Below are 72089 nucleotides of genomic sequence, written 5' to 3'. Positions count from 1 at the left end.
CCGAACTTTCATGATCATTTTTGTATATCACGGTAAGGCTATGGAAATCACTTCGATAAAACCTTGGAAAACCTCCCTCAGGAGCCAGGCCTCTGCATCAGAGTCTAAACTTAGATGGTGACCGCACTTGGAGGCTAACCAGCGTTTTGGCCTGGAGTAACTTTTCTGTAGAGGATTTTTTACCCCCACTCTTTATTTTTAGCTTAATTCTCACTGTAAGCCAAACGCGAACAACTAAGAAAAGTGGGGACCTGTATGATTGCGTCATTGCCTCTGTTCTATGACTAGGCACAAAGTCAAGGGAGAGAGGGGGCAACTGGTGAGCAGGTGCCATCGCTTGTCCTTTATTTGGTCCCCAGCTGCAACAGGCTCAGTACTTCCTCATCTCCTTTGAGATACACCTGGCTGGGGTATTTTGTTTGTTTGTTTTTGTTTTGTTTTTATGCTATTCAATTTAATTATTAACAGTTTGGTATTTAGCTACGTGGCATGTTCCAGAAGTAGATACAAAGCTAATGACTCAAAAAGTCACAACAACCATTCGAAGGAGAAACCCAGCCCACAGAGCTGAGGTGCAGGTCTTATTTTAAGAATGAGGTCTTTGGCTGGGTGATGGTGGCAGCCACGGTGCACGTCCTTAATCCCAGACTCCGGAGGCAGAGGCAAGTGGATCTCTGAGTCTGAGGCCAACCTGGTCTACAGAATGAGTTCTAGGACAGCCAGGGCTACATGGAGAAACCCTGTTTCAAAGAAAAAGAAAGGTAGGAAGACAGGAAGGCAGGAGGGCAGGAAAGAAGGAAGGAAGGAAAGAAGGAAGGAAAGAAGAGAAGAGGTGGCCTTTTGCTAACCAGGGTTGATGGAATGAGATGAGGTAAGAAAAGAACAGTCCCCATTCCTTTATAAACACTTGGTATCCAGACCTTAGAGCACGTAGATTCACTCTTGGAAACATTTGAACTCTGGGTGACTTAAAAGCAAAGAGAAGCTTGCTTTATGTCTCTGTTAAATCTATAAAGAGAGTGGGTATGGGGTTACAGGGGCGATGGCTCAATCGCTAAGAGTATTTGCTGTTCCTACTAGAGGACCTGGGTTCAATTCCCAGCACCCACATGACTGTCTTCAGCTGTCTGTGACTCCAGTTCCAGTGCATCTGGCCTCTGGGGGCACCAGGCACACATGTGGTGCACACGTGTGTGCGCATACACACACACACACACACACACACATACACATAAACATACACACAAACATACACACACATACATACACACACATAAATGTATATACTGATAGTCAAACCATTATTAAAATAAAAATATACATATACACACAAATATATGAGCCCAAGAGTATTTCATTTTTTACTTCAGAATGTTAATTTTATATGGTTTAACGTACGCATTACAGAATATATCTGGAAAGTTAAATAAGAAACCAGTCACAGCATTTGTCCCCAACAGAGAGACTAGACAGCTGGAAGGGTCAGTAGTGGGAATTACTTTTATATCTCTCATATAAATATATGAGAGCTCATATATCTCTCATTTTAAATTTACACCCTAAGCATGTCTTACCTCCTCCAATATTTATTTTAACATGTTGAAGAATATAGAAAAATTATTTTTACACCTTGAATTAATTTTTGAATAAGTAATAAGTATGTGTGTGTCCATAAATGCTTAGAGAAAAATCACTGTGCTATTTGTGCCAAACAGGTTAACCTTGAACGGTGCAATTAGACAAGACAACTGAGGCGTTTTAATCTTCATTTTGTGCATTTATGTTGTGTGTTTTTGTATATTTTGAATATTTATAATGAGATTTGAATACTTTTCTTTTGCCAACGTGGAGCCAAACAGGGGAAACAAAACAATGCCCCTTCCCTGTCTTGACCTCAGAATAGGAACAGAATTGGGAATTTCAGAACTTTTGCAGAATTTTTAAAAAGGGAAATAGACTCAGAATATCCCACAGTAGAGTGTAGAGTTGCTACACTCTAATCCTTGGGGAAAGGACATGGCTGAAAATATATGGTGCACAGTCATGATCGGGCTTAGAATCACATAGGAGGCATACCTCTGGCTGTGTCCGAGAGGCCATTTCTAGGTGGGTTTGATAGAGGAGGGAAACCCACCATGAACTTGGGTGGGAATCCTGTGGGCTGGGCTCTTAGATTAAATACAAAAGCGTGAGCAGCGGAGTGCCAGCATTCATCTCTCTCTGATTCCCGTGGATGCTGTGGACCAGCTGCTTCTGCATACAGCCATGAGGGACTGTGTCCCTAAACTGTGAGCCAAGGGAAACTCTTTCCTCTTTAACCTGCTTCTGTCAGAGCAACGAGAAGAGTCTGATACAGCAATAATAGTGTAATATATAATTATACATATTAGTATAATATATAATAGTAAAATATTTCACTCCAAATAATCCTATTAAAGATGTCTTAGGACTGGAGAGATGGCTCAGTGATTAAGAACACTTGCTGCTCTTGCAAGTGTTTGATACCCAGCATTCACCTGGTGGCTCACAACAGGTTAAAAACTCCAGTTCCAGGGGTTCCACACCCCTCTTCTGGCCTCTGAAGGCACTGTATAGTGTACATGCAGGCAAAATGCTCATACACACAAAAATAAACTAAAAAATAAAAGTCTTTTTCAATTGCCACCCTAGCACGCCTGTGTGCTACCTAATCCTCTCTCCAGTAGACTTGCCCTGTTTGGCTCAGCCTTCGGTCCCAGACCAGACCCCTCCCCCTCCTCTAAAGTCCTATATCAGTCACTGCATCTGCCACAGATCGGGAAAGGTTAATGTTACCCTTGACAAACAAAAGAACCTCTAAACTCCTTTATTTTCTTTTAAAAACCATCTATACTGGCGTGACTCCTAAATTATATTCAAGGGAGAAAAGGAAGACTTTTTTCTTTGTCATTGATTTTTAAAGGGCCACCCTTTTAACTTAGGGACACCAAACAGCAAAACAAACAAACAACAAAGACTGCTAAACTGACCTTTCCTCATCATGGGGAATAAATTCTTTAACACCGAAGGATCTTTAATATTAAAGATGGTCTTTAGGTGCTACACTTCTACAAAATGAGGGGCTGGCGAGCTGGCTCAGCGGTAAAGGGGGCTCACTGGCTGCTCTTCCAAGGGACTCAGAATTTGGTCCCCAGCACCCACACGGTGGCTCACAACCAGCTGTAACGCCGGTTTCAAGGGATCCAATGTCTGTTCTGACCTCTGAAGGCACCAGGCACATATGTGGAGCACATACCCGCGCTCGCGCACACACACACACATACACACACACAATTAAATACATTTTTGTTTATTATCGTTTTGTTTTTTTAAGGACAGAGAAAATCTACTTTTATGCAGCTTTAGTAAAAGAGTCAGACTTGACTTGGACCCAGAGGGAAATGGCAGTGCATTCTGGGAAAGTGGGAGGAGCATGTGTACCCTCCTAACAGTTGCCATGGTTCCCATGGTAGCTGGGGGTCATGGTGGGGAGAGTGGAGGATCAATGTATTCCCCAGTAAGGCAACTGCTCCACCCTCTCCACACCTAGGACAAACTACACCCTAGCATTCCTTCCTCTAAACAGCCATCAAGCAGGCCACACCCCATGCTCCAGTTTGTCTGCTTCCGCGGTGGGTCCACCCAAAGACCTCAGTTTCACATTCAACTTCCAGAGAGACTGACAGACACCTGGATCGATCGATCGATGGCTTCTTTACTTCTAGAACTTTCTGTAAGCCCAGGGTCCTCAGCTTTGGCATTTGCTTGCTTCAAATGCAGCGCAATCCTCTGAATCATGAGGAACTTAATCCACACACAGACATGCATGCAATGTTCTGACACACACATGTTCACACACACACACATGCTCACACGCACTTCACTTTGGGGCTTAGGTTTCATGACATTCCGACTCGCAGAAAACATACTCAGCAAGCTGGTGCCTCACATTCCTGCTCTTCTCCATCCGAAAGCCTATTATTCAGGGTGCCCTGACCTGCTTCTGGTTGGAACAGTCTTTAGGAGAAAAATAGAATCTCTCTTGTATCTTTTCCTATTATGTGTGAGACTTGTTTGCCCTCCCAAGGGACCAGGAACAGAGTCCACAGCCCAGCACTGTGGGATAACTGTGAAAATGTTGACATTTAACAATAGTCCCTAACTACCACCTACTGGGACAATTGAGCAGCTGGCCTAACCCAGACCAGTCATGGCATGGGTGCAGACAAAGAAAATGTCCCCAATCTGTTCCAAGATAAAGATGTTCCTGTTGTGGTACAACTCCTTACACACACACACACACACACACACACTCCTCAGGCAACTGGACAATAGCGCTGACTAGAATTCACGGAGTGTTACTTCTGGGTACAGAGACCATCTCCCTGGGCCGCCTCGCCTTTTCTCTGTTCATAAATACCTCTGACCCTCTCTCTGCCTTAGGACATTATTGTGAAAGGAAACTGACGTCAGATGCCCAGAAAAGGGCTCAGATATTACCATTCTGCCATTGCTCCTGGAGGCCCTTCCCCTGAGATGCCTTGTTTATTTAGCCAGTGTTTACCCTCTCTTTCCCCACCACCTTGTTCTCTAATATCTACACGCATCAGTCAGGAGCAATCAGGCAAACACACCCATACTAGACGGAGCTAATTATCTATGTGCTTGGAAAACCAAACCTCCAAACTGGGCGATGAGACAACCTCATTGTATAAGGATATGGTGCGTTGGAAAAATAATTGTTTTCTGTGAAGACGGTGTACATATGTCACAGAACTTTGTGTGAAGTTCAGAGATTATTTTTTTAAAGGTTCGTTCGTTTGTTTGTTTGTTTGTTTGTTTGTTTATTTACATTGGTGTTTTGCCTGCATGCCTGTCCACTGTGTGTGAGGGTGTCAGATCCCCTGGACCTGGAGTTACAGTTATGAGCTGCCCATGTGGGTCCTGGGATTTGAACCCAGGTCTTTTGGAAGAGCAGCCAATGTTCTTAACACCCTTCCATCCCCCAGCCATCTCTTTAGCCTGCAGGTCAGAGATCTTGCCTTCCACATAGTTGGGGCTGGCCTGTCATCACTTTTCCGCTGTACCCTCCAGGCGAGCTGGCCTGAGAGCTTCTGGCAGATGCTCTTGTCGCTATCTGCCATCTCCTCTGAGATCACAGATGTGTACCACTGGGCACCAGGGATTTAACTTGGGAAGTCAGGCTTTTACAGCCAGCACTGTTACCTACTGAGCCAGCTCCCAGGCCCTACCTAGATTGATGTCAAATCTTGGTCTTTTGTCACTGCTGTGTTCTCTCTAAATAGCATTGAGGATTGTAAGTCCAAGAAGAAAATACCCATTAAGACCCACAGAAGGACGGGAGAGGTGGCTTAGAGGCCAAGTGCACTGCCTGTTCTCCATTCGGGTTCAATTTTCACTACCCATATGGTGACCCCAGCTCCAGAGGATCTGACTCCCTCTTCTGGCCCTGTGGGCACCAGGTTTTTCTGTCCTCCATAGCACCAAGCATATATCCAGTATAGAGATGTTCATGCAAAATACCCGTACAGGTAAAACAAAAGAAATTAAAAGAAGAGCCACATAAGATAAAAGAAACAAAATTAATGGGGAAAACCCAGCAAGCTGTCTCGTGGGTAAAGGTGTTTGCTACCAAACCTGATGACCTGAGTTTGACCTCCATCCTTGCAATGTGGTACAGCCCCCCCCCCCCAACACATACACACAATAAACATTTTTTAAATATTAAAAAGAGTGGGGGGAGAAAAGAGAGAGAACCATCCCAACAGATGTTCAAGTCACAGCCCAGAGAAACAAACAACAAGAAAAATCAAGCCAACGTGAAAGTGATTGCTCACAATTTCACAACCGTCAACATCTGATTGAAACAAAGGAGAAACAACAGTAGTTCTAATCCATACTGTAAAATAAGGCTAGTTGCCAGACATGGGGGGTGCTGCAGAGTCCTTTAATCCTAGGAGAGGCAGGCAGACTTCTGTGAGCTTGAGGCCAGCCTGGTTTGCATAGTGAGTTCTAGCACAGCTAGGGCTCCATAGAGATATACTGTCTCAAAAACCAACAAGCAACAGAGTGAGTGGTTTTCAAAGATGGTTCAAACAAGTGTACTGTGGACATAGTAAGGAAGTCACAAGGCAAAGTAAGCAAAATGAGTGGTAAACACCAACCAAAAGGAAACAGCTAGAAACTAAACAACAAAAGCAGAGAGGTTGGGATGGAATCTATCAACCGAGGAACAGTAAGAGTCTGGAGTGTAGCTGACAGACGAGAGCAAGAAGAAAGAATGTCAGGAGGCTAAAGAGATGGCTCAGAGGTTAAACACAGTGGCTGCTCTTCCAGAGGACCTCAGTTCAGTTCTCAGCACCCACACAGTGGCTCAGAATTGCTCAAGATCCAAGGGGAAAATATCACGCCCTCTCTGGCCTCTATAGGAACTGCATGCATATGGTACACATACACACGGGCAACACTAACACATAAAATAAAAATAGCCCCACTCCCCCAAAAAAGTCTCAAAGACCAGACTAACCTAGGGTAAGGAAATACTGCATTCAGATAACAATTTTAAAAAAATCAAGGGTGATCACAATTTTAAATGATTCTGACACATATCAAATCTAAGGACCAATGGGATAGAAAGACAAAAGCTGAAGTCAGAAAATGTTTAGTGAGATTACAAGAGGCATTTGCCAAATTGAGGGGAAGGCACAGGCGTACATGTAGAAGAAGTACTTAGAAGTTCTAATAAACACCACGTCGTAAACTGAGCCAGTCTGACTGGGGTGTGGGGGTACATTTAGTCCTAGGCTAGGTGTCTTAGTCAGTGTTCTATTGCTGTGAAGGGACACCGTGACCATGGCAACTCTTATGAGGAAAAACATTTAATTGGGGCTATCGTACAGTTCAGCGGTTTAGTCCATTGTCATGGTGGGAAGCATGGTGGTGTGCAGGCGAACATGGTGTAGGAGAGAAAACTGAGAGTCCTGACTGTCGATTGGCAGGGAGCAGGGCTAGAGTGATATTGGACTTGGCTTGAGCATCTAAAACCTCAAAGCCTACCTCTAGTGACACACTTCCTCCAAAAAGGCCACACCTTCTCTAACAAAGCCACACCTCCTAGTAGTGCCACTCCCTATGGGCTTATGGGGACCATTTTTATTCAAGCAACTACATTCTACTCCTTGATCCCCACAGCCTATCACAGTATCGGCACTGTTTAAAAGTCCAAAGTTTCTTCTGAGACTCAACGCAATCTCTTAACTGCAATCCCCTATAAAAATCAAAATGAAAAAGCAGATCACGGGGCTGGGGATTTAGCTCAATGGTAGAGCGATTACCCAGGAAGCGCAAGGCCCTGGGTTCGGTCCCCAGCTCCGAAAAAAAGAACCAAAAAAAAAAAAAAAAAAAAGAAAAAGAAAAAGCAGATCACAATACCTCCAACCTTCAAGGGCACAAGATGTAGGTTACCATTCCAGGAGCGGGGAAAGGAGAGTTAAATGCCAAAACTAAGTAAACAGAGCCTCCAAACCACCATAGGATAGAGACTTAAGCCAAGCTTATCAGAATAATGTCAGGCCTCTCAGCATAAATCTTAAAAGGTAGCAAGCTGGGACACTATATCTTATCTTGGGGAGGGCGCTGTGCTGAGAGGAATTACCAGCGGGGCTGGAGGGAGACCTGAAAACCCTCAGCAGGTAAACTCGCACTCCCCCCCCCCCCCCCCAGAGCTGGGGACCAAACCCAGGGCCTTGCGCTTGCTAAGCAAGCGCTCTACCACTGAGCTAAGTCCCCAACCCCCGACACTATATCTTATACCCTGTGTGAATAGTTGTAATCTAAGACCTCAGGGTGCCAGACGTAAGGGTCTTTACCCAGTGGACCATCTCACTAGACCTTGAGTTTCTCTCTGTCTTTTGTCTGTCTGTCTGTGTGTCTCTTTTCTCTCTGTGTGTATGTCTGTCTCTGTCTCTCTCTGTCTCTCTATGTGCCTCTGTCTCTGTCTCTCTGTTTCTAAAGAGACAGAGAGTCTGTCTGCATAGCTCTGTGTAGCCAGGCTAGCCTCCAGCTCACGGAGGTCCACCAGCTTCAGCCTCCAGAGTTCGAGGATTACAGTGTTGTCTTACCACTCCTGGCTTGAGTTTACTTTTTTTTTTTAATACTGTGTTTCGCCTGCATGTACCATGCTTCCCTAGTTCCTGGGAAGGCCAAAAGAAGGTGTTGGATCTCTTGGTACTGGAGATGCAGATGGCTCTGAGGTGCCACATGGGTGTTGGGAATTAAGCCTGTCCTAGTTGTGTTATCTGTAGCTGTGATTAAAAAAAAAATACCCTGGCAAAAAAGCAACTCAAGGGAGAGTGTTGAAGTAAAATTCAGTTCTTCTTCCCAGCCCCATGCTCCCAGAAATAAGACTCAAAATATACTTACATATCCTTTGGCCATATAGCTAGGCGCTTCTAAGACTAGATCTAACTTAAAGTATCCCATTTATTTTACCATTCTGCCACGTGGCTGGTTACTTGTGCTCAGTTACTATGCATCTATCTCCTCACATTGTCTGGGACAAATCTCCCTCTTGGTTCTATCCCAGAATCGTTATCTCTACAGGAGAAAGGGTTTATTGTAGCTTACAGCTCCAGGTTATAGTTGATTGCTTGTGGGAAAGTCACAGTGGCGGGAGCTTGAGCGGGCTGGTCACATCACATACAGTCAAGAGCAGAAAAAATTAAACGTGTGGGTGCTCACTTGCTTGCTGGTGCTCAGCTCTGTTTCTCTGCTCTCATACAGTTTGGGGAGGGGCGGCTGCTAGGGAATGATGCCGCCCACAGTGGGCTGGGTAATCCCTTATCAATAAACTTAAGACACTCCCTACAACACACTTGTCCACAGGCCAACCGAATGTCCCTCATTGAGACTTTCTTCCCAGGTGATTCCAGATTTACCAAATTGACAGTGGTAGCCAGCTATCATAGGCATGTTCTCTATATTGCTCATTTGGGGACCAGCGTTCAGTGTTAGAAACAAGCCCATAAGAGCGGTTGGGATTGCTAGAGCTCCGAAGAACCAGGCTCACATGCCCTATCTATAGTCACGAGATGGAAACACGTGCAGTTGTAAGAGAGCTTACAGGAGCTTTTGTTAAACACAGCTACCCAGAAGATTCAGAGCCCGAGAGAAGATTGCTTTCAAAGGAAAGCATTGGGAGGATAACGTTTCCAGTTACCATGCAGTTTCTGTCAATCACTCTCTGCATGGTGCTCCTAAATTGTAAATATACTCTATTATGATGACGCCTCTTAAAGCAATTCTGAAACGCAGGCAGGCGGGGGAGGCTGCTCCAGTGGGACAGGCATGCATTAAAGGGGCTGGGGTGGGGGATAAGGCTTCCAAACACCAGAATGAGATTCTTCTTTTCACCTTTCCTGTATATAATGTTTATAACAGTAGTCCTGAAGTAGAGGGACCCAGAGGGCCCTAACTGTGTGTGGTCTTACACTCATAAAAAGCTACATTGGCTGGGGAGCTGCGGCAGTCACTTAGTGCTTAAGAACACTTGCGACTCTTGGCATGGACCCCAGTTTTGTTCCCAGCATCCATATCAGATGGCTCACAGACACCTGTAACTCCAGCTCCCAGGGATCTGATGCTATCTTCCAGCCTCTGTAGACGACAGGCATGTACATAGCATACATATGTATGTGTGGGCAAGCATTAGACACACACAAAAAGTAAATAAAAATAATCTTCTCTCAAAATAGAGATATACGTGTACCTCCAGCTACTGTTGCTCTCTTCGCCGTAGCCGAGCCATTGGGTCAGCTTAGGTATCCATCAACACTCTAGATGACAAAGAAAATATGATGTGTTTACACAATGTGGAATTCTTCAGGCACAGAGAAGGAAGCGTTGTCATTTATAGGGAGAGGTTTGGGACGAGAGGTCACCGTCTGGAGGAAAGTAAACCAGATACAGAAAGAAAATATTTCGTTTCTTCTCCCATGAAAAAAGCGAGGACTAAAAGCAAAGAAAATGGTTTGGATAGTACAGGGATCTCTGGGAAGGAGCATGTGGGTGAGAGACGGGGATAAAGTGTAGTTGGGAGGATGACATGGTCCAAGCACTATAATACATGTATGTTTGGAAATGTCCCAGCAAAATCCATTAGTATGTTCAGTTAATATACAATTATTGCTGTAAATAAAGCTAGTAATTTAACCCGGGCATGGTGATGCCCGCCTTTAATCTCAGCACCCAGGAAGCAGAGGCAGTACAAGAACAGAGTCTGAGGCCAGGGGTCCATGACAGCCAGGGCTACACAGAAAAGCACTTCGGTGTCACGGATGAGGAAACAAACCCAAGCAGTGAGCAGTGGACATTGCAGCCATGAAAGCCAGTCTACGGGTCTAAATCCTGGGCTTCCTCCCTATACCAAGAAGCTTGTAAGCTACTGTAAGGCTGGGATGAACACGGGTTTTGCCCTCTGTCTAGTGGGAAGAAGTCAGGTTTTTTTGGTTTGTTTGTTTTTGTTTTTTGTTTTTGTTTTTGTTTTTGTTTTTGTTTTGCTGGGAGAGTTACTCACTGCGGCCACCAGATGGCGGAGAGCACCCGCGGCTGGGAAGCAGAGCGGCCCAGGCAGCGAGCTTTGGAAAGTCATCCACGCCCAGTCTTTGCACGTTTTGGGTATTTGAAAGGGGTAGGGGTGTGAGTGCTACGTAAAATAAACAGCTACCCTGGCGGGCATCGGCGGCAGAGCTTCATCTGGCAGAGTATTCTAGGGGCCAAACTCTTCCCTTGGAGAGCTGCATGTGTGTGCTCCGTGCACTGGATGACTAGGACCTAAGGGTGTATGCGTGTGGCTCCCCCCTGCCCCCCCAGGTGGCTCACCCTTGCTATCCTAGCAGACCGGAAAGTGAGGCAGGGGGATTACCTTGAGTTTGAGAGCAGCCGTTGTTCTAGTATATGAGACCCTGTCTCAAAAAGTGAGAAGCAGGAAGGTGAAGGGTTCAAAGTCATCCTCAGCTACCCAGCCGAGTTAAAGGATAACCTGGGCTGCTTGAGGCCCTGTCTCAAAAACAAACAAACAAACAAACAAACAAACAAAAACACACAAAAAAACCAAACCAAATAAAATGATAAAATAAATAAGAAACAAAACAAAGCATGAAAGGGAGGAAAAGGAGAGAGCAAAGTGAAGAAAAGTGTCTGCCACTTCATACTTTTAGACAGTAAGCGCCCAGTCTGAATGCTGAGAGAAGAAGCCCACCTTGGGCTCGCCCAGGCGGCGGGGATGCAAACCCGGAGCGAGCCGGCCAGGCGTCTGCGCAGGCGGGAAGGGATCCTGTTATCGATGGACCACGGCAGGACCAGACCTCTCAAGTCAGTCTGGCGGAGCTGTTGTCTGAAAATCCAAACTTGAGGTCTGAGGGTGTGGAGGGGTTCCTTTGGGTGCAGCAGCAATGTTTTTTGTTTGTTTGTTTGTTTTTTCAAGTGCGATTTTAAAAATTCTCCTGGCTGTTCAGAAATCTTCACCTGGTGAAAACGTGATCTTTGAAATAACGACGCAGCCAAGTGGAGGACAATCGGAGGCGCGTCCCAGGAAGCAGCACGTGGAAGCAAACGTAAAAAGCCAAGACTTTAAAGCCAGGACTTTACTGTCCCTACCGGCGGCAGAATGTGGGTAGAGTATCTGGGATGTTTCCATTGGCCAGCATTTCCATGACACCTGCAGGGACCTCTCTCTCTCTCTCTCTCTCTCTCTCTCTCTCTCTCTCTCTCTCTCTCTCTCTCTCTCTCGTGTGTGTGTGTGTGTGTGTGTGTGTGTGTGTGTGTGTGTTTCTCTGTTTCTGTTTCTGTGTATCTTTCCCTCTCTCTGTGTGTTCTCTTTCTATTTCTCTCAGTTTCTGTGTCTTCCCCCCTTTCTGTTTCTCTCTCTCTCTCTCTCTCCTCTCTCTCTCCTCTCTCTCTCTCTCTCTCTCTCTCTCTCTCTCTCTCTCTCTCTGTGTGTTTCTCTGTTTCTCTGTTTTTTTTCTTTCTCTTTCTGTTTCTTTTTCTGTGTACTCTCTCCTCTCCCTCCCTCCCTCTGCTTTTCTCTGTTTCTGTTTCTCTGTTTCTGTGTCTTTACCCCCTTTCTCCCCCTCCCTCCGTCTCTCCCTTCCTCCTTCCCTCTCTTTCTCCCTCTTCCTCTATTGCATCTCTTCGCCCCTACACCCACCCTCTACCCCCGTTTGAACCTCCTGCCTTCTTCATTCAGGCTTTGAAACTTAGAAAGGAGGAAAACAGGGTGGGGCTAACAGGAAATTTGGAGCATCACCATCCCTTGAGGTTGGGGCATAAATTACAGCGGTGAGCCCGCTCCAACCACGGCCCCAACACCGGTCAAGATGAAGGTCAACTGACCCCAAGCTCTTGTGGGGTTCTTCCTGCCTTTCCTATTTTTCCTTCCAGGCATCGGAAGCATCCTCCCCCACACGCACAGGGCACCTACCCCCCACCTCAGCAGTTCTTGGCTTTTGCCCGGCAGCATAGAAAACCTGCACCCACCGAGGAGGAACCTGCGCCCGCATGAGGGAGAGAGGTCCTATTCCGAATTCTCCCCAAAGCAAAACAATTAATACGGGGATCGTTTACTTTTCCTTTTTATCTCGAAAACCTAACTGCTTAGCGATGAAGACATATTTCCAACCATGAATCGTTTTGGGCTTGTGCCGATTCTTTTACTCTTCCGTTGCAGTTTGTCTGTTTAAGTTAAGTGGTTTTGTTGATAGCAAGAGCTGGGGACAAGCGAACTTGGGCGACCCAGCAGACGCCTCTGCTCACCCCCAGCCACTGTTTCAGCTTCACGCGGGCGAGCAGCCCTGTGCCCGCGCAAAAGCGCGCAGGGCCCGGGTGGGGAGAGTAAACAAGCCGGCCGGGTTCCCAGCCCTTGATCTTTATTTAAATGGAGGCTTGTTTATCGGTGTCATCCTCGGAGGATTAATTAGATACATCTCTTCACAATTTGGTGTCTGACACTCCATCTCAGGAATGCCTTATCACAAGGTGTTAATTGGGGCCACTCAGCCATTTACGTTTCTATTAAACACTGTGAGGGACTTTTCACAAGGACCGGATTCTTTTTACTGTACGGTGCAAAAATATACAAGACTTGAAATAGACTAGGGCCAGAGTCCTCTTTATCTCGGCACGCGATTAGCATTTTCTTTTTCTTTCTTTCTCTTTTTTTCTTTCTCTTGAGGATAGAAGCAGCCGAAGCATCCTTTGATACTCCAGATACCCAACCGTTGGACGAGGGTGCAGTAAGCTGATATTGACTAGGTTGGTCTTTCTCCCAAATCCGCTGCCCACACAAACACACATTAAAAAGCTTAACTCTAGAGACTACACACACCTGGAACTCCGAGGAAAGTCGGGGCGGCTTTGCCAAAGAGTCTTGGAAATGCGGAGCCAGTGGGTCCCCCAAGTTTGTTGGCGGTGCTCTGGCCCCAGAAGTTTGGAGGACCAGAGAGACTGTCCGCCGCTCAGGTATATCTTCTGGCAACCTTAATTGGGCGCAGAAGGGGAGGAGGGCCGGACTGATTGCTTGCCTCCCTACAGCTAATCCTCTTAGCAGCTGCATTTCCGCGCTCCGCTGTTACAACGACCCTCCCAGCTAGACCTTTACCCCAGGAGGAGAAGGGGCTCCAAGGGCTTGCAAGCTGGGCTTTAAGCCGTCTGCAGATAGCCCGGCAGGACGTCTGGCAGGGGGCGGGGAGGGTCCTCTTCCCCTGACTGCTTAGTCTTCCGCACACCTAGGGTTCAGTGAGGGCCTGGGGTGCCCTTCCCTGTCCAGGATTACTAAAACCGAGATGCACCGCTGTCCAGATGCTGTTTGCAGAGCTGCAGTGTACCAGACAAATGGAATACTTCTCTGTGACTGCCGCGCCCAAGTCCTGGATAAAATTTAGCTGAGGGTAAGGCGAGCGAGGACAACAGCTGCACCAGTCGCGGAAAACCGCAGATGGGCGCAATAGGGTGCACGAACACCGCGCCCCTGCGGTGCTTAAGGGACCCGGAACTCTCAGGCTCTCTAATGGCCACGGGAGTTCCATGGAGCTTACGTGGGTCTACGAACTGGTCGCCTAAAGTTAAACCCAGGAAAAGAACTGAATGACTAAGGGCCAGGGCGGAGGATAGGAAGCTAGGATTAAGCCTGCAGAACACAATCTTGCATCTCCAGGGCAAACACTCCTTCCCCACCCCCCACCCCCCAGCCAACACCCATTGTCCACACTTCCTAGTGGGGCGAGGAAGTAGATCCCGTTCATCTTTTGGGTTGTGGAGATAAAGAGAAGCACTCCCTGCCCACCGCTCTCGACCACAGTAGCTAGTTAAAAGATTTTAGAGCCTTCTAAGGAGGGGGCAAGGTGGGGGGGGGGGTCACGCTGGAAAAGAGGAAGAAGAAAACAAAATTAAATAAAACCCATAGTACAGAAGACAGAGCTATACCCGTTCCCTTATTGAACCACATTTATTAAAAATGACTTACGACTGTACATAAAAATTCAGAATCTCTAGAAAGCCTATAGGAACTGTGACGTCATACTGCAACTTTTTTTTCACATTTACTGAAGAGGGAAGTGGGGATGACCAAGGAAAGAGGATTGAGCTGGGGTTTTTTTGTTTTTTTGTTTTTATCCCTTAAGCGTGGTAGAAGTGAGTACGGGAGGCAGCTGAGTACTAAGTAGACAGAATATCTCCAAGATATGGATTTCCCCTCTTAACACTGCAGTTGTGTTTCTGAAAGTTCTCTACAACGCCAAAGCACCAATTTTACCTTATTTTTATCTGATACCTAGGCAGTTGAACTTGTACAATATATTCCAGATTGTTCTAAGGTGTCTAGACATACAATTGTATACTTAATTTCTCCCTTTCTTTCTGACCCTCCCGGCTTTCTGGCGGTCATCCCATCCACACAGAGCCAGCCCAATCACAAATGGTTTATTCCAAAATTCGGCAAGGAATGGCAGGCTAGCCGCTTCAACACTGGGGCTCCTCCCCCTTCGACTCTCAGGCTCCACCCCTTTAGCCCCTCAGCTGAAGATGTCTGTGAAGAGTCCACTGTTGGAACTCAAGAGCCAACCCTTCTCTTCCTGAAGCAAAAATATTTTAACCCTCTGGGCTGCTGTTTTCTTAAAAGATTTAGGAGGAGTAGAAATGAGAGCCAACGTTTTTTTTTTTCCTCCATGTTTTCTTGTTTTTGAAATTCATTGAATTCATAGCACCCGGCGCTCTCTCTTCATAGCCTGCTTTCTCTGAATGTTTCTTGTTTCCTGTCAATGAATCCAGCACCTTGAACGACCTTTGAATTTTAAAATACTCCCGAGAGTCCTCCATTAGCTTTATTTTTACAAAGAAAAACAAAAACAAAAACACAACGGCTAGGTCTGCTTCAGTGCGTTACCTGCGGCCCGTGGTTAAGCTTTGGCACCCTCTCTCAGAGAATTGCACAAAACAGGATACGTTGGAAGGTGGAAGGCAAGAGTCTTTTTGGTAACCTAGGCAAAGAAAACAACGAAACACCACCAGGTCCATCTGGAAAGACGTTAGAGGTTAAAACAACTCTTTAGGGAGTCGTGTAGAAGGCGTAGTATGCCCCCATGCCTTTTGAGGTGTCTTTACTGTACTCCTCAGTGTTAATGTCCTCGCACTTTATGGGGGGTGAATTTCCATTGCTGGAGGTGGTAGGTGACAAGCGTTTTCTCTTGCAAGCGCTGTTGTACACCCCGGAGTCGTTGGAGTCTAGAGACTTGATGGAGGGGGGAGTCTCTACCCAGGAGGAGCTAATCTCTTCTTTGACTTTCTCCTTGGCAAGCTGATCTTCTGGGAACACAGGTGGGCTCATCCTGGATGTCCATGGTAGTCCGGCTGCCATCTTCCTCTGATAAGCGCCTCGGCCTCCCCACCCTGCCATCGCAGGGAAGGTCGGGTCAGGGTAATACCCCAGGGCGTGGGATGTCTGGAGGGGCAAGGACTTAATACCATATGGGAGCAATGTACTGGATGAATACTCAGATTCATAGGAACCGATGTCTAGCTTGTTGGTCACAGGTTGCTGGACAGGAGTGACAAGCCACCGCTGGGGAGGGTTGGCCACCTCTTCGCTCTGTTGGGGTGAGAGGAGGCCGTTGGTCTGTGGCACGGTTCTCTCACCATTATAATATCGGGCTTGAGGCAAAGTGTTGACAAAGGGCTCCGGGAAGAAGTTTTGAACGCCGTACCGACCTCCAGGGACAATCTGGTGGGATCTAGGAGAATCCGTGGGAGATGGAGTTAACCTGTCATTTTCTGAGGCGGTGTACATGCTACAATACAAAGAGAGACACTTAAAAATAAAAAGGACAACCCCCACATTGTCCCCAGATGCGCTGCCTCCCAGAAGCTAGAGCCTTGTTCTGCAGACCGTTCTGAGTTGAGCAGGCCGGTGTGTCGAACGAACTAGGAGGACAGAGTGGATTCCCCACTCCTTAAAAGGACATTTCCACGAGGGGTCAGATAGTTCCTATGGGAAATCGGGATCTGTCGACGTATCATTGGGTAGAAGCCTGGCCTTGTCAGCATGGACACAGGCCCAGGTTCTGTCTGTGGCTCTACATTCAAGTTCGTAGAGGCCTGTGATCCCAGCTCTGGGGAGGCGGAGCCTGGAGGTCAGAGGTAAAAGGTCATTGGGGCCTCACAGACAGTCTGAGTTCGAGGCCGGCCTGAATTACTCGAGACCCTGTCTTGAAATAGGTAAATATGGAAAATCTCCTGTATGAGTGCTTAACCAGGAAGGACTAAAGCAACCCTCCCTAGTCAGTCGGGAGGTCAGAATGCCAGCAGGTAACACAACAACTGTGCGTCAAGAAGCAGGGCTGTGATAGTCAAATGCTGTGGAAAACACATCCGGTCCCTTTTTTTTTTCCCCTCTTGGAACACAAAAGGGGGGGGGGATTTGCTAGTGACACTCTTTAAAAACTGGATCAGGAACTGGAGAGTGAAGAACTGCTTTTGAGGAAGACTAGCCTTGGGTTAGAAGCATGCTGACAGCCACCTGGAACTCCAGTGCTGAGGGATCTGACACCTCTGGCCTACAGGCACCCATATGCGTGAGCACATGCCAGCACAGAGACACAGATACGCACACTTAAAAATAAAAATAAGACCCTTTTTTAAAAGAAAATTAAAAGTTGGGCTGGAAAGTGATGGCACACGCCTTTGATCCCAGCTCCTGGAGGCAGAGGCAGGTGGATCTGAATTCGAGGCCAGCCTGGTCTACAGAGAGAGTTCCAGGACAGCTAGGGCCACATGGAGAAACAACGACTTAAAAAAAACCAAAAAACAAAAAACAAAAAACCCCAAACCCATAAATAAATAAATGAATAAATAAATAAATAAATAAATGTTCGATCAAATGAAAGGGAAATGGATATAAATAATGGAGATTCTTAAAAAAAATTCTAAGTGTAGAAAAGAAAAGGAAACTTCATGTTTAAGCCTTGAACATCCTTTAACAAAACCTGTTTTTAAAAAAATTTTGAAGCAAGATTGTTCAAGGCCAAAATATGCAAAAATATGACTGGGGCTATAGCCCCATAGTGAGTGCTTGCCTTGCATGTACAAGGCCCTGAGTTCAATCCCCAGCACCGGTGTGTGTATGTGTGTGTGTATGTGTGTGTTTGCATATGCCTCTGTGTGTGTGAGTTGTGTGTGTATGTGTGTGTATGTGTGTGTGTTTGCACATGCCTCTGTGTGTGTGAGTGTGTGTGTGTGTGTGTGTTAGCAAAAATAAACAGGAAAATAGGTAAGAAAAAAAAATCTCAGATATAAAATGCCATACTAAATATGTCCTCAGGGAAATGATGATTCATTTCCTGTACAAAGGTGACCCAGCAAACGGGCTTGAAGAAGAAACTCAATAGACAGAATGGTTGTCTAGCTCACACAAAGCCTGGGTGTGGCAGCCCATGCTAGTAAGCTCTGGGCTAGGGGGACCGGGCAAAAAGATCCTAAATTCAAGGTCACGTCAATGCCACAGCAAGTTGCAGGCAGCCTGGAATATAGACTCCGTCTTTTAAAAGGAGACGACCATGCGGGACGTGAAGGCAGGTAGTACTTACGAATCGTAGTTGTCCCGGAAGCCTTTGGCAAAAGGGTTATGGTCGATCTTTAGCTGGGTAATCTAGATGGGGAGAAGAATGGTAACTGAGTGCTTTATCTCGCTAGACCTAGCTGGAGAGGCTCCCGTGGCTGGTGGGGCACTCACATCTGTGTTTTGGTAGGCAGTCACAGCGATGAACTGCGTCTCTGAGAAGGTGAAGGTCTGGGTCTTGGAAGGCTCATTCAAGTCCTCCACACCATCCTCGGTGACTTCCACGATGTGCAGTCGAGGTTGGTATTTGTGCAAAGACTGCAACACTATCATCTGGGGATGAGACAGAAAAAGAGAGACTCTCAGAGGTCTAAAAAGCAGGGTTTAACAAACTGGACATTTTGAAATAGGACGTCTTGCTTGCTCCCCACAGCTCTCTTTTTTTTTGGGGGGGGAGGGGGTTCTTGTTTGTTTTTTAAGATTCTTTTAAGATCCTTGGGGTTAACACCTTTGACCCTTAAAAGTCCTAGCTCTGAACATCTGTAATCGAAGCGTCTGAGACTGGGAGGTAGGAGGGTCAGCAGTTCAAGGCCAGCCTGGGCTCTATACACAAGACCCACTCCCCAAGATAAACAAACCAAAAAAAAAAAAAAAAAAAACCCAAACAAAAACAGCAAAAACAGAGTGTCTGTGTATTTGATAAATATTCTTTCCTTTTGGCTCCCTCCTCCCCTAAATTTTATTTTGATGTTTCTATGCTTAACAGTAAGAAAGTGCAATCGACAGAGGTAAATAAATTTAAAAGGGAGCCAAGTCACAAGTGTGAATACTTAATCAAGCACTCTGACAAAAAGGGAAAAGAGGGTGAGCCGTCCAAGAGGCCAGAAGACACCGGCTCTTCCAATCTCCGTACCTGCGTGTTGTTGTTGTTAGCGCCTTTGTTGTTGGTAAGTTTCAACTTCCCAAAGGAAATCTCCTGCCTCATCCAGTGGGAGCCGGTGTTGGGAGATTCTGGGTGAACATACATCTTATTGCCTAAGAGGAAAACGAAGGGGAACATAAGCAAGTGAAAGGAGACAGCCTTTCCCCAGACGGGCTGGGGAGGAGGTTGGCTCTAGCTAGGCTTGGATTTGCTCCCCCTGGGAGGTCTGCCTGCCCAAATCAGTGGCTCCCAGCGGGACTCCGGCCACGCCCGCCTGGGCCAGGGTGCTTCCAGCCTTCCTTAATCAAAGTATTCCAATCACCAACGTCTCCAAACTGAAAAACAGAGCCCAGAGGAGGGGAGATGGCTCTTGACTGCTGGTCTGAGGCCTTAAGCTGGAGGGGGAAGTGCCTCACCGAATACTTAACTTTTCTAGATTAAGTTAAAGGTGGCCTAGGCTTTCTCAAGAGAATTCTAAAACGCCAGGAACATTTTCCCAGGAACTTTCCCCAAACCCAGAACTTCATTTGGCTCTTCATTTCTCAAATATAGCCTCACAGGGTCAAGGTAAAGGTTTGATATATAATGAGAAACAAGAAAAAGGACGGAGCAAATCTCTCCCCGGCAGCAGAAGGCAGCTACAATGCTAACATCTCCAGGCCCCGGGTTGAGGTGACAAGCTTGATTTAAATGCGGCCGGTCCAGCACTGGAGCTCAGATCTCTTCCGGCCCAGGCCTCCTCTCTCCTCACCCTGCATGTTATTGTCCGCTTTGCCGCACGTCACCCACTTTCCCCCTTGGAAGCGCCAGTGGTTAGGGTCCGCCAGAACCACTTCCACGAACACATTGTAGTGGGCGGTGGGATTGAGTCCATTTATGTTGAAGCTCAGGAAAGGAAACATGCGCCTGTGCAAAGAACAGAAGCAGAGGAAATGATTTCAGTAAGGGCGTCCAGGAGCGGCTCTGGCCCCCCGGACACATTAGGAGTCTGTAATAAACAGCAAACAAACAAAAAATGGTCACTACGGCCTGAAACTAAGAAAATGTTTTAAACCGACTTTTTTTTTTTTGAAAAGTCTCCAAATCATTTTCCCCCCCTAATTCAAGTGCTTCTGAGACATCCATCTACGCAATAGGGTCTTTCAAGTGCCTGCTGGTTTTCTTTCTGAAAATCCGAAAATTATTTTTAAAGGCAAAAGTGACTGAAAACATTAGGCTGGCGCGCGCCCGCTTGTACGTACACACACACACACACACACACACACACACACACACACACACACACATCCCGAGTCTTCTTTGAGTCCCTGTCTCCCAATATCCACTCTTCAAGAAGTAGCTGTTGACGCTTCGAGGGTGTGCCAGAACTTTCTGGTCCCTTCCCCGCCGCAAGCAGCCCCCACCCCCCTCAAACGCCTGGCTCCAGAAACTGTCTCCCCACCCACCAGCTCAAATCCGACTGCTCTCTGCTCTTCTTACAGGAGCGTCCCACCAAGTCACGCAGCTTTAGACAACCGCATTTCAAGCACTTGTGCGCAGGTCGCGGCCAGCTCCAGCCAGCTCCTCTTTCCCCATTCCGCCCACAAATCGCAGGCTGCAAACCCAGGAGCCAGCGGGTCACGCAGATCCGCCCTCAAGGGTCCATTCCCAAATTTCCATCTCCTCCTCCTCCTCCTCCTCCTCCTCCTCCTCCTCCTCCTCCTCCTCCTCCTCCTCCTCCTCCTCCTCCTCCTCCTCCTCCTCCCCCTCCCCCTCCCCCTCCCCCTCCCCCTCCCAGTCAACCCTGGTGAAGGTGACTAGAGGGGAGAGTAACGTGGGGTTCCGAGCCCAAGCCACAGGTGTGCGTTAGGATGAACGGGGACGCGAGTTTGGAGATATGATGTCCTGTCCCCTTTTACAGCACGCATTTAAACAGTCAAAAGCAGAGCGCACAGTGAGCCGACAACCCGGCGCCAGGGGCCCCTTCACCCTGTACTCACCTGCCCTGTTTGGTGATGATCATCTCAGTTTGGTGCCGATGGAATTTGAGCCATAGGGGCCGGTTGCACAGGTAGACATGGGCGCGGAAGCCGGAGCCAGGCACCCCTAGGCCCCCCAGTCCTCCGCAAGACCCGGCTGCTGAGGTTCCGGCGTATGGCCCGTAGAGCGGAGAGCCCTGGCCGTAGGGATAGCCTCCAGGACCGCCGGCCCCACCGCCGCTGCTACCGGCGCCGCTCCCGGAGCCCGTAGCAGGGCCGAACTGCGACCTCGCGGGCGGGCACACGGCGGCGGGGAATCCACCGGGGGGCAGCATGGAGCCGTAGGGGTAGCGCGCACCATTGGACGCGGGGTACACCGATCCGTGGGCCGCTCCGGCCGCCGCCGGGTACTGGAAGAGCGAGCAGGGCGCGGCGAGCTCGGAGCCCTGCGGTCCCGGCGACGGGAGGTAGTAGCGCTCCGAGCTCAGGCTGTCCATGGAGTAGCGCGCCGTGGCCGCGGCGGTGGCAGCGGAGGGCAGCTCCTCTTCCGCGCACGGGGAGCCCTTGCGGCCGTCCGGGGGCCCGGGCTTGGCCACAGCCGAGGCGCTGCCGAAGGTGTCCCCGGCGTCCGCGTCACTGAGCATGGCCGCGGGGGCCCCCGCTCCGGCGCCTGCGGGTTCTGCGCTCCCCGCCTGGCACGGGAGACTGCCCGGAAACTTCTTGGACGCTTTGTCTAAGTCCAGCCTCTGGGGCGAGGGGGCAGCACCGGGGAGGAGGCTAGCGCTCCCTCCACCTCCACCTCCCCCTCCCCCTCCTCCGCCTCCTCCTCCTCCGCGAGCACTCTCCAGCGAGTAGAAGTGCGCGCCCGGCAGGTTCACGGAGCTCACCAGTAGCTGCTCTCCCAACTGCATGCTTTAGCGAATCGCAGACGGCAGCCGGCTGCCTCCTCGCCTCCCGCGGCCTGGTTATAAAGGCCGGCTGGGGGAGCCAGCGCCCTCTTCCGAGGGTAAGGTAATGTCCCTTTCCTCCCTCGCCTGAGCTACCCACCTGCGGACCTGCGGGGCAGCTTCAGCGCGCGCCCCAATCCAGAGTCCTTTCCGCAAGGGAACAAACCCGGGGTTGTAGGTGTCCCTTTTCTTCCTCAAAGGAACAAACCCGGGGTTGTAGGTGTCTCCTTTCTTCCTTCCTTCCTTCCTTCCTTCCTTCCTTCCTTCCTTCCTTCCCTCTTTCCTTCCTTTTTTCCTTCCTTGTCTAATCTCTCAGGACCCCTACACTGACACCTAGGAAGAAGAGGACTTAGCTCTGAGTTTAGCAACCAGCTTTTTCCTCTCGGCTGGCTCTACCAATCCCTAGGCCTACTTGACCGCTTGGAAACTTGTGAGCTGTGGTTGGCTGCTTATATATGTGTGGCCAGGGAGGGGCTTCGCAGCCCCATGGCTAGGGGACTTTGCTATTGGCTGTTAGAGGTGACACTAATTCAATTATGTATTTATTAATTGGATCGGCTCGCCTTCGAGTTTCTTTTTCTCTTAGCCTGTTTGGCTGTTATTGCCGGTTTGGTATTTCTTTAAGCGTCTTTGGGGGACCTATATCCCACTGTGAGAATGGATCCTGGTGTCCCCGGTGTCTATATGGCGCTGGAGAAACGGGTTTGAAGTCTGCGAACGTGGTCTACCCCAGGCATAGGAATCATTCCTCAGCTCGGGTCTAGTTTGGCAGGTCCTAGAGGCCGGTACAGACGTCTATACAAGCTCCCTACTCGCAGGAAGGCGCAAGTCCTGGGTGTGTGTGTGCAAATCTGGGGGAGGGTGGGAGAGCGACCCAAAGTGTCAGCGCGCACCCTCCTTCTGACTTCCTGGCCTTCAACACACGGGAGCCGCTTTTTATTCTGTTCGGTCTTTTTACTTAAAGAGTTGGTGGAGAGAAACCTCGTGTTCAGCTTTTGGTATTCCAGAGATGGGGAGAGGATTCCGCGTCTGAATCAGAAACCCCAGCTTCTAGCCTCTGAAGTGGGCTGCCGAAGACCCAACATGAGCCAGACCGAAAGAGCCAAGCATTCAATATTACAACCGTGCTTTAAAAAAAAAAAAAACAACAACCAAAAACCGGCCTCCGGGAGGCAGTCACTTTCACTGCTTACAGTTTAAACAAAATTCCCTCTGCTCGGTTTTCCTGAACCCTGGATGTTTCCTACCTCCCCCAAGCCCCGCTTTCGCCAACATCTTTGGTGGGGACTGACACCAAGACACAAAGGTTCCCTAGCAGCTGTGCAGTTAAGATTCCCTGCGCCTCTCTGCGGCACAATACAGAAGGCAGAATAATTAGTGAAATAATCAGTTTGATATTGAATTAAGCTCCTTTGCTCCAGCTGCCTGTTTTTCCCCCCTGCGTTTCCGCAAACAGTCAAGGACGGGGGCGTCATATTTTCTTGTTTTATTATTACAGAAGGGGAACAACGTTTCGTTGAAGATGAGAAGCCTGAACATTATCCTCTAATAAGCAATTACGGACGCCTGCAGTAGTCGCTCCAGGAGCGCATTTTCCGGTCGAGATGTGGGGACTGCTTCCCCCAACCGAACGCGATCACACGGGAAACTTTTGCCTAGAACAGATGAGGTGGCCGCGGGATCTGCTAAGCGCTCAGACGCCAGCAGTGGAACCGCGAAGCTTTCCAACCTGGGTCCAAACCCCGGGAAGCACGAACATGGGCATGCCCGGGTTAGGGAGTGGAGCGGTCCTTTAAGGATTCGGATGCTGGGTGGGATTTCGATAGGAAAGTGTAGTGGGTCTTGGGCGCTCGCAAAGGTTTTCAAGCGATTTGGAACGACACCATTGTCGATTTTGGTTCAAAGAACCCGGGAGCTGGCATCCTGCGCGCTCGACCCTGAGATCTCAGAATTTGGTCTCAGGCTCTGGCATGGCAGCCTATCCAGGTTACCTTACTGTTTCTGGTTTTGTTTTGATGCAGAAAAACCTTAGGAATTATTTTTTTATTCCCCTCAAAGAGTCCGAGATATTCAACGTGATGATTCCACAAGGGGGATGCGAGTTCCAAGAAAGGGCCTCACTGCGCTGGCGACTCAGCCCGGAGTTACTGTGCTGATTCTAAGTCTGCGTTAGTCTCATCCTGAGCTGCAGGATGTCTGAGGGGAGAGTAGGTCTGAGACTGAATCTCACGTTATCTGCAGAGAGGGTGACTGAAGTTACATGTCAGTTTTGCATTATAACAGAGTCAGAAGTAGGGTCCCTTCAAAATACTTTGAAGAGACCCGGGAAGCACTGGCATGGCACAGTGCAACCACAGGCAATGGGCACCGTTCAGACGCACTCTGGCGCAAGTAACTCAGACCAGCTGTCCCTCTAACCACATCAGAACCGGGTTCATTCTATCCTACCCCTAGAGCAAGCTCATGAAGGAAGGCACATAGGTTCATTTCTAGTGCCATCAAATTACTGACTCGGTATAATTCAATCTGTGTAACAAGGATTTGAATGGATTCCTGGGACCCCCACCTCAGTAGATAGACTTTCATTTGATTTCTGACACATTTTACAGATGGAGAAATGAAGAGAAATCCAACACGAATCAAAAACAAGAACGCTAGGAAACTCTTTCAGGACCCGGGATTTTTGAGATTTTGGGGGGAATTTATTATTAATATTAACATTGCTGTTATATTTTAGTGTAACTGTCAATCACGAGATGCCTTCCCCTTTAACATGGTGAAAAGCACCGTTTCAACTAAAGATATTTCTCCCTAGCTTCATAGAGAAAAAACCAAATACTTCTATGATAATGAGTTTATATTTTATTACTATTATTTATGGAGCACCGGGGAGGACACATCTATGATTTTCTACTTGGGATGAGCTTCCCCCCCCCTCAGTAATAAAGAGAAAGAGAGGTAAAAGAATCAATGTTTTCTTGTGTCTCAGCCACACCGTAAAACCCAAGTCCTCTTTTCCAGAAGAGAAAGAGAAGCACGGGCCAGGCAGCCCTCACTTAGCCTGGGTGAATTAAATAGCAGGACCTTCCGCTCTGTTTGCTGTTTGATTTCAATTACACCCCGAGCTTCGTGAAATCCAAATGAGACATTTATTGAAAGGTGCCTGGTTTTCTGTGGCTTAACAGACAGTGATACATTGAACAGAAATGTCAGCAGTGGGGAGGAGATCCCTGGCAGTACCAGACCCCAGTGGTGGCTGGGTTCACTCAAATGCTTCGCAGCCTGAGATTGAGCACGCAGGAAACCTCTAGAGGCTGAAGGAAGCCAAAGCCAAGTCTAGGTGTGAGCATGTTAAAGACCCCCTGCTTGTCCCAAACAATGCCAACTTTGTGCCACCAGATCACGTCTTGGTGATGACACCTACTTGGCCTGTGGTCTCTCTTCTTCTCCTTATAGGTAGACCATAGTAATGCCTGAATTTGTTAAAAGTAAAACTAAGAGGCTTTGAGGACCACAGCAATACCATGCATCACACAGACACACACACACAGACACACAGACACACACACACACACACACACACACACACAGCATGAATAAATTACAAAAGAGAATTACAGATCAGTGCAATGATATATGGTTTAAAGCCCATCCACTCCCCATCCCCCAGACAACCAAGGGGGCCCATATAAATGCCCCAATAAATTCTATTATTTTCACCCTCACTAAAAATGTGTTATCAAAACACGGTCCATGTTATTCAAACACTTTGTAAATTCTGAACAGACTTGCTGCATGCTCTCCTTTTAACCCTAGGAAAACATTCCAACATTAACGGGTCACCAGCACTTTGCCTGGACTCTGGGAAAATGTCAATGGGTTTTTTGTGGCAAGTTGGTCCTTTTCCTATTTATCTATGGCCCTCTCTTTGTTGATGTTACATTTTATTTCAGCGTCTCAGGTTCACTGTTCGCCCCTTTGTTCTCTGATGGCCAGATCTACTACCTCAGCCCTGTTTCCCAAAGGGACAGGGAGCTTTCTCCACTGTAAGCTGGCTTGCCTTCCTTCCTTCCTTCCCATCCTTCCTCTCCATATCCCCCTTTTCCCTTCTAGAAAATGTCCTACAAAATAAACATTTTGACAAGGACAAGTAATCCTTGAGAAATCTCACCCATACAGTTTCACTTTCGTGAGGATGTATTTAAGGTTTTTCCTGTGGGGACATTGAAATAGATGGATCGCTTTGCTTAAAAACAAAACGTCAGTATACATACTGAGATAGACCACTCATACCTATATATGTATATGCGTGTGTGTATGTGTGTGTGTACCTTCATGCACACATACACATACGTACATATATACATACACACACAATTAAAAGGAGGCCAAAGACCATGAATTTGAGATGGGGATAGGTGGGCAGAATTAGAGGGAGGAAAGGGAGGAATGAGGGTGATATAATCACATTTACTTTTAAAAATAAAATAAATAAATCTTCAGACCTACAACTGCGGGCAGCAAAGGATTATGGTAAATTCACGTATCCTTTTCAAACAAAAGTAAGCAAGTGAAACTGGTATCTTCACTGGTATAGTCTTAGATCACTGTGAAGGTGAAGAGGAAGGAGAATCCTGGAATGAAAGTTAACACATATGCTAGAAGTTTCTTTGTACAAATGATAACTTCTCCTACGGTATAGTATGGTATATAATATACTATACATTACCCTTATTGTACATTATATATTCATATAAAGACATAGTAACATAGTATATATAATACATTGTATCTAGCATATATAGTATATCTTATATACCAAATATAGCACATATGGCATATATAACATATATGCTACAGTATCTAGCATCCTATAGCATAGCCAGGAATCTCTGACAGGAAGTCTATGATCTTCATTTACATTTCTTAATGAAAGTTTTTGTTGTTTTGGGGGGCTTTTTTTGTTTGTTTTTCAAAACAGGGTTTCTCTGTATAGACCTGGATATCCTGAAACTCACTCTGTAGACCAGGCTGGCCTGGAACTCAGAGATCTGCCTGCCTCTGCCTCCCCAGTGCTGCGGTTAAAGGCCTAGACCATCTCTGCCCAGCTGTTCTTTAACTGTAAGTGACTATCAAGACTTAGCTGCTGCTCAATTATCACACCTAGCCTCTTTGCCCTGTTTTGGGAGAACTTTTATTCACACAAATAAGAAAAGCCATGTGAGGTGAAAACCCAAATTGTTCTGAGCACATACAGTATTTGAACACGTGGTTCACTACTGCAAGCCTAAGGGGCCGGAGCCGTGAGGACCCCTGCATGTCCTCCTTACTTTTCTTCCTCGAACCAACTTGGCACTTGCTGGGCGCTCATCTGCCAAGGGAGAGAGAGTGGCCACTCCATCTGAACTGGGAGAGCTAGCCGAGCTCCCAACCAGGCTCTCAGCTCTGTAAGCATAAGGACTAAAGTGAAAGGGTGGTGAGGACTTTTGTACTTAAAAGAACAAGAAGACAAACCCTTCCAAATCAATAGGCATGAAACTTTCACCCTATTTAGACTTAGAGATAAAAACTATTTTTTAAGAGACCCTTTCTACCCTCAAAGACTATACATGTGCTTCTGCGTGCGTCCCCCCTTTCAGTGCTAATATCTCCTATAGGGAAAACGGGGGGGGGGTGGGCAGCAGATACTACCAGCATTAGAATAGCATCAGCATCGATTGTTAAGAGCATTATCTTGTCTCCAGGTACAAATAACACACACACACACACACACACACACACACACACACACACACACTGTGTAACTAGACTGTGCATCACTGGGAGAGTAGGCACAGCTTTGGAAAGGCTCCCTCAGAAGTCTCTCCTGACACAGGTTCTCGGGATGTCTCTGCACATTGGATCCCCACCCCACCCACTCCCATTCCATTGAACCAAGGCTCCAAAATGACGTGGGGCAGAGAGAATCTTTATCCAGGCCCTGTGCTAGAAATGGAAAGAAGGCTAGTCTGTGTTGGAGGCAAAGACTTGGCAGATATACCAGCCCCTCAGATAGCCGAGGGAGGTGGATGAGACCAGTTCAAGTGGGGGAGTGGGGGGCAACAAAGCAAAACAAAACAAAACAAAAAAAAAACAAAAAAAAAACACCAAAAAAACAAAAAAAAAAAAACCAAAACAAAAACAAAAACAAAAAACAAAACTCAACAAACACAAAGGTTGAATCTTTTCCCCTTTTTAGACTCTTTAGACAAAAGCAACATTCAGCATTGCAGATGTGCATGGCTCTGACCAAGCACCTTAAATAAACCACAAGTACGTCTCTGGGCCTGGGCTGTCGCTGGCCTTCAATCCCAGCACTCCTGAGGTGGAGGCAAAGGCAGGCAGATCAGGCCAGCCTGGTTTACAGAGCGAGTTCAAGGACAGCCAGAGAAACCCTGCCTCGGAAAAACCAAACCAAACCAAACCAAAGCAAAAATCCTAAAGGAACAGAACCTCTTATTTCTCCGGTCGTAATGGAGTAGTAACACAGCGCACAGAGAGAACAACCACACCAAGCCCAAAGGAAGGCTCTGTGATTTTCCATTAGACAGACACCCTTTTTCCCAAAGACACGAGGCTGAACGAAGACAAGCAAACTCCAGCCTCGTTTCTACCCAGGGACCCCCCAGTCTGGTGGGGGCGGGGGAGAGGTCAAAGGCAACAGGAAGCAGGAATAACTCTGAAGTGTAGAAGGGCGTCCCCAGCTGTTCTAGCCCCTCCTTTCCATTTCTGGGGTGCAGGGCTGAAATTCTGAGACCTCTCTAGGGAGCGCCGCTGGAAAGATGCACTTCAAAGGGAAGCAAGGGTCTGGGGCCCCGAACCCTGGCGTGCCTTCCGTCTACTCAAACGGTCATTAGCATTCTGTTTTTCCCAGGGTCTCCTCCCGCCCCATCCAAACCGGACTTTGCTTCGGGAAATGGGGCCTTAAGATTAGGGTTACTTCTCCACCTATTGGGTACCGGCCAGACCTGGAAGAGGTTGAGAGATGGGGAGGCTTGGGGTGAGTGATGGCTTCAGGAACCCAGGATAGGAAGGGCAGAAATCTTCCCCTTGCATCACCTCCCTGTGGGTTCCTGTGAGCCATAGAGGAGCTGGGCAGTGAGGATCTACTGAAGGCCAGGATGGCTAGAAGCCTTGACAGGGCACATGGTTCGACATCCTCACATTGACTGGGGAAGAGGCACCTGGAAGGAGCACTCGGTCCTCACAGAGCATCCTGCATCCAGCTGGGGACTGACTTCCCCAATGCACAAGAAAGAGAATCAGTGTAGCTGCTCACTGTAGGCGCCTGGCCTCCCTACCATATCTTGATATCAGGTCCCTGGTGGTCACTGACTGCATTTCATACAGGAGCCCTCATCCTTGCTTAGACAGGTGAAGGGGACCCACGTGCACCGTGCCCAGCTGGAAAGGGTAGCAGAGAAAGCTGGTCTGCAAGGTCTGGGCTGGGAGGGTCTCAGAGGAGTGTGAGTCTTTGGGTTTGGGGGACAGGGGGTGGGGGTTGGATTCGGGAGAAAACAAACTGACAAACATTCAGTGCCCGTTCTTCATTTTATATCGACCCTGACAGCACTGGGGTGGGGTCCAGGGTCTCCTGCATCCTGGCAAACATTCTGCCAAGTGAGCTACATCCCAAGCCCCACTGTCCATTCTTTGGGACGAATTGCAACCCATAGTTATGTATGTATGAGTGTATGTATGTATGCATGCATGCGTGGATATGTGTGTATGTTTGTATGTATGTATGTATGCATGCATACATGGATATATGTGTGTATGTATGCATGGATGTGTGCATATGTATGCATGCATACATGGATGGATGTGAGTATGTTTGTATGTATGCATGCATGTATGGATATATGTGTGTATGTATGTATGCATGGATGGATGTGTGTGTATGTATACATGTATGTATGTATGCATGCATGTATGTATGTGTACTTTGTTAGGATTTCACTATGTAGCCCACATTGGCCTGCAATTCCAGAGATCCCCCTGCCTCCTCACATACTTGGATTACAGATGTACCACACAACGATAGGTCTATAACTCCAGTGGAAAAATCTTCAAGTAGAAATAACCATAAAGTGAGGGGACCACTCGGCCTGCTGGGACCTCGGCCTGCTGGAACTAGGCCAAGGTCTTGGCCTACCTTCTCCCAGGAAGTCTCTCCTTTTACCTGTGTTAGATAGGCATGAGGGACCCTATTTCAGGGGTAAAGAAGCTGAAGGTGACATGAAGTGACCGACTGAAGGGCGTATAATCTGTGGGTAGCAAGGTCAGGCAGAATGGGACGGAAGTTAGGGAAGTTTCCCCTCAAACTCTGAGGCCCTTAACAGAAACAAACAAACAAACCCACAGAAAAGAAAGGAAGGAAGAAGAAAAGAAAGAAAGAAGGAAACAAAGGAAGTAAGGAGTAAAGGAAGAAAGGGAAGAAGGAAGGAAGAGAGGGAGGAAGGAAGGAAAGAAGGAAGGAAGAGAGGGGGAGGGAGGGAGGGAGGGAGGGAGGGAGGGAGGGAGGGGGCCTGGAGATCTTTCGTGGGGCCTTTTGCAGGGAGGCAACGTCCAGGTCCAGTTCGATCTCTGACCCTCCCTCCCTCCAACTTTCTTTTTCTCTTCCCTCTCCCAGCCAAGGGGCCCCACCTCTGACCCCTAGGCTTGCTCTAGGCTAGGGTTGGTGGGGATCTTGGGATGTCACTTTCAGTTTCTTAGTCTTAGCCTGACTTAGGCTGACAGCGGGGAAGCCAGAAGCTGTCCTTTGCTCTGTTCCAGGGACTCTGCAGTTGGTAAGAATCCCTCCTTGCAAGATGCTGCCGTGGCGCAGAAGCAGTGAAGCCAGCTCTTTTCGGCACTGGGAGGGCACCGCGCCGGGTTGGCCAAGTGGCTCTTACACCGCCGGTCTGCTCCAGCAGTGTGGGTGGGGGCGGTGGGTCAATTACAGCCTTAATTCCAGCGCTTAAGTCCACTGTGGCCAGGGCACACCCCACGACTTGCATCTTCGAACGCCCACCAATACTGGAGCGCCCCCATTCCCATCCCCCACAAACGCCTACCTAAACCAGATTTTCTTGATTGGAAAGGTATGAGAAACAGGACCCCAGAACATCTCAGTGAAGTTTTTTCCGACCTCTACGGCAGATGGTAACTAGACGCCATGGAGTCCACAACAGTTGGAGAAGCTAACAAAAATACAGTACGTTATGCGTAGTAATACCTTAATAAAATATACACTTAATATATACTTAAAATATACTTGACAATATTTGTCAGAAGTTTCTTCCTTTTTCTTTTCTCCTCCTCCTTTTCCCTCCTCCTCCTTTTCTTCATTTTTCATTTTTCCCTTTCATTTTTGTCGCCTGGTTACTGCTTCTTCCAGTGTCCAGAACCCTAGGCAAACGGGATTCATTTTAACCGTGTGTCCTTTCTGAGGCTACTATATATAGGACATAGGTGCGCCTGAACTGTCCCCCACCCATCTGCTCGCTTTTGTATCCGCATCTTGCGTCAGTTTTCACTTAAAATACGCCTTGAAGTTGGAGCCTGGTAAGACCAGCGCGTTTGCACACCTAGGCACACAATGAGGAGCGCTTTGAAAGTTTAGTAATGGAAGGAGAAAGAACACGATCAAAATAGGTTTTATGTAAACATTTTTAATTAAAATTTCGTATTGGCTCGATGATTTTAGAACTCTGGGTGCGGCTGCGTATCCAACTTGCTGTCCTGTCCCGGGTGCTGCGCGAAGCTCCGGGAGACTCGAGTTTTGAGCTACTCGAGGCTCTGCACCCCACTTGCTCAGAGAGCACAGAATCCCCACCTGGGTCTCACGGTAGGAGTTTCCCTCTCTAAGAGAAAACCCTATTGTTTGTCCTCTGAGACACCCAGAAGCTGGTAAACAAGGTCTGGGACTAAGTTCCGAGCTCCCAACTCTGGTGGGAGGAGGAGTTATCTGCTAGACAGCCCTCCCCCCCCCAAACTGCCCCAGGTCACATCAAAGAGGAGAGCCTGGAGGAGACCTTCGACAGTGTTAGCATCCCGCTGGGCTTGGCTGCTAGGGGTTGAAGTGATGAACCGGTCCCAGGAGAGACGCAGCAACTTTGTAAATCCCACCCCAAGTCCTTTTGAGAGGTGGAGCATCCTACGCCATTTTAATCTATGGAGTAGCGTATGTGCCGGCCATCGTGGGGTGCCAACATGCAAACTGCATTGTGGGGAGGTCAGTCCCAGGTCCTGGGGAAGCTGGTGGTAGTTATAGATAGCCCAAGTCCACCGATAAGAGAGTGTAAGAAATAATTAAACAGGGTAATACAGTGGCTTCCAGTTTGGCCTGTATGTTATTAAAATAACCTGTAGTTATTAAAAGTTCCGGTGCCTGGGGACCACTCCAGAACAATTACATCAGAATCTCTGTGCACGAGACCCAGGTGCTTGGTTTTGCTTTGGATAAAGATTGTGACTTGCAGTAGACTTGAAGATGGCTAAGTTTATGGGCTTGGGGGGGGGGGGGGGGCTGTCCTTAGAGTTGACAGGGAAGGGGAGGTGACAGCTTGGAGAAAGCTGAGAGAGCTCCTGGCCCAGCCTGCATTGCTGATAATCTGCTATTGGCAGTAGAATTGCTAAAGGGGGGATACTTATTTAGTAATTTATTTTTATTTTTAAGACAAGGCCTCTTGTAGACCAGGCTGGCCTCCAACTCATTATGCAGTCAAGGAAGACCTTGGACTCCTAACTCCCCTGCCTCCTCATTCTGACTGCCAGGATAAATAACACCTGTATAGAGCCACCATATTACGACATCTTACTCCACGCCATTTGTATACGATAGTAACAATTTTATTGGATCTTCAGTGAGTTTGTCCACTGAAGCCATGGAAAAAGTATTATTCACTCTGAGGTGAAGTATTACTTTTATTATTTTATGTGGATGACGAGGGCTTCGTCTTCATGCATGCCTGTGTATTATGCCCGTGGGTTGCCTCCCCCCGCCCCCCAACTGGAGTCATGGAGGGTTGTCAACTGCCATGTGGGTGCTGGGAATTGAACTGGGTACTCTGGAAGAGCAGCCAGCACTCTCTTACCCTCTGAGCCATCTCTCATGGGATATTTATTTAGTTCTCTATTAGTCTTGTGGGGAAGGAAGCATCGTTTGCCTTGCTGGATGTTCATGAGCATACGTCATATTTAAGTTTAGCGAAAGCTCCTTGGATGGAACCCAGAGCTGCACTTTGTCATTGGTTGCACACATTTCCTCTTAATTGTTTGTCTTTTGACTTAATGAAGCTTAACACAGTGGCAATATTGTAGCCAATGAGATTATCCAAGGTGCAATTGTTGCTAATTAAAAATTTGAGGAAAGGGAGTGGAGGGAGGGAAGGTGGGAGTAAAAAAAAAAAAAAAGAAAAAGAATTTGACATGTTGGAATTTAAACTAATATTTACATTTATGGGTATGTGCCGTCTATTTAATGACACCATGAAATGGGCAGTGCTTTTTAAAATATTTGACAAAGGTTTATAAATCATAGTTGGAATCCTTTAGAAAAAATATTCAGACTGGGCTTGGGGCAATGTACCTGTAAGCCAGCACGTGGAAGGCTGATGAAGGAGGATCCTAAGTGTGGGGTCAGCCTGGACTACAAAACACAAGTTCAAGACCAAGTCTGACTCTGAAAAAAAAGTCATCAAACTTCTCTTTCCTCACTAAAATAGTTAAGGAAGTAAAATATTGTTTCTTTGACCACTGGGAAGAAAATTAAACTTAGCAATAAAAATTTAGTATTTCAAACAATAACTGCTTAAAATTTATCACAAAGAAGATGCTCCTTCCTCCCTTCCTTGTATGTATATGGTGCATGTGTGTGCATGTGTGGGCATGTGGTACATGTGTATGTGTGTGCCTGTGTGTGTGTGCCTGTGTGTGTACATGTGCGTGTACGTGTGTGCATGTGTGTGTCTGTGTGTGTGTGCTTGTATGTGTGTGCCTGTGTGTGTACCTGTGTGTACATGTGTGTGCATGTGTGTGCATGTGTGTGCATGTGGTACATGTGTATGTGTGTGCCTGTGTGTGTGTGCCTGTGTGTGTGCATGTGTGTATGTGCTACATGTGTGTGCATGGGTGTGCATCTGTGTATGTGCTACATGTATATGTGTGTGCTTGTATGTGTGTGCCTGTGTGTGTGTGTATTGTGTGCCTGTGTGTGTATGTGTGTGTATGTGGTACATGTGTATGTGTGTGCCTGTGTGTGCATATGTGTGTATGTGGTACATGTGTATGTGTGTGCCTGTGTCTATGTGTGTGCCTGTGTGTGCATGTGTGTGTATGTGTTACATGTGTATGTGTGTGCCTGTGTGTATGTGCCTGTGTGCGTGTGCGTGTGTGTGTGTGTGTGTGTGTGTGTGTGTGTGTGTGTGCAGAATCCAGAAGAAGGCAATTTAAACCCCCAGCTGATGGCTCTAAGAGGTGCTTTCTTTGGAATGCGGTTAAATTATGAGAAATGATCACTTCCCAAAGAGGAGGTCTGAGGGAGCTTATTGGTCTCTTCTACCACATTGAGAAGCAGGAGGATGGCATCCAAATCATCTAGAAGGAACTAGTCTTTGCAGCATGCTAGTCTTCCAACACCTGGATCTTAGACTTCTCAGGCTCAGGAACAGCCAGAGATCAATCTCTGTTGTTTGTAAGCCATTCTCGCCCCTAGCCTATGGCACTTTGTTACAGCCTGAATGGACTAAGACACCAAAGGATAGACAGGTTGTAGAGTATGGAGGCCTAAGATACCCTGGAGGTTGGATCCAATTTAAATCTTGTGGAACTTGGGAAATCATCTAGAAGGGCTACAGGCTACCCCTGAGAGACCAACTGGAGCAACTGATGACAAAGTCTGGTGACAAAGGAGAGGAGGTGCTTCCTAGTTTCATAGGTGTGTCATTGCCCCGATTGGGTCTCTGAACAAACTATGACACATCTGGAGGACAAGATCCAGCCCCTTCAGTGACTCAGTCCAGCACCATCAGAGAACAGTGACAGGCAGTATTCTCTCCTTCACCATATTCTTTCTCTCCTTGTTACTCTGACCCCTTAAAGGATGGAGAGGAGGTGGAGGAGAATTGAACAGACTCACTGCCTCTGAGAGTCCTCCAGCATCCAGGAAGGACTTCCTTCTTTTTGTTACTGTTTGTTTTTCCAGAGATGAGGTATGGCTATGCTGCCCAGACTGGCTTTGAACTCATATGCTGAAGGAAGCAGCTCTCTTGCCTCTGCTTCTAGAGTTAGGAAGGGATGCTCTAACTTAAAAGGACATTCCAAGCTGTCAGGATTGCATTTAGTTGTGAATTACGAAGCTCAGCTACATTTTCTACATTTTAAATTTCTGCAAGCCATCATCCATCTGCATATCTTTCTATCTCATTATCTTCCTATCATCTATCTTCTGTCATATCTATCAATCTATCTACTATCTATCATCTATCTACTACCTATCTTCCATCAATCTATTTATTTATCACCTATCTTTCATCTATCTGTCAATCTACTATTTATTATCTATCTACTATCATCAATCTAATCTATCGATACATAGCTATCACCTATCTACTATCTATCATTCTTTCTAATATATCAGTCTATGTATCTATCCATCTATCATCAATCTAATCTACCTCTATCAATACATATCTATCATCTATCTATGTTCTATCATTTATCTATCTGCCATCTATCTACTATCTAGCATCTATATCTGTATGTATTTATCATCTATCTATCTTTCATCTATATATCAACCTACTATCTATCTATCATCAATCTAATCTATCAATACATATCTATCATCTGTCTGATGATCTATCTATCATCTATCTATCTTCTATCTACTTATCTATCAATCATCTATCTGTCTGTCTATCATGTCATCTATCTACTGTCTGTCTATCTATCTATCTATCTATCTACCTACCTATCTATCATCTGTCTATCTGTCTGTCATGTCATCTATCTACTGTCTGTCTATTTGTCTGTCTACTTATCTGTCTATCTATCTATCTATCTATCTATCTATCTATCTATCATCTATCTGTCTATCTGTCTATCATGTCATCTATCTACTGTCTCTCTACTTATCTGTCTGTCTATCTATCTATCTATCTATCTATCTATCTATCTATCTATCTACCTATCTATCCATCCATCCATCTACCTACCTACCTACCTATCTAGTATCTAGTATCTGTTTTCCTATCACCCACTACCCACCTACCATCCTCAGTTATTAGAACTACTGTGTGCTGACTACTTGCATTTCATCTGGGGCAGAGATGAGATACACAATGAGTACATTTTAGGGACAGAGTTAGAGACCTAAATACAGGTGCTTTCTGACCAGAGGCCATATGTTCCCCTAGAGTCTGTCACTACTTAGGCTCTCAAACCACATTCAGTTGGAATTGTGTAGTTCTGGCTAAAACACACTGATGTGCTAATTCCCCCAGAGGTTTTGTTTGGTAAAGTTAGAAGTCTTATTATAATCCATAGTACTAGTTTCAGTTCCTGACATTGAACATTTAACACTGACATTAATTAGTGGCTGAGTCGGGCTGGGGATTTAGCTCAGTGGTAGAGCGCTTACCTAGGAAGTGCAAGAGCCTGGGTTCGGTCCCCAGCTCCGAAAAAAAGAACCAAAAAAAAAAAATTAGTGGCTGAGTCATGTATCAATATAACAGAAACATTCATTTGTCAAAGCGTTTTAATTTTAGTACCTGACAGGAAAGGACTAAGATACATGGGGAGATATGAAATATTTTAATGTCACTAAGAAATAAGAATGAAGGCAGCCTAACCTAACAGGCCTATGCACAGAATGAGTGACATTCAAATTTACACTACATGCGTTAGCTTGGTGTCATTCCTGGTTTTGAAGGGTTTATAATTGACAGATGGTAGCTAATGCAGCCTTTCCCCTTGCCTATTGTGAAGAGGAAACCTTTGCCAAGACTTTACAATGTAAAAACCATTCCTGGTTCCTAAAGGGCAGAAATGAATCACTTTCTTTTTGGAACAAGCTGAGGATGGCCCAGAAATACCAACAACACTGCCTACGTGCCAGGGTCCTGGCATTCAAAGACAAGTGTGTGTGTGTGTGTGTGTGTGTGTGTGTGTGTGTGTGTGTGTGCGCGCGCGCGCGCGCGCGCATGGGGTTGGGGCATATATGTATGTATATAATGTATGTGGGAGGGTGGTGGAGAGAGAAGGAGGAGGAGGAAGAGGAAGAGGAGGAGGAAGAGGAAGAGGAGGAGGAAGAGGAAGAGGAGGAAGAGGAAGAAGAGGAAGAGGAGGAGGAGGAAGAGGAGGAAGAGGAAGAGGAGGAGGATGAGGAAGAAGAGGAGGAGGAAGGGAGGAGGAGGAGGAATAGGAGGAGGAGGAAGAGGAAGGGAGGAAGAGGAAGAGGAGGAAGAGGAAGAAGAGGAAGAGGAGGAAGAGGAAGAGGAGGAGGAAGAAGAGGAGGAGGAAGGGAGGAGGAGGAGGAATAGGAGGAGGAGGAGGAAGAGGAGGAAGAGGAGGAAGAGGAGGAAGAAGGGGAAGAGGAAGGGAGGAAGAGGAGGAAGAGGAGGAGGAGGGAATATTTTTTGACACCACAAGATGGACAGCTACTTGTGCCTTAAAGCAGGAGGCAATCTTCCTCAGGGCTTCTCACCAGAGGTAAGGACACTGAACGCCTCTCTTTAGAGCAAGTTTTATGACATGGCCCTGTTACTGCTCTTAGTTGAAGAAGTGATCATTTAGTTTATGGTGAAAGATCAGAACAGTTCAGTTTATTCTTTTTTAATCTATTAGTGCATTTTGTTATTTTATTTTTTTTCATGTTGTTATTTTATAATTTCACATATGTACATGATCTATTCTGGTCCCTCTCCCCCTCCCTCTGCTGTTCCTCACACATACACACCTCTGACAACCTCTCTCCCTTACCCCACCACCACCTCTGACAGCCTCTTTCCCTATAATGTTTTCTCTGTTTAGCTTATGCTTATAAATATTTTGGTTTTCCCTTTAAAAAAAAAAGAGGGGCTGGGGATTTAGCTCAGTGGTAGAGCGCTTACCTAGGAAGCGCAAGGCCCTGGGTTCGGTCCCCAGCTCCGAAAAAAAAGAACCAAAAAATAAAAAAAATAAAAAAAAAGAAAGTATCGCCTCCAGGTTTTTTCTTTCTTGTGGCAACACATTTCAGATTGGTATCAGACTTTTATTTATTTAGAAAATGATTATTGGTTTTGAGATCAGGTCTCACTATGTAGTAGTGGTATTATATTTTGAGAAATGGTCTCACTATATAGTATGGTCTGGCCTGGAACGCACAGAGATCCACCTGAGTGGTGGGGATGAAGGGGTGGACCACCATGCCTGGAGAGACTTCAACTTTTCTTCTCTATTTCTTTTTTGAGGCAGGGTTTCACATACCTCAGGCTGGCCTTGAACTACGAAGCTGAGGATGACCTTGAACTCCCTTTCCTCTCCTTATCCTCCTGCATCCACTCCCTCAGTGTTGGAGGTACCATGTAGTGCTATGATGCCCTTAAATATTTTTTCTAATTCATGAAGGGCTGCCTTTCCCATAGGCATATGTGATATGATACAGCTATCTATAACTAAGCTATAAGCTAGATCCCTGTCTTAATTTGTTTTCGATGGCTGTGATAAACACCATGACTGAAAGCAACTTGGGGAGGAAAGGGTTAATGTCCATCAGGGAGGGAAGGCAGGGTAGGAACTCAAGGGAAGGAGTTGGAGGCAAAAACTGAAGCAGAGGCCATGATGGGGTGCTGCCTTCTGGCTGAGGCCATGATGCTGCCTTCTGGCTTGCTTCTCAGTGCTTGTTCAGTTAGATTTCTTACACAGCCCAGGACCACCAGCTCATAGGTGACACCATCCACAGTGGACTGGATCCTTCCACATCAACCATTAATTAAGACAATTTCTCCGCACACTGATCTGATGGAGGCATTTTCTGAACCGAGGCTCCTGGAGATAACTCTAGATTGTGTCAAGTTGACAACAATGACTGAGGGGTGGGTACAAACCCGTGACCTAGAACCATTCTACCTCAGTGCACAGGGAGACCTCCGTGAACACTAATCCTGAAACACTTCCTAGAAATTAGTCCTAATAAGAAAACAGCTTATTAATCAAATCGGATAATGGAAAAGTCCATTCTTCCCCAATTGATCAATCTTAAGGAATTCCCCATTTCACCATCTCATGCCTCATTTCCTCCTCTCTCTCTCTTTTTTTTTAACCCCTAACAATGCTACAGATTGAACCTAGGGCTTCACGAGGGCAAGGCAGGAGCTCTACTACTGAGCTATTCGTTAGCTATTAGTAGTCCTCCAGAGCTGCAAACCTCACTCAAAATCTCCCTGGTCCTTTTAAAAAGTAGCACCTGTAATTAGAAATGCCACTTGGACCAGTGCAAGACCCAGATGACGAGAACACCCAGGACAACACGAAGCTCCATCCTTGTGCTTCTGAACACGCACTGTCAAAGAGCTCCGTAGCCAGCCCGGTTTCCCTAAGAGTTTTCCTCTGTTCATCTGTTGTTAGTCTTGGGAAATTCACCATGGACCCAGCAGAAAGGGAAAATGGGAAAGAGTGGAGGGCTCGCATTTGTGTCATAAGCAAATCCTTTCTAAATCATCAAGAGACTGCAGGACTGGCCACAGAGAGACTTCATTGGGGTTTTTATACAACTAAAATCAATCTGTCCGCTTTATCTGCTTGGAGCATACCAAGGCCGAACAAGAAATGTCACTAGGAGTTAGAGCTGCATGGAAACCTTCAAGGTGTCAATTGACCACATTTTTAGGTGTAGAAATGTTACATGGGCACACCACAGACTCACAGTGATTTACTTTTTTAAAATCGGCAACAAATGGACCTAGGAATCTACAAGGGAATAAAAATATCATGAGAGCCAAGCTGAGTTGAAGCAGGGTAACTCAGAAATCAATATTTTGCTTTTAAACTCTTAAAGGGAGACCCAGGAGGGCTGCACTCATTTTGTCCTCCCGAGCGACGCTCCTCAGAGGATGGGGGGAAAGTGGTAAGTGCGTCCCATACTTCAGCCCGGACAGTTACTACCAACAAGCCACTTGTTAGAATTCTCGGCTTTGCTTTTCTGGCGAGTAACTTTTTAATTGTTCTGTTATCTGATGCTGGTTTTAAAAGAATGTCACACTACGCAGTCCATAGGTGAGATTTTGTGCCTGTGTACTTGGTGGCTAAAGGGAGAATCCTCTTCTTAGATGCACTTGGCAAGAAGGGAGCTAAAAATGGCTTCTGTTGTATCTCAGCTGAGATTTTAGGAGGGCTAGGGATTAGAATCTGCTGTTATTAACTCAAACTCTCTTACATTCCTTGTACATTGGGAGGGATGTTTGCATATTCTCCTGGTGCATCTTCAATAGACGCATGGTAAACTGAGGACGAGGAGGAGTCTGTGGAGGTTTTTGCCCCAATGGGGTGATATTACTTTCCCTTAAAGATCCTATTTAAAACAAAATGCCAGATGCTGACTGCAGCTATTAGAAATCACAGATGCAGGTCCTGATGCAGAGTGAAGCATCTCCCGACGTCGTTCTTCGCTTACTGCCTGGCCTGTGAGCTCATACCCCACACACTGCTGCCCAAGCCATTTCCTAGCAAAGCCAGGAAGAGACAACCTCATGGACAATTTTATCTCATGTGTATGTGTGCATGTTTGTGTACTTATGATGCGTTGGTATGTTTGAGCATGTTTGTATACCATGCGTATGGTGTGAGTGCGCATGAGTATACATGCGTACACATGTGGTCTTCAGTCTCTGTCTGTTTTTTGTTGTTGTTGTTGTTGTTTTTTGTTTTGTTTTGTTTTGTTTTGTTTTTGAGGCAGAATTTCTCACTGGCCTAGAGCTCTCCTCTCCAAGTAGGTTAAGCTGGTTGACCAGTAAGTCCCCCAAATCCTCTTATCTCTGCCTCCCGAGCACTGGGCTTATAAGCATACACTATCACACCTAGCCGTTTTTTTTTTAAACATGGATTGTGAGGATTAAACTCAGGTCCTCATGCTTGCACGGCAAGCACTTTCCAAGGGAGCCATCTCCCCACTCCTCAGTTCTGTCACTTCCTGTTGATGAGAAATACTGGAACTAACCTAATGGAAGACAAATAATATGGACACAAAGCAAATGGCATTCCCATGTAACAGCATCTCTTACAGGATGGGAAAGGCAGTGGTTATAAATGCTGCTTTCCTGTGAACATGGCAAGGCATCACCGGAGTCCACAGAAACACCCATAGCTGATTCATCTGATGATGGAAGAACCATAGAGCGTGGCAGGGGTCAGGAGTTAACTAAGTGATCCCAAGTACAGCAGAAACCAAAGCTACCCAGCCTTCTCTTGCTCTGCACCTTGGAAGGACTCTTCAGCTGGGGCATCGGGGAGGGAAGGAGGAGGCTGCGACCGATCATCTGCTTTCCTATCGAGGCAGCAATTTCTGTCTTACCGAGACGCTAAACAGTGACTCAGTACATCATGCCGCTCAAATGTCGAGATACACAAATATTTTCAGATACGACACAATGAGTAAAGTAGAAGGGAAATCACACGGGACTTTGGAAAAGGATAAACATTATGTATAATTACACGTGTGCGCATGCGCACATGTGTTTTCCTCCCGATTGAAGCCAAAGCTGTTTCCATTACAGCAATTTTATTATTAGCGATCCCTATTATTATTTAACTATGATAAACAGCATTCTAATAGACGAATTTCCGCCCTTGATAGAATTTACATCGTGGGGGGTGGTGAGACGGATCAATGTGAAAAGGCACTTGCGACCGAGCTGACAACCTGAATTTGATCCCAGGACTCACATAGTGGAAAGAAAGAACGGATTCTAATAAACTAGCCTATGACATCCAAGCATGTGATGGGGTGTGTTCACACACATGCATGCTCGTGCAAACACACACACACACACACACTTAATAAGTAAAATGTAATAAAAATTTAAAAAAAATAATTTACACTATAGTTAGGAGGAAAAAAAATAAGACGACAGACAAATACCTGGGCCGTGTCTAATTTCTCCTAACCACTTTATATTTAGTTTAACTAAGTATTTTATATTTATATTTTTTGCATTGTCTTAAATATTTGAAAACAATAAATGAATAGATGTGGCTATTTTTAGAGTCCTATTTAGTCTGTGCTCGACAGTCTTAGATAGAAATTTACCCTCATTCTCTGTGTCTTCATCAGTGTGGTAGGTCATCCCCCCCCCCCCCCCCTTGGACCTGACTGGGTTGGGAGTCAGCCAGGATGTTGGCTGCCCAGGCTTCTCTGGAAGTTAATTCATCTGTTGCTTGTATTTGTGGCAGAGCATTGAAGTTGCCGGGGTCTTATTTTTGAAATTCAGGGAGTGAGTGATGATAAAAACATTTGCCCTCTTTTCCTAGGAGGGGAGTCACAAATAAAGATCAGTGGGGATTTCCTCTCTAGGCAGGAAGAGGTGCTGGGCACCCAGAGGGGGGTGGAACTCAGTACCTTCCCTGGAAAGATCAAAGAGTCAGGTTCACTTCAGGTCTCTTGCTTGCACGAACCAGTGTTGAGTCTGTGGGTGCTGTGAGGGGGAACAGCTGAGGTAGGGCAAGGAGCTAGTGTGTGTGTGTGTGTGTGTGTGTGTGTGTGTGTGTGTGTGTGTGAGAGAGAGAGAGAGAGAGAGAGAGAGAGAGAGAGAGAGAGAGAGCGCGCGCTCTGAGGAATGGATGACACACCACTGTGGTACCCGGGTATCCTCAGAGCCACACCACAATGAACCTGAATGTTAACTCTCTCTGGTAGTGATGTACCTTCTAGGCGTGTGATCTTTAGATTTCCAAGGCTGACTTTTCTCTTTTCTTACCACCCTTTCCTCTTTCCCTGTACCACACAGTGAGTGTTGTTCAATGTGTGTGCAATATGGTGCCTTCAACTTCCGTGCAAAAGCTGAGAGTGGCCACTTCCCATCTTGCCTTTCACCAATTCTATGTTCTTTGTGCTCTAAATTGACTCATGGATTTCAGGTAATTTCTGTTTGTTTGGTTATTTGGGGGAAGGTTGTGGGGAGTTCAGGACAGGGTCTCTCTGTATAGCCTTCGCTATCCTAGGACTGACTCACTCTGTAGACCAGGCTGGCTTTGACTCACAGAGATCAGTCCATCTCTGCATCCTGACTGCTGGGATTAAAGGCGTGTGTGACCACAGTAACTTCTGGATTTAAGGCTGTTTGGAACACTTGCATTTCTCCTGGCTTCTGATCTTTTGAGGCACACCCCTCAGCCCCCAAGCTCCAGTTCCCAGCTCCTGAGAAGACTTTCCTTCACCTTGCTTAGAGCACAGAAGCACAGACCCCTCTCACACCCCAGCCAAAGACCAGCACTTTTAAGAGAGGAAGGCAAAGCAACCTTGTATATTCTCTGTAACTCTAAGTAACAACTCTTTGCACTAAGCCGTGAGTGTCTCTGCTATAGCCCACTCTTTAGCTCCAGTACGGGAGAGGCAGCCGCCATCTCTACATAGCAACTGCTTAAGCCTAGAGTCTGACTTTTGCACCCTTCTAGTGACTGCAGCCGGCTGCCTCTGGGGATGTAGTTCACAGAACTATTAAGATCAGCCTTTTCCCCTTCCCTCCCCTCCCCTCCCCCTTCCTTCTTCCCCTCCTCCTCCTCCTCCTGGAGGCAGTCGGGCCCCTTTCCCTTCTGAAGGGTGTCTGGCAGTTTATCTTCTCTCCACAGTGGGGGACAAGTCCAGCTTCCCTTCCACACAGCGGCGGGTCTGTGCCTGGCCCCCACTGCCTCCTTCAGCTGTGTAGAACTGTGGTCCTACCGTGACTTCCTGTTTCCTCAAACCGTGCAGAAGCAGTTCTCGAATTTTCAAAATGACCAAACAAACCTAAGAAAGGCTGCCTTCACTGGAGCCAGACTTACCACTGGAGCTGATAGGGTCTCACTGTGCCTCCTGCAGAAGCCTTTCCAGTCGCTGACAGCATTTGATGTGCAGACACTCAGAGATAACAGGAAACCGAGGACTCTAAATAGGATTAAGTTTCAGGTGCCCACATTTGGTAGTTGGCCTGATAGTATGTTTTCTTGACTGCTGCTACTGCTGCAGCTGTGTGTGTGTGTGTGTGTGTGTGTGTGTGTGTGTATGCGTGTGTGTGTATGTGTGTGTGAGTGTGTGTGAGTGTGTGTGTGTGTGTGTATGTGAATGTGTGTGTGTGCGCGCGCATGCGCGTGCCTATGCTTATACTGGTGTGTCTGCCTGGGTTTACTTGCATGTTTTATGTTTTGGGTAGAGGTCAGAGGTCAATCTTGGGTGCTGTCCCTCAGGAGCTGTTTTTCTTTTTTTCTTTTTCTCCTTCAAAGAAATGAATGAATTGGGGCAGCGTGATGTGTTCAGTAGCTCAAACCTGACAGCCTAGATTCCATCCCTGGATCCACATGGTGGGGAGGGGTTGGGGGGGTAGAGAAACAACTCCCCGAACATGCGCACACGCATGCGCGCACGCATGCGCACATAAAGATGGAAAAAAAAACAGAAACAAAGGGAAAAGACCGAGTTGGCATGTTTTTAAATTTCTTTTGTAGAATTGTGTGTGTGTGTGTGTGTGTGTGTGTGTGTGTGTGTGTGTGTGTACAAACTTGTTAAGGAGGGGAGGAAAGAGAAAACGAGAGTAGCCGCTCCACAGTATCAGCTATTGACAGTTCAATAAAAGCATTTTGCTAAAATAAACAAGAATCCCTGAGCACTTGCTGACTCTGTAAATATGGGAAATCTGCTGCTGATGCCAAGAGTGAGCAAATGCTGTGACAAAGTCTCAGACAAATATTGATATGAGTATATTTCAGTTTGCGTGGAAATATGTTCTCTCCGTATGGGCAAGGAAACCGCAAGGAGAGAAACACAAACAACACATTGAAGGCATGGCGCTGCTGAGGCTGCTCTCTGCCAGGGCAAACCACTTGTCTTCGTTCTGTGAATTTCCCCGCAGAGGTTGTCATGAAATTTCCTAACGTGGTTGGGAAGCCAAGAGTCTTCCATTTAAGGGGAAAAGATGGCAGATTTCTCAGACCACTGCTCCATAGGCTAAAAGCACACGACACAGAATAGCTAAGAAATCTCATGGTTAGAAAGTAGCACACATTTTATGTATTAGCAGAGAACTCGGTGTGACGTCACTTCCCTTATTCCCAAGGCAGAATTCGGGTAACGGATTCAGTGATTTAGCTCTTCCTACCCCAGATTTTAGATGAAGAAATATCAGAACATGATATAAAGGCAGACACCTTTACAAATATAAAAATTACTGGGGTTGGGGATTTAGCTCAGTGGTAGAGCGCTTGCTTAGCAAGCACAAGGCCCTGGGTTCGGTCCCCAGCTCCTCCGAAAAAAAGAAAAAAAATTACTGAGTTAGATGGGAAGTTTTTGTCTCCCTAAGTCCTTCTGCTAAAATCCAGGTCCCAGTGTGGAGGTGTCTGAGTTGTCTCTGGGAAATAAAGAGGTTATGAAGGTGGAGTGCCCAGGAAGGGGCTATTAATGCTATAAAAAGATTCAAAAAGAAGGATTTGTACAAACCAGAAAGCAAGCTTCACTGGACACCGAGTCTGCACCAGCCTCTACCATGGGCTCTTTAGTCTCCAGAACCAGAACACTTAACTCGCAGTCTGGCTTTCTTGTTGTTTGTTTGACAGTTTCATAATTCTTATAACATGTTTGGATCAAACCCACCCCTCAAAATCCTGGTCCTCCAATTAAGCCCCTAGCTGCTCTGCCCTCCCAACGTTTCCCTCCCAATAATATAACAATTATTTTACATATTACAAAAAATGTATTATATTTTATATATATATCTGAAATATATATGTCAAACTCATTGGGTCAACTTAGGCCCTGCCTGTGTGTGCACAGGTGCAGGACCATCTACTGGGGCATGGGTAGACTGTCAGGGACTGTCCCCTGGAAGAGAATGGATCTTCCTTCCCTCAGAGCCATCAGTTGCCAATAGCTTCTTAGTTAGGGATGGACTTCCCCTCCCCCATCCATGCAGAACTTTGGGCTGACTTGATTGATAGACTTCTTATGTAAGTCTTATGCATGCAATTATGTCCCTTGGCTGATTTCCCCCCTTTTAACGTATAGAAATTCTGTACTGAGTCAAATTTCCCCTGATTAAAGAATTGATTAGCTACAGTGGCACATTTGCCATTTAGTGTGTGTTTCAGTGGCTTCTGACAGCTGCCTGCCACATTGTAACCACACACAAAGGTCATATTTCCATCGCTAAACCACCCGAGAGCCAAATGCTACCCTAACTTGACAACCATTGACTTGCTTTACATCCCTAGAATTTGGCCTTTTCCAAAACATGATGGAAAGAGACCCTTAAGTAGCTAATATTTTGATTCCAATTTCTTTCCGTTCATGGTCCATACATCCGTTCTCCATATATCTTTTACAAATGCTTTGTTTTACATGGAAGAATGCTTCGCCTGCGTGTATGTCTATGTGCTACGTGTGCTTAGTGAAAATGGAGGGCAGAAGAGGGCGTGGTCTGGGCTGGAGTTACAGACAACTGTGAGCCACCATTATTAGGTGCTGGAAATCACCCTCTGCTTCTCCTAACTACGGAGCCATCTCTTCAGCCCCCGTTCTCCAAATATCTGAGTTAAATTTTTGGACACCTATTTTTTTCTCTGTTGTACCACAGGTGATGGTGATAAACAAACTAGTCAAGGATGGAGTCTCTAAGGTCTTTCTTTCACTCAGAGGTGATGATGATGATGACGACGACAATGACAATGATGATGGTGATGATGATGATTGTGGTTCATTGAAATATAAGCAAAACCCAAAATTCGGAAGAGCACAGAACACTGGCTCTCTCTTAATCTCCTCCCCATCCGCCCCACACATAGGTACAGCAAAGTTTTTACCTGGTGCACGCCAGTGGCGAGTGTGAGGATGCTATTCGCAACCACTTGCTTCATTATTAAGGAATTTTAAAATAATCTCTATTTTATCTAGTGTGTGATACATGTGTGAGTGTGGGTGCATGCATGCCACAGAGCATGTGTGAAGTCAGAGGATGCTTGTAGGAGCTGGTCTTTCCTTCCAGCCACCGTGGGATCCTAGGTTGGAGTTCAGTCCTCGGTGTTTTTACTTTCTGAGCCATCTGCACCTTACTTTTTGGACCAGCTCTCTCTCTCTCTCTCTCTCTCTCTCTCTCTCTCTCTCTCTCTCTCTCTCCCTAGAGCTTGCCATTTCCGCTAGACTGGCCGTCGCGCCTCTGAGAAATGATCGCCTCTGACTCTCCCCGACCCAAGCGCTAATCCTGGAGCCATAATGCAGGGACCAGACTCGCTTTTTATGTGGGAACTTTGGATCTGAACTCCTGTCCTCATGAGGCAGGTACTTTCACATCGAACAAACCCAGAATACTGTTCTCTGAGAAGAAAAACATTAATGTGTATCCCCTTTTTGAGAACTAAAAGTAGAAACATCACTATGTGCCCCAGACCCCAGTGTAGTTCATTTCACAGGAACGCTTGCTTTCTGTATTGACCCATCCCACAAGCCTGCGCCTCCTCCGACTTCAGTCTGCAAGCAGGCACGATTTGACTGACACGCTCACGCTGACTCCATACATGCTTCCTGGCAACAGACCGAACTGAGACCTGCTGGGGAGAATCCGTGGACAGTAGGTACTCAGGATGCCTGAGGAGCAGGAGGAAATGTATCAAAATCTTTCCATCTTTTTTCATCATGGAAAGTCAGAGACTTCAAATCTGGCCTCCCCAGCTCTTATTGCAGTCTTAAAAGAGGGCAAATAGATTAAAAAAGAACAAAACAAAAACAAGCAAGCAAACAAGTAAACAAAAACAGGGACGTGCAGACCTGTGATTTTTTTTTCTCCCAGTGCAAGTGGAAATGGAAACCCTAGACAGGATTAAAGTGCTGGATGAAGTGGGATCTGGAGGTATTAAAGCTACAAAGGGTTTCATTGGTTTACTAGCATTATTTTTCTTTAAAAAAATCCTATCGTTTTATTTCTTTTGCTTATGTACTTCTGCAGAGTGCATATGTGGGGGTCAGAGGACACCTTGTGGGAACTATTTCCCTGTAAGTTCTGGAGATCAGAACTCAGGTCCTCAGGCTTAGCAGCAAGCTCCCTTGCCTGCAAAGCCATCTCACAGGTACAGAAGTGATTTTCTGAGCCACAGTTCTAAACTTCATGCCTCTCTAGATCTCCCTTTGGCCTTTGCATGCTCTCCCGCTAGCATGACTTTGAGTTATCTTCAGCATAATTCTGTCGGCAAGGCAGAACCCATCAGATGGTCGGGCTTGTCTTTTAGTATTTTTGGTTGCTGACTAGGCATGGACATAGGTGCAAAGGCATGAGGGGAAGTGAACCAACCAGCTACAGTCTTACAGGATTTACATGTTAGGGATTTTGGAATAGCTTATAAATTGATTTTAACCCACTAGACTTCTATGCCACAGCTCTTTGTCCTCATAATACGCATCTTTTGGAATCATTCTTCATTTTGTTTTAATAACTAGGGGAACATATAAGAAGTGCCCAGGGCCAGTGAGACCGTTCAGCGAGTAAAACAACTTGTACTCAAGACTGATGATCTGAGTTCCAAACCCAGGAGCCCACAGTAGGTGGAAGAAGAGAACTCACATGCATGACTGCCACACATGCAGGGTAAGGCTCCAGCCCTAGTTGTTGTAGGGTTTTCTCCTGTCATCTTGTGGGGAGGTTTCAACGGTAGACCTTCATACATGATTGCCATCTAACTCAGTCCTCACATTTTCCCACCCAGGAGCCAGGATCTACCTGCTTAGCCAACTTAATCAATCAAGCAGATGGTGTCTTCAGTGCTCTCTATGTCTAGACACTGCTCCAGGTACAAACAGTAACAGAACAGCTTACTCCTTTAGTGGAAGCAAGTGATGACTGACTACTATAGTCAGCAGACAAGCAAGCTACTCTCTTGAATTTTTTTTTTTACCAGATCCAGAGTCCCGCATGCAAAGTTCCTCCTCTCGTCTCTCTGACTTGGGAATTTCGCTTGTTGATTACAGCCTGATATAGGGGCATGCAATATGTTCTTCGATAGTGCACTAAAGGGGCCAAGGGATGTCTTAGGGGGAAAGGTGCTTGCTGCCAAGCATAGCCTGTGTGGGACCCACACAGTGTTGGGAGACAATGGGCTTTAGCAAATTGAGCTCTGACCTCCACGTGCACACTGTGGCATGTGGACCTCCATAATAAATGAATAAACGTGCAGGACAGTGGTAGCACACGCCTTTAACCCCAGCACTTGGGGAGACAGGGGCAGGCAGATCTCCAGGAGTTAGAAGCCAGAATGGTCTACAGAGTTCCAGGACAGCCAAGACTAAAACAGAGAACCCTATCTTGAAAAAAAAAAAAAGACAAGACAGACAAAGCAAGCAAACAAACCACAAGAACCAAAAAGGAAAAGAAAGAAAAAAAGAATAAGCGTGATTTAAAAATGAAAGGTAACGTTGGAGTAAATAAAGCACGTATGGTGGAGTCGTTTCCACTGCCTGTCGATCTTACCGACGATAAACCGCCCATACACTCTCAGCCCTTTACTCCCGATGCCTGCTTTCTGTAGTCTGACTGGTCAAGTACACCAGTAACAACTCATTGCTCTGAATGGAAAGTGATTGCTAAGGACCCGTGTGGGGTAGAGCCAAAGTCAGACTTGGTACAGGAAGTGACCTCACACAGTATGCTCCGCTTTCATCCTTACTAGGGCTTAGCTTCTTCCTTTGTAGGAAGTGTCAAAGTAATTGCACACTGTTTCTTACCGGTATCCAACAGTAGTTACAATGTTATAACACCGGAAAGGATCTTAGACCCATCTACTTGTATATAACTAATATCACCTTTTGACATATTGTTTCTCCAACTTAAAAGACATCCAATCCTACCATGTATCTTGATTTGACAGTAAAAATTGCCATGAATATTTCAGGTAGAAGAATATTAGCAAGCTAAATAGGTTGAAAACTGAGCTTGCATTTGGCACTTATTAGAATCATGCTTTCTGACAAGGGTCTAATGAAAGTAAAAATAGCTATAACCGAGTCATTTACACCACGCTGACGCTGATTCGGATTGGAGTTGAAAGTAATCACAATGTTTATGTCAGTCATTAACCTGCTTTCTTTTTCGGTCAGAAACAAACCAAGGGAAAGACTACTCAGCTAGCTGTCCCGCCATTGGGCACTGCACAGTATTTCATAAGGCTGGACAAGGACAGTGTCTGTGGCATGTCAAGAAGAAACATAAATTTGTATCACATTCAGTCTGCACATAGTGGGCAATCAGTAAGAGTTCTTATGGGAGATACAGACCACCTGAGTGGATTAAAAAGCATGATACAATTCAGAGAGTAAAGGCTTGCTGTACAAGAGCAGGGATACAAGTTCAAATCCCTGGAACCCACTTAAAGCTGTGGGGTGTGCTTTTATAATGCTGGAGCTGAGAAAGGAGGAGGAGACAGAAAACTACCTCCCCAAATCTTGATCTAGCTAGTCCGGAATATGTTAGAGCTGCGGGGGGGTGGCGAGGAAGAGAGGGGAGGGAGGAAGGGAAAGAGGGAGAGGATGGATGGAGGGAGAGAAAGGGGAGGGAGGGAGGGAGAGAGAGAGAGAGGAGGGAGGGAGTGAAAGAGGGAGAGAGTGGAGGGAGGGAGAGAAAGGGGAGGGAGGGAGGGAGGGAGGGAGAGAAAGGGGAGGGAGGGAGGGAGGGAGAGAAAGAGAGAAAGAGAGAGAGAGAGAGAGAGAGAGAGAGAGAGAGAGAGAGAGAGAGAGAGAGCAAACCAGAAGTGCAGGACCAACAGGGAAGGCTGGATTCTGACCTCCACACATTGGCATGCACCTACTCACGCGCGCACGCGCGCGCAGACACACACACACACACACACACACACACACACACAAATCATACACACATGTCATACACACATTATATACATATACATCATACACACATACGCACACATCATACTTACAGAGAGATGTTTTAAAACTCCAACTATTTATTATCAGAAACAAATTTTATTGACAAAGGCACACACAGACTTTCAGTAACGGGATGAAATATGTTGTATCAGTAGAGCAGAAACTGAAAACAAGCAGGGGTAGCCATACTCATTCCCTGAACAGTACGCTCTAGGGCAGAATTAGTCACTGCATGGCCTTCCTGTGGGTCCTGAGCAACTGGAGCAGGGACTATCGCAAAAGCTGTTGCCTGTCTGTGGGATGTGTTCTTGTAGCTGGGTTACCTTGTCTGGCCTCAGTGGGAGAGGAAGGGCCTAGCCTCACAGAGACTTGAAGTGCCAGAATTGGGAGGATACCCAGGGGGCCCCCACCTGCTCAGAGAAGGGGAAGAGGATGGGGAAAGGATTGTGGGAGGGGGTGACTGGGAGAGGGGCTGTGAGTGGGATGTAAAGTGAGTGAGTAAAAAGATAAAATAAAAAATGAAAAAGAGTCAGGGAGTGGGGAGAAAACTACAGACCAATTTCATGTCGTCATGAAAATGGATGGAACTGGAAATCACCACATTAAGTTAACTAAGCCAAGCTCAGGGGGAAAAAGAATGTTTTCTCTTATACATTAAGTCTAGATTAAAGGAAAAAGTCATTGATGTAGAAGGTGACTTACTTGGGGGGTCAAATGAGGGGTTGGGTGGGTGGATATAATTGGAGTCCGTTGTATATGGGTATATAAATGTCACCTTGAAGCCATTATTTTGGAGAAATAACGTATATTAATAAAAAAGAATCTTGCAGGGGCCCATAGAGATGGCTCAGGTGGCTTGTGAGGACCTGAGCTCTGTTCCTGGAACTCACGTGGAGGCTCGCTGCTATCTGTTACATCAGTTTCAGGGACCCAATATCCTTCCCTTGTTATCCACGGGATGAATACATGTGCTGCACATCCATCCATGCATGCAAAACACACACATAAAATAAAGCAAACGTGCCATAGAAAAGGATTTCCCAATGAAAAGAAAATTCAGTATATTTACTTTCTTTCCAATTGGCCCCGATTTTCCAAGGTGCTATTTAAGATGGTGGAACCCCTTGGGGACGCTCTAGATGTTGGTGGTGACCAGAATAGAAAATAAGGAACTGTATCCAATTATCAATCTTCAAACTTAAAAATTACTATACTTTTTTTTTTTAATCCATTAGGCTGATGAAAAGGAAATGGTCTCTCCAAGAACCGTGGCGCTTTGTTCTAGAAAGGGCTTTCGTTGAGTAATTGTGCATGTTTGTGTGCACGTCCACAGAGATGTGTTTATAGTGAACATGTATGTGTGATGTGAGCGTGGAGATCGGGGTCAAGGGAGGGTGTATTCCTCAATTGCTCGCCGCCATCTTTGCTTACATTAGGGTCTCTCGTTGAGTATAGCGGTCACTGACTCTGCTAGGCTGGTTTGCCCAGCAAACACGAGGGATTCTCCTGTCTGTGCCTCTGCAGGGCTGGGATTACAAGCATGGGCCACCATGCTTGGCTTTTAACTGGGTACTGGGTATCAGACTTGGGTCCTCATGTTCATGGCAAGGCCTTTATCAACTGAGCCATCTTCCCAGCCCCTGAATTTATGAAATGCCGATGTATCAGACAGCATGAAGATGTCAGGGTCAGGACAGGGTTTCTCCCTGCCCAGATACTGGCCTAGTGTCTTTCAGGATTAGATGTTAGTTAGTCAGTTACCAAAGCTGTGACAGAGCCCCAGGTCGAGTAGAGGAAAAAAAAATCTTACTGTGAAGTTAGTTTTTAAAAGTTAACAATTTCCTGGGCCTTTCTGATGTCACACCCGTTGCAACGTCTCACGGGACTTTGCAGTTTTTAAGAAATAAGTCATTTTTGCATGCCTAACGGCTGAGATGGACCCTGTGACTTCTTTGAGGGAGCTTGAACAACTCAGCCATGTCCGTTGTCAGCCTTTGAGCTGCCTGTCTGCTGGATCACCAAGGCCAGCTTAGCCTGTTGGAAGGAGAGAGACTCTGGGGCACAGAGGAGCCACTCAGGTTTCTAGTGGACCCAGGAGCTGATCAAGGAAGCACGGGAGAGGCTGACTTCCTAGCCCAGAGCCATCCAGATTTGTTGGCCCACAGAATTGCAATGTAAAGAAACGGTTTTGCTTTAAGTTGCCAAATTTTAAGGTTTACAGTAAAAGCAAATGTGACACAGTTTGTCCATTTTAAGGTCTCTTACATCGTCTATGGTCTTACCCAATCACCAAAAAGCAGAAAAATCTCTGAATAATAAAAGATACAAAATTGAAAAACAAAGAATTGACCTTCTCTGTCTCTCTGTTTCTGTCTGTCTGTCTGTCTGTCTGTCTGTGTCTCTATCTCTGTGTTTCTGTTTCTCTCCAATGCACCCCGAGCGCGCGCGTGTGCGTGTGCGTGTGCGTGTGCGTGTCTGTGTGTGTGTGTGTGTGTGTGTGCTTGCCAATGCAGAGGCCGGAACAGGACACCATTGGCCTTTATCATTCTCTGTTTTGCTGTCTTAAGATCAGGTCTCTCCCTAACTGGAAGCTTGTTGCCCTGTGGCTAGGCTGGCTGGACAGAGAACGCTTAAGATCTACCAGTCTCCTTGATGCCCTGCTGACCTTACAAGCACATGCGGCCATGCGAGCTTTTTCAAGTTAAAAACATTATTTGTGTGCACGTGTGCCCTGCAGGCATGTGGACATCAGAGGACAACTTCATGGAGTTGGTTCTCTCCTTCAATCTTTATGTGGTTTCCAGCGGTTAAACTTAGGGTGTCACAGGTACACAGTAGGCCCTTTAGCTGTTGACAATCCGCCTGGCAGACCTGTCTGCCTGACTTTTTATGTGGGTACTGGGGATTCAAACCGGGGTACTCAGGCTTGCAGGACAGTTCTTTGCCCCTGAACCAGCTCCCAGCTCTGTGTGGAAGGGCACACATCCTGGGCTTTTCCTGCTGCAGCGTCTACTCCAAGTCTGAGCATGTTCTGATGGCCGCTGTGGCCCTCGGCCAGAGGGAGGGAAATCTCGCCACTGTTGTCAGAGTGGATAAGCAGTGGGACCCCGTGACAGGAGTTTGTGGGCCGCTGAGGCTTCCGACCTGGCACGCAGATGAGTGTAGCAAAGCCCGTGCTCCTCTGTGAATCGTACACTCCCCGCCCCTGATGGGAGGGCCACTGAACGATGAGCTAAGAGTGGTGGGTTCTCCTTTGTTTTTGAAGCACACACACTTGCGCAAGCATGGGTCACTCACTTAAAGGGTGTGGCAGCTTAAATGGTAGGATTGGTATTACCAAGGTAAATGAAGAATTATTACAGTGAATTTGGTTCCCATAATTTCTTTTTTTAAAAAGATTTATTCATTTATTATATATAAGCACACTGTAGCTGTCTTCAGACACACCAGAAGAGGGCGTCAGATCTCTTTACAGATGGTTGCGAGCCACCATGTGGTTGCTGGGAATTGAACTCAGGACCTCTGGAAGAGCAGTCGGTGCTCTTAACTGCTGAACCATCTCTCCAGCCCCCATAATGTCTTATATTTTCCCTTTACCCTTAGTCATTATGTCATGCTTTTATTTCCACTGACAAAAATTTGCTGAGAACCTAATGTACACAGGGAAATATGGTGAGTATGGGTAGCTACTGATAGGAGACAGGACAGGACTGACTGATATAGGACGCTAGGTTATTAAACAGGGTGGGTGTGGGGCTCTGTGGGTACCCGGCTTTGGATGCCCTGAAGCTACACCTGTGATCTTGGCACTTGGGAGGTAGAGCCAGGAGCATTGGAAGTGAAGCTAGCCTGGGCTACATGAGAGCCCATCTCAAGGCAGATAAAACAGACGGCAGCAGCAATAGGCTCTGTAGAAAGAAGTCAAGAAGCCATGGAGAAGGGCTTCTGGAAGCTTCCATGAGATTTTTCAAAACTGGGAAAGGACGGGAGATTACACAATTAATGGCGTATGCTTCCGAGAATCTCTCCTGGGAGGAGGGAGAGTCTCAGAGGGGACCCGCTAACTTGACCCGCTACCATGTGCATTGGCTTCCAGACTTGGCAGAAGTCCCCGTGTCACAGCTTTGCTTAGCACTGGGGCGGCATGGTCTCTAAGCAAGCAAAACATCCAACTGATCAAAATACAGAAGGGAGGTGTGCCTGCCGTTTATCCTCCATTAGAGTCTTAGCAGAACAGCAGAGGAATCCATCACACACATTTTATTTGGTGGAGACTCCAAATGATTCTTTTGTCTCCTCTTTCCCTCAAAGCCGACTCAGAGCAGATGCCCATTGGCTGATGAGTCCCGATCATCCTTTTTCCTAGCTGCGAAAGAAACGCCGGATCATTTGGTGAAAATGAGGATTCCAGGAAAGCACAGACATGGATGGGAATTAAGTAGTCAGCCTTCCAGATTTGGACCCAAATCTCCACCACGGTATTAACATTAGCATTGATGATAGAGTTCACAGTTTTCAGATAGTCTTTTTAAATTTAATTTTTATTTCATTTGCGTGCGTGTGTATGTATGCATATGTTATATGTGCCTTCATGTAAGAGCGAACACACGTGTGCATGAGTGGAATCCAAAGGAGAACACTGTTCAATCTCTCTTCGCTCTATTCCCTTGAGGCAGGGTCTCTCTGAACCCAGAGCTAGGGTGGCAAGCCCCAGTCATCCTCCTGTGTCTGTACCATACAGTGCCAAGGTTCTGGGCACACAGGCAGCCATTCCTGGTTTTTTACATGAATGCTTGGGACTTGAACTCACAACCTTATGCTCAAGTAGAACATCTCACCAGCCCTCACACATTCCTTTTTTGTATTTTAAAAGTGAAAGGGTTCCTGGAGCTGAGCACAGAGCTCGTGTTCTCTAATGGTGGCACAGCCATGGAGTAATAGATCAGCAACAGCACCAGGTGGGCTGGCCGCACACATCAGCCAATTGTCCAACGATTTAGTTTAAACCTCCATTTGTTGGGGGTCCACAGACCACCTCCTTAACAGCCTTCCTCGTTGGTTTTTGATTACCATATTCCAAATGCAGAAGAGCAGTGCAAACTACATCCAACTGGCTCATCTTTTTAGTTTTTAATCAGGCACTCAGGGTGTGTACTGTGGGATTCAGGAATAGGCCTTAGCCGGTTCCAAACTACTGAGTCACCAACGGTCAACCTTAAAGACATCCTGAAACGCAGGCTGTTAACCCAACAGAGGGAAGAGATTTCTGTTAACAATAGTCTCCTGCCCCAAGGCTGCCTGACAAGCCAAGGGTGAAAATTGCTTCTTGGTAACATTCGGGTTTCCAAGGGGTGCAGATGAGGATGCTACCACACAGAACGGCCTGAGGACCTCAGCGGGGGTGGGGTTAGGGAGCTTATCTGCATCAAGAGTCTCCAGCCTTAGTTCTGTTTCCACCCGAGGTAAGATCACTATTAAGGGCGTTGCGCATTGTGAGACGGTACCGGCGCCTCTCGTCTCTAAGTTCCAGGTGCCTTTTGCATTCCGTGGCTTGCCTCCAGCGCTTTAATAGGTATCTCCAGGTGTTGGCCGGGAATCACATTCCCACTCCAGAGGGGATCAAGAGAGATGTCCGAGATTAGCTGTTTGCTGGGCTAAACATTTCTGGGACTGGAGATGTGGCTTGGTTGACAGGCCACTTGCCCACCATACATGAAGCGCTGGGTTCACTCCTCAGTCCCTACATAAAGCGGATATGATCCCAGGCACTCACGTAAAGTGGAGGCAGAGCAACCAGAAGGCTCAAGGTCATACCTGGTGACATATTAAATTTGAGGCCCTTCCATCTCAGAGACAAAACAGGGAACAAACAAAAAGGATCTGGTAGCAGGGAGATAGCTCACTTACAAGCAACTACCATTACAAACCCGCATTTGTCGGACCTAAAGTAAATGCTTCTGTTAGGAAGAGCTGGGCCCTTAGACTGCTTTGAACTTGAGTCTCCAGGGGCTATCGCTCTTCCTAACCCTTATTCCCTCCAGCCTGTGAAAGAATGCCCAGTTCCATGCTTCCCAGGCCTCTCTGAACATGTATTCAGAGAGACCTTCAGAGAGCTCAGCAGGACACACATGGGAGCCCCCACACGGTTGAGCACAGAACCAATGGCTACATATTTTAAGATTTCCTCTGGTTATGCCGCTGCTGTGGGCTCACCTAGGATATTGGCTATGACATTAAGCACATGGCCACTCTTGAGCTGTCTGATTCTCTCTAGACGATATCCAATCATTTCAACGCAATCTTACCCAGTCCCTATGAGTTATACTTTCTCTTCGGAGAGGCAGAAACTGGCTCAGAAACTTGAGTAACACACCCCAGTGTGTGCACGTGGCCCCAGGCTCCCCACAAAGGCTGTTGGAGCGCCTTACCATCTTACTGTCTTCTCACTCTATTAATTTTTGACCTCCACGGACTTGGAAACAGAGAGTAATGGAGACACACACAAGGAGCAGGCTTTTCTGGAAACAGCTGGCATTTCTGTACGTCTCCAGAGTCCAGGTTTATCTCTCCAGAAGTAGATGGACACAGCATTTAGGCGTCAAGTTAATCTTGTCTCATCTCAGAGTCTTGCAGGGCCCTAAACAGGGAACGGAGGCTACAGGACCACCTGATGGAGAGTTTCATAAAACGATATATGTTTTTTTTACCGTGCTGCAAAGAACATTTTTCCTCCTTAAATATGCAAAGCCGCCACGGCAAGTATCACGAACTCATTCTGGTAATGCAGCCGGGTGACACTTAATTATCAGCTCCACCAGCAAATTAGGTGAGAAAATTACTTGTCTTTTTATATTTATTTTAAAAGAATTCAAAGAAGATAACGATTTAACCACCACGGCATATTACACCCTAGCTTCTCTCTTTCATCCACATCTGTCGTCGCCCCCTGAACCCCAGTGTGCATACTGGGCTTCTCTTCATTGCTTTGTGTGGGGGTCCAGTACAGGAATTTGAGTCTTCCTGGAGGAATTCATGGGCCCACAGGAAGCTGAGGTGAAGAATTCAGGTTAAGTAACCAGGCCGAAGGTGCGGTCCAGAGTGTCCCCACCCCAGTGGATCTGCTTATAGCACACAGGACAGATGTCCTGGTGACTTGGACTCACTTCTTCAGACTGCTGGGCAGAAAGGAAGCCTCAAAGGCCACATGAACAGTCAAGGCCAAACCAGAGCCCCAAAACCCAGTTCCACACAATCTCTCCGGTGAGGTGCTCTGAGGTCTTGCCACTTTGGTAAGCTCACAGAACGAACTTGTCCTAGAGAGAAAGGAAGGGCAAAGAGCCCGTGCTTCCCTGGAGGTTGGATACCCTTCACTTTTTCCATCCTGAAAGTGTCTATCTAAGATGCTTCTGGAAGGAAAACCAGGCCTTGGGAGACTCTCTAGGGGCGATAATGCTTCCGTACAGCCAGGAACAACTACCCAGCATGGCTTAGTGTCCACATTGTGAAACCTCAGCATGGTAATTAGAGGAGGGAAGGAATGTGCCTGGGGTCCTTCAGGCTCCTGGAGGATAGCAGACATCCCCTGCACGTCCTTACCGCCTTATCTCAATCTGTACCCTCAGCAACACTGGCTCCAGTCCCCAGACCAGAACAACCTATTTCCCAGAGTTCATCCAGAGTGATGATCTTAAAATCAACTGAGTTATGTGACAAGACAGGGAGACCGAGGGGCCTGCAGGAGGCAGAGCGTACACCCAAAGTCTAGTTTCTTAAAAAAAAAAGAGATCCAAATTTTCTCTTGAGACAGGGTGTCTATCTGTCTGTGGACTAGCTGTGTAGACCTAGCCGTGTAGACTGCGCCCAGAATCACAGAGAACTGCACATCTGGGTCATTCTGCCCTACTCAAGAATCTGGATGCTTGGGGTTGGGGATTTAGCTCAGTGGTAGGCCCTGGGTTCGGTTCTCAGCTCCGGAAAAAAAAAGAATTTGGATGCTTTTCTTGATTAAAAAATTCCACTGAGTTGTTGGTCCTGCTGTCTTGCCAGGACTGGGTGAACACTCTACCACTGAACTACATTTCTAGTCAGTTCAGATTTCCAATTCTCTCTCTCTCTCTCTCTCTCTCTCTCTCTCTCTCTCTCTCTCTCTCTCTCTCTCTCTCTGTGTGTGTGTGTGTGTGTGTGCGTGTGTGCGCATGTGTGCCGATGCCTATGGGGGCCAGGCAGTTCCCTACAGCTTGGTTTGTAGTCAGTTTTGAGCCGTCCAGTGGAAGTGCTAGGAACCGAACTTGGGCTCTCTATAATTATTGAGTAGCAAAGGCTCCTAGCTGCTAAGCCATCTAAATAATTTAAGTTTAATACATCTGCAGGTCAGAGAGGCCAACGACAGGCCCCCACTTTGTTACCCCACTTCTAGATCAACACCAAAGCTGTCAGCAGAGTCTCCCAGAGAAGGCATTGTGTCTCAACTAGCCAGGGACTCATAGTCTTGGACATTCTTTAAAGTATTATTTTTTTAAAAAGAATTATTTATTTCATGAATATGAGTACGCCATAACTGCCTTCAGACACCAGAAGAGGGTCTCGGATCCCATTACAGACGGTTGTGAGCCATGACGTAGTTGCTAGGAATTGAACTCAGACCTCTGGAAGAGCAGTGAGTGTTCTTAACTGCTGAGCCATCTCTCCAGCCCCTGTCCTTGGCATTTTAAGCCCCAGTGTCTTGGTTATTGCCAACTCAAAGTTCGTTACACCCAATGGCATTTATAACCTCCCCATGTACTGGGATTGGGACATGGATGCCCACGCTGCAGGATGAGAAAGACTCCCTTCCTTCCTCATAAAGCCCGGTTCTAGGAAAGTTCATGAGCAGCTTGCAATGAACGCTCTTGGGAGTCATAGAAGCGTCTCTCTGAGATCAGCAATGTTCACCATCATCACCCAGTCCAGGATAACCCAGACTGGACAGAAGAAGTCTTTTCCCCCAAGGTGACACCATTAGAAGGACATAGAAGAAGTTAAATTGGTGTCTTCTGACATTAGAAAGCACATTTTATTTCCTCCCCTCCTCGCCTTCCTTTCCCTCCTGCACTAACTGGAGTCTGTGGCTGTTCAGTCTCGAAACACTGAGACAGGCAGGGAAGTCTGCACTTAACACGCGTTAACAGTTTCTCCAGCTTTTCCTGGTAGGCCCCACAGTGACAGAGGTGCCACAGCATAGCTCTCAAAAATGCGAAGACGGTGATAATCATTTTCCAGGGAATAAATGGTAAGGAAGGGGCAGCATCGCCAGCACCACGTTAGGGAGCAGAATGAGAACTAGTTTGGTTAAGGAGAGCCTCGGGGTCAGCAGACTGGGAGTTTGCGGGCTAATGACTCAGAAAATCTCGGTGGCAGAAGCCTGGAATCCTAGAAATGGGGTGTCGAAGAGATGCTCACCTTGCAAGGGCTTGAGTTTGATTCCCCAGAAACCATGTTTAAAAAAAAAAGCTGAGCGTAATGGTACATCATTGTAATCCCAGCACTCGAGTGGAGCAGAGACAAGGTTCGTGTACCTACACACACAAGCCCACTACACACACATACACACACACGCACACAAACGAATACATATATGTATACACACACCTATACACATGCATGCACACACACATATACATGCATACACACATGCATACAAATGCATACATATGCACACACATGCATTCGTACATGTATGCACACAAATGTACACATACACACATGTACACACCTACACACATGCAACATACACGCACAACTCACACACATGCATACACACATACACACACTCACATTCATACACATATGTATGCACACAAATGCATGCATACACACATGTACATACCTACACACATGCACACACATGCACAACTCACACACATGCATGCACACATACACACACTCACATTCATATACATGCACATGCGTGCACACACATACACACATGCACACACAGATGCACACATGCACACACACAAATGCACATAGAGAAATGAGTTGATCCTGAAAACATGTCTGTTCTTCAAGATGCATGAAAACCTACTATCTGACTGGATTCTGTTTTACTTGGGGTAAAATAGGCCTGGACAATCTGTCTGTTAACACTCTAGTTTCCTGTGTAGCCCTCAGGTCCTGACCATCCATCTCCAGCCCTTTCTTATAGTGCACGGTCCAATTTCTTTCTAGAATTTACCTGACTCCTGTGTAAGCATCAAACCTTTGACATTTGTCATAAAAGGTCCCAACTCCTCACCTGACAATCAGGTGCCCTCAGGGTGTGTTGAGGACACTGTTTTTGCCCTGTCTCTTTAGTAACCCTTCCTTCACCTCAGTGTCTCAGGAGGTGTCACCTCCATGTCATATTCCATAAATGCTGGTCTGGGACAGTAGGAACCCATAATAGGTTTATTTATATTTTAACTAAGTCTTCATCAAGTTCATCAAGTTATAGTATTTTTTTATTCAGGTTATAACTCTTGGACAAAGCTGTTAGTACCTTTTCCCACTCCTTTTCCTTCTAGGTATGTGTTTGAGGTGTGTGTGTGTGTGTGTGTGTGTGTGTGTGTGTGTGTGTGTATGTGTGTGTGTGTGTGTGTGTGTGTGTGCTCACGTGTACACACAGAGGCCAGCAGAAGGAGGATACTTGAGAATCCTCTATCACTCTCTACCTTTGAAGCTGGCCTTGGGGACAGGAAGCCCCAGAGATCCTCTCTGTGGCCCCTTCCCAGTACTGGAGTCTCTGGCTTGACTCTTTACATCAGTTCCTGGGATTTGAACTCAGGTCCTCAAGCTTGCACAACAAGTTCTTTCCTTACTAAGTCATCTCCCAGACCCTCGGATAGCTCTGAATTCCACCATTTCTTCTTGCCACGACTTGGCAAATAAACAAGCTATCTCTTGGCAAACAGAATACGTGAGGATGTTCTTGTCGGGTCATTTTTGAGGTGGGAGTGTGGCCTGTGGGCGTCTCTGGTGTGTGGCTGTCTCAGAACAGAGACCTGGAGGAAGCCCAAGTGATGGAGTGATGGAATTCTGTTCATCAGCTGTGTCAACACGGGGTCTTGGTGATGCTGGGGAAATGTCAGCCCAATGTTCTGAATAAAATAATGACTCGGGATGTAAAATTACTAAGTGTAAAATTTCTGTGCACGGTACTGCAAGGAAGGTGAGTGAGGTTCTGAAGAAGGAAATCACAAACAATAGGACCTTGTGGAAAAGTCTAAGACAGAGATTATTTATCCTGGAAAGGACCAGGCTCTCTGCTTAAGGATGTAATAATAAAAGCTTCAGAAATCTGATCAGTGATCCAGGTAGGAGAGGTTGAAATCTACCCCCTTTCCTATGTCGATATCTAGAGGTTTTGTCTATGACGGAACTCGTTTTAAATTTAAATCCACCAGTTAATATTAAGACATCATAGTAAGAAAACACACTTGCTGGATAGTGTGCTGGGAATAAATGACTGTTGGACACTCAGCTGTACTCGGAACACGTACACCTCACCTCACCCCCACCCCGAGGCTCAGGGGACATCACAGAACAGGGGAGGAAAGAAGGTTCGATACTGAGGCTTGAAGGGACGCAGTGCGGTGGCTGAAATGCTGTCTTCCGGATGTAAGGACAATAGATTCAAGTATCATTGTTTTCTGAGACACTGTCTCTCAAGGAACCTAGAGTCCATCAAGGCCAGACTAGCAGGCCAGTGAGCCCCAAGAGGCCATCTGTCTCCGCCCTCCCTCTGTGTTGGGACTACAGGCAAGGCTCTTGCAAGGGCTTTTCTGTGAGTTCTGGGATCTGAACTCAGGTCCCCATGCTCACAGTGTACCCCAGGGAGCCTTACATGCTTACAATGTACCCCAGGGAGCCTTCTCCCAACCCCAGAGATGCCTCTCTTACTCTGCTGTTTCCAAGGCTAACAACACCACCGCTTCTCTTTCGAAGTGCTCATCCAACAATAGAGTGCACTGTGCAGATTGTAAGATAAAGTAAACCAATCCCACTTGATGATCAGCATCAGAACCTAAGTTCTGAATGGAACAGAGACAAAAAGAACCCATTAAACATGGCCTACAAATAGCATATCGGCAGAATGGCCCCATTCCCCAAGTTTGAAGCCTCAAATGCTCAGAAATCTGAAACTATTTTATTATTATTATTTAAAATTATTTACTTATTTTATATGGATGGATATTTTGCCCACATAGATGTTTGTGTACCTGTGCCCTCAGAGGCCAGAAAAGAGCATTGGATCTCCTGGAACTGAAATCACAGATGGTTGTGAGCAGCCACGTGGGTCCTAAGCATAGAACCTGGGTCCTCTAGAAGAGCAGCCTGTACTCTTAACCACTGAACCATCATTCCAGCCTCCACTAGTGTGTGTGCACACTCTTGTGTGTGTGTGTGTGTGTGTGTGTGTGTATGTGTGTTTCTTACAGAGCAATCTTAATGAGGTTGGTTTTCAATTCTAGAATCAGGTAGCAATCATTCCACCCATCAGATTAAGCTCAGTGAGTCAGGAGAGAAGCGCAGCCTGATGAAGAACTGGGAATCGGATCAGACCTTTTGACCTTCTGAAACATTTGAGTGACACTCATGCCACAAGAGGAATATGTCACACCGGACCTCCTGGGTTAAGTGTCAGTCAAAACCTAAGTATATGAAAAGTCTTGTATGTCTGCTGCAGGTTGTGTGCATACGGTATAAGTAAAATGTGAATGAATCTCATATTCCAACTGCCTCTAAGTCTCAAATGGCGATACGGCTCAGGGGTCAAGGGCCATTTGCTTCCAAGCTTGATGACTTGAGTTCAGTCCCCTGGATATGTGTGATGTAAGGAGAAAACTGACTCCTGCAAGTTGTCCTCTGTCTCCTCATGCATGCCATGGCATGGCATGTGCCCAACGGTACACATGTGTGCATACACACTTATTTCAAAGTCAATGTAAGATGTGTTTAAAAACTCACCTAGATGCAAACATTCCAAAATAATTTGAACAATTCAAAATCTGAGGCACATCTGGTCCCAGCTTTGAATACGCGGTGTTCAGTGTGTGTTATGATGTCCCGGCTTTTATCATTAGAAAGTTTTGGGGGTGAATTTCTTACTGAAAGTAACAGAGCGCCTTTTTATGCTACCACACACGTATGAATAGCTCAGGCACATACATGATTCAAGCCTCCTTTCAGAGATGACAATTCAAGGACACCTGACTAGGAAGGGCTAACACAGGGATTCAGGATCAGTCAGCCTGGCTCCAAAGTCCAAATTGAACCCAGGACAAAAGAATATTTGCATGTGTGCATTTCTCTACCCCTTCCTCTATCGCTAAAGGAGGTAAAGTCACCCTTAGCCCAGGCTGGGGTGTCCATCTTTCATGGCCCACAATTACCAGTTGCTGTTGACAAATACTATTAAACGTTTCAGCAGTTTAAACTTTCCTGGCGCCACACTTCACTTCTGAGTGTGCGTGTCTGAGTCCCAGTGGCTATTTCCTTCGTTCCTTCTGTAATAATAAAACCCAGACCGACATGGATTCTGATGGCCGAAGTCTTCAATAAAATCAAGTGCTCAGAATCCCCCGAAATAAGTCCCAAAGTTGGCAGCCGAGATGACTCGGTGGATAAAACCGTTGGCCGGATAAACCCAAAGCTCACATAGGGTTGGAAGGGGTAAAAAAAAAAAAACCCACTGCACAAAGTTGTCCTGTGACCTCCACGTGTGTGTTGTGTTCTCTCTCTCTCTCTCTCTCTCTCTCTCTCTCTCTCTCTCTCTCTCTCTCTCTCTCTCCTCTCTCCTAATAATAAAAAGTTTAAATATTTAAAGGGTAACAAAGTAAGAGATTTTTCTTGCTAAGTCACAGTAAGACCTTTTCCAGGTGTCTTTCACTGTCTGTCTTCTTGGGGTCCCTCCCATCTCTCTCGTTCTCACCCCATTCTTCTAAATCTTCCCCCAGGAAATGGTCTCGGCCTTTTCTGTGGAAACCAGTCTGTCAGTTTTGCTCTGCACGCTCACTTTCATGGCTCTGCCTCTCCTGGCACCTTGCACTGTGGCTACAAGCACCTCCTGGCATGGAGACAACTCTGGGAAGCACCTGACACCAGAACGGTGGTATGATGATGGCGTTTCCCCTTGCCAATCTGGGTCCTTTCAGAGGAATGTAGCAATTGTATGTATGTTCTAGGCATGGAGCTCGAAAATATTATATATACAGAAACAATCAAATCACTGTATTCCTATCCCTGGGGTAGGGGACAGGGTGAGAAAAGAGACTACTGTTAATTCAAGGCTAGCCTGGCATATATACCTACTGAGCTCCAGGATATGTTGGGCTAGAGTGAGACTCTGTCTCAGAAAAACAAAACAAAACAAAAATAAACTAATGTGAATGACAAATAAAATTAAAAATCTATTCAAAACTCATCCTGCCTAAATAATCGTTGGGCTGTGTATACTGCCTTACTCCTTCATTGTGCTTTCTGTTAAGATGAAAATAAAAATCTGCTGTCAACTCACAGTCGGCCCATTTCTCAGTGTTGGAGCTCTTGATACCCTGGGAGGACTGACAGGATCCCTCCTCATCCCTCACTCACGGCCATCAGTGCTGTGTTAAGGTGACCGGTGAACCCCGTTAGAGACACTGTGAGTGAGAAGGACACTCATGACTTCATAAACTTTTGTTTAGTGTTGATGTCCAGTCCACCTGGTGTGCCCCGGAATCAAGACTCACAAATCCACCCGCCCCTGGTTAGAGAGAAAGGTACCTGTAGGCTTGGCCTGCACGGATGATGGGGTCTGCAATCCCTGACTGCCCGAGGGCTGCAAGACCGAGTCAAGCATGTTCCCTGTGTGTGATGTGTCAGGGAGGATCCATCAACCCATTGTCCATGAAAACCACTTGGGCTTTGTTAGCAAATAACAGCCTGATTATGAATGGGCGAGCAGGGGTCCCGTTGAGTGGGGCTGCCTTGATACTGCATTTGATGAAGGAAGCTTCGGACATCCGTCATTAAGTAGATGATCCTGACCTCTGGTTAAAGGACGGGATGGGAGCCTGCCCACATATCAGAGACTCCAGGACGCTCCGCTCCTGATAAATGCAACATATTGATAGCTCAGGCTTATATACATGTGCATTAATATCCGTATGCTAATATTTAAATGTATTGTGCTCCAGGATGTTTCCTGAGCGGATATTTTAGTGCACAAACACAGCGCCCATCTCCAGTACACATATACACAGACACACAAACAGATATATACAGACATGCACACATGTACACAGATGCCATGTATACACACACACACACACACACACACACACACACACACACACACTATTATGTAAGTGTCTGACAGTATTTCCAGGTCAATTGTATGTTTTTTATAACAAAATTACAGTATCTACTTATTCAGCACATGACATTCAGGCCTGCGTCTGTCTATCTGGATGGATGTAATTCCCGAAAGTAGCCCGATTTCTAAAATGCTTTCTGGTGATGATTATTCGCCACTTGGCGGCCTCTGCAGAAGAGGGGGTTACATATTATCTGACCAAGCTGAGTTTGAAGAGTCCATAATAGCAATATTTAATCCTTATATTAGCAAAGAGATCCGAGCGTCCGATGTCTCATTCAGCTCACAGATCTCCTGGAGTGTCCCAGAGTGGCCTCACAGCAACACACCAAATCACATCCATGGCTGTCCCTCAGATTTGGCCTTCAGAGTTTTCCATCACTGGGGAAATGCTACCGCCTAACCAGCTAAGTAGCAAGAAAATAGGAATGCCTTCCCGATGTCCTCTTATCCTACTGTCGAGGTTGATTGATTCTCTGCCTACTTCTACGAGTCCCAGAACATTCCCTTTCTGTAGTCATCCTGGTCAAGAACCCCCTGACTCCCCGTCAGATCTGTCTGATTATTTCACTAATGCCCGCACCCCACTCTGTCTGGCTAAGCTTTTGGTGGGGCTCTAATGATCTTTTCTAGTGTGGCTTTAATTAGCTGTTTCGTGGGTGTTACTAATTATATGCGCTAATGAAGAGCTAGGCATATAGACACTGGACAAAACTCTAAAGAACCAAGCAGAGGAAAGGGACCACCGACACACAGCTGGGAAGGTTTAGTGGTCGTGGAGAAAAGGACATCAGGTTGGAAAACTTCATGAGGAAGCATGTCCAGCGCTGGAGGGTGGCAAATCCTTCTAATCCTTAGACACAGTCACAGACAGAGCTTGAAGCTTCCCAAGACTGCCTCCAAGTCGTTGCCTCTTTGTGGGTCAAAGTAGAGTCTTTCCTTCTTTTCCTCAAGAGAGGGAAGTGTGAAGAGACAAATGGTGATTGTTCTTGGTATCTTCATCCTTAAAAGGGAAGTAGGAAAACCCAGGGCAGGGAGGCTGGTCCTATCTACAATCATCTTCCTCTCTTTCCCCACCGTGGAATGCCAGGTCAAGTCTTAGTCTTGGATCATTGTTAGGACTCAGAACACTTCACCACGACAGCTGAAAGGCTGCCATAAGAGAAAAGGTTTAGTCTCTACAGCAGATCCCAAAGTGATGCTGCTCTCTAACCATCTGTCTTTAAAGTTTCTTCCACTAGAGGTTCCTGCCTTTGGTTGGAAGTCTGGGGCCATGAATTTGAGCTCTCAAATCACTGCCCTTTGAGTAACTGACAGGGACACAGAAGGCAACCTTGTAATACTACACCCACCCTCTTTGTCTTTGTCATTGGTGAAAATCAGGTTGGTGTTCTTTGAGATTTTTTTTTCTATTCCTACTAAAACGGGTGCTGCCTCCCAGCCCCCCTCCCTGAAAAAAATGTTCTGTTATGTAGGATTATACTGGGTCATTTTCGTGCAAATGTAGTGTGACATAAGCAGAGTCCCTTCTCCATGCAGCTGTTGCTTGTGGAAAGCTTCCTGATTGCAGACAATCAATAACACACATTACCTAATTGATTTGGGGGTTAGACGCTTGGAATCCCAGTCAACAAGCCTTGATTTTCTTTTTAAATACATACATACATACATACATACATACATACATACATACATACATACATACATACAGCCCCACCCCCACCCCCTTATGTGTGTCACTGCATGAGTGTGGAGGTTAGAGGTCAACTTTCAGGAGTCAGTTCTTTTCTTCCAGCTCAGTGACAGGACTCATGTCATGAGGCTTGGTGGCAAGCACTTTAGTTTACTGGGTCACCTCGAAGGCCCAAACCCCAATTATTTTGTGAAAGATGTTTTATTCTTGACTCTTTTATAAACAGTCTTGAAGGTAGCCAGTGAGGCTCTGAGATCCTTTAAGAGACCCCAGGGACTTAATTTCCTTCCCTAACTCCCTGTGTCCATTCCCACGAGGCGGCTACCAAGGCTGACAACAGCCAGCCTGCTGTCTGTCTGTCTGTCTGTCTGTGCCCATTTCAGCATGAAGAGACCCCTGTCCACAAGAATTCCCAATGACACCCAGACCTTAACTCTTAAGCTCCGTTGTGGGACATCTGGACTCAGGAAAGGCATTTGGCAGGCTTGGATCTACAAATAGCTCAGGGACCTAGGGATGCTTTCAGGGGCCCGCTTCTTTTCTCATGGAGACAAGGGGCTAAGTCTGTATGGCTAAACCCAGTGTGGAAGGGCCAGGAAGATGAATAAGACAATTGCCTGAATTGATTGGGCGTAATGTTGGGTGAGAATTAGGGAGGAAGCCAGACTGCTGACTGGAGGCCGCCCATCTCCATTTTAGAAGTCAGGAGCTGCGGGTGGGCCTTTTAAATGCTGAAGAAGGTCTGACCGCCACTGGGCTGGCTACCCTTCACCTCTTTTACCTGTGGCTTCAGGAGAATATCAAAGGGGTTGTTCTCTTGTGGATCTTGGAAAAAATAAATAAATGAATACCAATTGCTCTTTAAGTCTGCAAGTTCTAGTCACTTCTCAGAAAAGGGTAAGGGTTAGTTTTTGTTGTTGTTTTTGAAAGGAGTGGTTTTTGGAATGAAGAAAATAGTCCTTGTCTGTTTTTCTTTCCTCTTTTCTCCCCTCCTTCCTACCTCTCCTCCTCCTCCTCCTCCTCCTCCTCCTCCTCCTCCTCTTCCTCCTCCTCCTCTTCCTCCTCCTCCTCCTCCTCCTCCTCCTCCTCCTTCTTCTTCTTCTTCTTCTTCTCTCTCTCTCTTCCTTCTCCCTCTCCCTCTTTCTTCCCCTCCCTCTCTCTCTCCCCTCCCCCTATACTTTCTAGAGAGTTTATTGTTCAATTCTGACTATTTTGTAGCATAAAAATAAGAGAAAAAATCAACCGAATCAGTCTCTCCCTTTGAAAAGCCAGCCCTGCAGGCAGCAGTTAATTCCCCTCCTAAGTCAGTGTCCTTTCAGAGTGCCATTGCTTCAGTATAAGGTAAATGTTTCTTTCTCAGTTAAAGACGCCACACACAACATTCTAATCTAATTTTTGCCTATCTGAAACAAGTCTTTCTTTTATCAAAATTTGTATTTCAATGTGACTTGGTACGTCAGGCTCAGAAAGTTGTTCAAAGAAAACTGTGTAGATATTTATACTAGGTAAATCCCATTTACCTTCCACTTTAATTCCATTTAGCAATGTAGTACATATTTTCAACACACACACACACACACACACACACACACACACACACACACACACTCTTCTTGATACCCTGTGAGCAAACCACACAGAAAGAACTGCCGTTTTTTTCCTACTTATGTGCTTTGGACAAGTTTTTTTTTTTTTCCTATTTCGGAGCTGGGGATCGAACCCAGGGCCTTGCGCTTGCTAGGCAAGTGCTCTACCACTGAGCCAAATTCCCAACCCCTGGACAAGTTTTATTTCATATAAAAAGTCCTAACCAAGACCATGAAGAGAGTGTCTTTTAAGAGTCATTTTAAAGCAACTGATTCTCTCAGACAAGATGGGCCGTGTGGGCCAAAGCACGAGCCAACATTCTCTACATCAACATAAGAAGATTGTACTTTCAGCCTTGCAACCCTTGATATTTAGGCTTCTGGCTACCGATTCTTAGATCAGGAGTAATATAAATATAAGTTCTATAGTGTGTGTGACTGCGTGTGTGCGTGTATCTGTATGTATGTGTGTGTGTTTGTGTGTGACTGTGTGTGTGTGATTGGGTGTGTGTGTGTCTGTGTGTGTGTCTGTGTGTGTGTATATCTGTGCATATGTCTGTGTGTGTGTGTGTCTGTGTGTGTGTTTTGTGTATATGTACACGTAAGTATAGGTGCCCACATAGACCAGAAGAGGACATCAGATCCCCTGGGTGCTGGGAAAGGAACTCAGGACCTCCGGAAGCACAGCCAGCACTGTTACCCACTGAGCTGTCTGTCTGGCCCCACGGTGTATTTTAGCAGTATGTCAAGATCTACATGAGCTAGTTGGGTCTGAAGAGCTGGCTCAGTGTTAAGAACTCTCGCAGCTCTTGCAGAGGACCCAGGTTTGATTCCCAGCATCCACACAGAAGCTCAGAACCGTCTTCAACTCATGGTCCCTGGAACTGGATGCCAAATTCTGATCTTGCAAGCATTGCTCACATGTGGTACACATACATACACACATACAGGCAAACATTCACACGCATAAAATAGATAAATCTAAAATAAGTTTAAAAAATCATCCAAGAAGCCACTCAATGGGTAGATATCTTCTTCCCTTCTAAGACTCTAGTTGTTTAGCTCTCCTTGCTGGACCAGCCCCCTTCCACCCATCCAAGTAGCTACTTCCTATCACAAAATGTAAGTAGACAAGATGGGTATTTTTTGGGGGAAGGGGTTGAAGATCTTAGGAGTTGGGTTGCTTTCTGATTTCTTTCGTTTTCTTCCAGCAGGATGCAGAAGACCTCACAGTCCCAGGGGACAGTTCTGGTGCTCAACTCTCCTGTTTTGCCCAGCACCGAGGGAGTACCCTGACCATAGGACTCTTGGTGTTAAAACAGTGACATCTCCAAGAAAAGTGGGATGACTAATCACTCTAGGAAATGCTGACTGATCAAGAACACCACCAAAGGATTACTGTGTGAATATTAAGTAAGTCAGTAAAACTTTTCAGTTACTCTGTCGCCAAATGTCTTCCTACGCCAAAGGTGAGGGCCATCGCCAACTCTCCTCTAACAAAGTAGACTCCTGCCTTGAATTATTTAATCAGTGTCTAGTGGGACACAAAAGCTTTCAGACAGGAAGACTCTTTACCTGGGACGAGTGCATTCACGCTTACGTTTGAGGAAGGACGGACAGCTGCATAGATTCGCCATTGGTGATAGACCAGCGGGGAACCCAGCAAGTCCTGTCTGATCAGATTCTTCTTGGTCTCTTTATGAAGCATTCCTTCCCTCGGGGATGGGGCAGCACCCTTCTGGAATGACTTTCTGCCTCAGCTTTATGGCTTGCTTTAGGGAAGAGAATTCTAACTCTTCTTACTAGCCTTGGGGAGGAGAACTCTGTTCATTGGCTCCTTTCAGGAGATGGGTCCCTGGAGAGAGGACGGGGAAAGGTCAGAGTCTGAGATCATTCTCGTTCTTTTTAAAACACTCAGCAGCCCAAGGCCAGAGACAGCAGGGCACCACGTTTGCATCCCAAGAAATGCAATCCACCCATCTTATTCCACCATTCGTAGGGCAGGTAGCCATGTTGGGACTGTGCCGTCAGTGGGCAGATGTATCAAACATACATCAGGAACTCTTTCCAGTTCCCACCTCTAGCAGCCATGTAACCCTGTGCAGGGTCTTGGCCTGCCATTCTAGCTGGAGTAGATTAAGGATTCTCAGAATGTGGTCTGATAATCACGAGGTTCCCTGACAGCCTCAGAGCCTGGGCAAGACTGTCCATCACAATGTAAATCATTACATCACCTTTTCCCCACTCTCAGAGTGTGTGGTGGAATTTTCTTGAAGGTAATATCGAGATCTGACAAAAAGGAATGGAAACCAGTGTCTGTTCATTTGTCCGTGCTTTCAATTTTTCTTGCCTTTAATTTCC

General features: G+C 46.4%; 1 protein-coding gene across 7 annotated transcripts; it reads right to left on the bottom strand.

Moving 5' to 3' along the window:
- Positions 1-14514: 14514 nt before the first annotated feature.
- Eomes (eomesodermin) lies at positions 14515-44336 on the bottom strand. Of its 7 annotated transcripts, none has more exons than XM_087562493.1 (7): positions 21044-22395; positions 19816-19970; positions 19056-19177; positions 18317-18475; positions 18171-18232; positions 16297-16376; positions 14524-16177 (listed from the first exon to the last, which is right to left on the bottom strand). In XM_087562493.1, the coding sequence occupies exons 1-7, from the start codon at positions 21931-21933 to the stop codon at positions 16089-16091; spliced, it is 1557 nt and encodes a 518-aa protein (XP_087418619.1). In that variant the 5' UTR covers positions 21934-22395; the 3' UTR covers positions 14524-16088.
- Between the last annotated feature and the right edge of the window lie 27753 nt (positions 44337-72089).

The sequence above is a fragment of the Rattus norvegicus genome, chromosome 8 (assembly GCF_021556685.1).
Source record: "Rattus norvegicus strain SHRSP/BbbUtx chromosome 8, alternate assembly SHRSP_T2T, whole genome shotgun sequence".
Classification (NCBI taxonomy): Eukaryota; Metazoa; Chordata; class Mammalia; order Rodentia; family Muridae; genus Rattus; species Rattus norvegicus.
This window is presented reverse-complemented; position numbering and strand designations above follow the sequence as displayed.

Coding starts and splice junctions, on each gene's coding strand:
- Eomes (XM_087562492.1), bottom strand. CDS start 21,933: ATGCAGTTGGGAGAGCAGCTACTGGTGAGCTCCGTGAACCTGCCGGGC. Junction 19,971..21,043: donor ATCATCACCAAACAGGGCAG/GTGAGTACAGGG, acceptor TTCTTTGCACAG/GCGCATGTTTCCTTTCCTGA. Junction 16,320..18,170: donor TTCCGGGACAACTACGATTC/GTAAGTACTACC, acceptor GGATTCTCCTAG/ATCCCACCAGATTGTCCCTG.